The 70,721-nt window shown below is 43.0% G+C and overlaps 3 protein-coding genes across 8 annotated transcripts; 2 read left to right on the top strand and 1 right to left on the bottom strand.

Moving 5' to 3' along the window:
- Positions 1-14,422: 14,422 nt before the first annotated feature.
- Positions 14,423-26,055, top strand: NFE2 (nuclear factor, erythroid 2). Of its 2 annotated transcripts, none has more exons than XM_027858090.1 (3): positions 14,423-14,667; positions 19,098-19,266; positions 24,685-26,055. In XM_027858090.1, the coding sequence occupies exons 2-3, from the start codon at positions 19,153-19,155 to the stop codon at positions 25,696-25,698; spliced, it is 1,128 nt and encodes a 375-aa protein (XP_027713891.1). In that variant the 5' UTR covers positions 14,423-14,667; positions 19,098-19,152; the 3' UTR covers positions 25,699-26,055. The 2 variants fall into 2 exon arrangements, with proteins under 2 accessions (XP_027713891.1, XP_027713892.1); XM_027858091.1 differs by lacking the exon at positions 14,423-14,667 and adding an exon at positions 17,562-17,598.
- Positions 26,056-32,361: 6,306 nt separating this feature from the next.
- HNRNPA1 (heterogeneous nuclear ribonucleoprotein A1) lies at positions 32,362-37,088 on the bottom strand. 2 transcript variants are annotated; one of them, XM_027858059.1, is made up of 11 exons: positions 36,989-37,088; positions 36,225-36,341; positions 35,877-36,023; positions 35,537-35,747; positions 35,346-35,438; positions 35,160-35,252; positions 34,711-34,785; positions 34,290-34,448; positions 33,567-33,719; positions 33,062-33,127; positions 32,362-32,830 (listed from the first exon to the last, which is right to left on the bottom strand). In XM_027858059.1, exons 1-10 carry the CDS (start codon positions 37,001-37,003, stop codon positions 33,072-33,074), a joined length of 1,119 nt encoding a protein of 372 aa, XP_027713860.1. In that variant the 5' UTR covers positions 37,004-37,088; the 3' UTR covers positions 32,362-32,830; positions 33,062-33,071. The 2 variants fall into 2 exon arrangements, with proteins under 2 accessions (XP_027713860.1, XP_027713861.1); XM_027858060.1 differs by lacking the exon at positions 34,290-34,448.
- A 575-nt stretch (positions 37,089-37,663) lies between these two features.
- On the top strand, positions 37,664-69,690 carry CBX5 (chromobox 5). 4 transcript variants are annotated; one of them, XM_027858064.1, is made up of 5 exons: positions 37,664-37,798; positions 57,101-57,279; positions 62,799-62,985; positions 67,186-67,283; positions 69,211-69,690. In XM_027858064.1, exons 2-5 carry the CDS (start codon positions 57,143-57,145, stop codon positions 69,359-69,361), a joined length of 573 nt encoding a protein of 190 aa, XP_027713865.1. In that variant the 5' UTR covers positions 37,664-37,798; positions 57,101-57,142; the 3' UTR covers positions 69,362-69,690. The 4 variants fall into 4 exon arrangements, with proteins under 4 accessions (XP_027713865.1, XP_027713862.1, XP_027713863.1 ...); XM_027858061.1 differs by having other exon boundaries at positions 37,665-37,798; positions 67,183-67,283; XM_027858062.1 differs by lacking the exon at positions 37,664-37,798 and adding an exon at positions 55,106-55,186 and having other exon boundaries at positions 67,183-67,283.
- The last annotated feature ends 1,031 nt before the right edge of the window (positions 69,691-70,721 follow it).

The following is a 70,721-nucleotide window of genomic DNA, read 5'->3' as shown; positions in this document are numbered from 1 at the left end:
AGTTCAGTAGCATGAGGAGCCTTGGAAGCTCTCGGTCTACAGACAGTAAGGGGGTTGGACAACTTATCAGAAGGAGATTACAAGGAACCCTTTGTTGGCACTGGGTGCAGAACAGTTCCATTGCCCAACACAGTTCCAGGTCATAGTCCCAGGGCAAAGAGGAACACTAGTTCACTAGTGCTTGGGAATACAGGGGCACAGGGGCCCTGGTCCCAACTCCAAGGCAGAGAAAAGTGCTTGTGGTCACTCACAGACCAAATGGAAAAAGAGATACAAAAATTCACTGAAGAAAATAATTCCTTAAAAATTAGGATTGGGCAATTGGAAGCTAATGACTCCATGAGACATCAAAAAACAATAAAACAAAATCAAAAGAATGAAAAAATAGAACAAAATGTGAAACATATCGTTGGAAAAACAACTAACCTAGAAAATACATCATGGAGAAATAGTTGCTGACCCCCTAAATAAAATAGAAATTGAAAGAATCCACTGATCATCTCCTGAAAGAGACCCCAAAATGAAAACTCCCAAGAACATTATGGCCAAATTTCAGAGCTCCCTGGTCAAGGAAAAGATATTGCAAGCAGCCAGAAAGAAACAATTCAAGTATTGTGGAGCCAGTCAGGATAAAATAAGATTTAGCAGCTTCTCCATTAAAGGATCAGAGGGCTTGGAATATGATATTCCAGAGGATAAAGGAGCTAGGATTACAACCAAGAATCACCTACCCAGCAAAACTGAGTATAATCCTTCAGGGAGAATAATGGATATTGAATGAAATAGAGGCATTTCAAGCATTCCTGATGAAAACATCAGAGCTGAATAGAAAATCTGACTTTCAAATACAAGACTCAAGGGAAGCAAAAAAAGGTAAACAGGAAAGAGAAGCCATAAGTGATTCAATAAGGTTAAACTTTTTACATTCCTACATGGGAAGACGATACTTGTAACTCCTAAGAACTTTGTCATTATTAGGGCAGTTAGAAGCACTACATATAGAGGGCACAAGTATGAATTGACTATGATGGGATGATTTTTTAAAAAATTAAAATTAAAGGATTAGAAAGAGGGATGCACTGGGAGAAGGGGGAAGGGAATGGTAGAACGGGGTAAATTATCTCTCATGAAAGAGGCTTGAAAGGAACAGCTTTTACAGTAGAAGAGAAGACGGTGATGGTAGGTAACATTTGAACCTTACTTTCATCGGAATTGGCTCAAAAAGGGAATGACGTACACACTCAGTTGGGTATAGAAATCTATCTTGCTCTACATGCCTTGAAGTAGGATGGGAGGAGGATGACAGAAGGAGGGGGTGATAGAAGAGAAGGCAGATTGGCAGAGATAGTGGTTAGAAAATGCCAGAAACAGATTTCAGGAAAATCTGGAAAGACTTACATGAACTGATTCTGAGTAAAGTGAGCTGAGTGAAAGAGTGAAGCGAGTACAGGAGAACACTGTATACGGTAACAGCAACATTGTGCGATGATCGACTTTGATAGACTTAGCTCTTCACAGCAATACAACGATCTAAGACAATTCCAAACGACTCATGATGGAAAGTGGCATCCACATCTGGAGAAAGAACAACAGAGTCTGAATACAGATTGAAGCATACTATTTCCACCCTTTTTGTTGTTGTTGTTTGTTCACTTTTGTTCTGATTCTTCTTTCACAACATGTCTAATGTGGAAATACGTTTAACATGAATGTACATGTATAACCTATATCAGACTGCTTGCCATCTTGGGAAGAGGGGAGGGGAGGGAGGGAGGGAAAAAAAATTTGGAACTCAAAATCTTATAAAAGTGAATGTTGAAAGCTTTCTTTATGTGTAATTGGAAAAAATAAAATGCTATTTTTTAAACCCTCCCCCCAAAAAAGGCCAGAAAACACACTGCCCACCTCTAGAGGTAGTGGATATGGAGTACAAATTGAGATATCTTTTTTGGACATGATCAATGCAGGAATTTGTTTTGCTTGAATACACGTTTCTAACAAGTTTTGTTTTTTATCCTTTCTCAATGGGGATGGGGATGAGAGGGAGAAAATTTAAAAAAAAAGAGAGAAAGAGAAGAAAAGAAAGAGAAAAAAAAGAAAGAGGAAAAAAAAGAAAGAAAATGCCAGAAAATACATAGGAGTGAATATGCTCTGTGGCTGGGAGTGATATAATACCAGAGCTCAAACTAAGCAAGAGGGACCAATCTTACCCAGGGAGATCCATTCTAGCAGTCTCTAGGGAGATATATTGAGAAACCAGCTTCCCCTATACATCCCCTACTTCTCTCTTTGTGTGATTCTCCCAAAGAATTTCTAAAACCACATGTCTCCAAAAATCTCCGGAACCTGCTTGATTCATTCCTTATGCTGGGATGCACCATCACATTGCACTCAGTATTCTCTCTGCCAATCTGGAGTCTCAATTTTCTCCATAAGAAGCAAAATGCCCCAGGCTTGTCTGGAAGCCCAGTGATAAAATATTTCTCCCAAAGGCCTGGGACACAGTATCACAAATGCACACACCATCCAAAAGAAGAATACGCACATCTGGGGAGAACCTGCCAAGAGCAATTTGTTCTGGGGACACGCCCATAGAGGATATTTTGAGACATGCCTATGCAGGGGCGTATGTGAGAGGATATTCCAGGTAGGGGGACCAACGAGCCAAGGTGGGAAGTCAGAACAAATAGAGCATGTGCGGCATATATTTGGGACAAAGAAGGCTAGGGCTTGACTGCACCTAGGTGTCCCACCTCCCAACCTCAGAGAAGGATGATCTTTTCCAGGCAGCTCCATTTCTCACCGCCCCCCCCCTTGTGGGAGATTGCAACAGGGTAAGAGATGCTAGGGTTCCTGGAAGGTGCCTGAAACCTGAGGCCTGGCACTATGCCTGTGGTTATGACTGGCCCTGCCCCAATTGTGGCTGGGTGTGGAGAAAGTCACTGGGTGGAGACTGGTTCCTGGAAGGTTGGGCCCCTAGGTTCCTACTGACTACTGGCCAAGCTCTCTTCTCATTCCTCGGAAAGTCATCACTCCCACTCTCTTTTGTCCTATCTTTTATATCGCAGTTATTCTGAACACATAGGCTGGGTTCAACTCATTGGTCCCCTGGGGATTTCTGGCTTCAGGGTTTCTGCCTACCTCCCAGACCTGGAGTTCAGGCTTGTAGGTTTCTCCTCTTGGGATGTTCTAGACTTCTATAGAGCCTTTCTAAAATCAGTAGACATTTCTGGGATTAGAAGTGGAAATCTTAGATATCATAAGCTGAGGACCTCAACATGGAAGTCTTCTAGCTGGGGACCAGTTGCCTCCTCCAAGCCCTGAGATCCTAAAAGTTCCTGAATGGATGACCTTTGACCTCAGGCTCAAAGTTAAGGAAGGTGTTTCTAATCATCCCTCCTCTCTTCATCTAACCAACTAACCCTTGAATCATCATCCATAGACTTGGAAACGTCCTGGACCCTAGATCCCAGCCCTCTCTTTGTTACACAAGCTGGGATTTAAACCACAGTGTTAGAGCCTGGGCCTCCTGTCTTCTGGGTCTCCATTTTCCTCCTTTCTCAGAGCCCTAGCTTCTCTTTCCACCACCTCCCTCTGCCCCTGGGTAACCGCCCTGGCTCTGTGCACTCAGGATAAAGCCCCAGCCCTCCCCTTGTCCCTTGTGGCTGCCTCCCTTTTCCGTCTGTTGAGAAAGGAAGCCAGGGGGGAGTCAGGGCTTGCCCTGCAAGGGCACTGATAAAAGAAACAGCCCATGCTCCTACCTCCTGGGGCCACTGTGGTCAGGAAGGCAGGCTGACTCCCTACAGGGACACCCTCCTCCTCCCCCACTCTACCCCACACTCTCCACCCTTCTCGGGAAGCTGGTTGCATAACCAAGGGGGGTATTTGGCAACATTTCTTGTGGTTGATGGCAGGGCGTGTGTGATGGGGGGAGAGTGACAGAAGTCATCTTCTCTAAGGGAAGGGACAAAACAGGCTGAGAATAGCCGATTCAAGTACAGAGGGACAGACCCTTGGGGCCTAGCGTCTAGTTCTCTTTCTGCCACCAATTCACTGGGTGGCCACGGCCAAGTCCTTTCTGGTCCAAGTGTCCTCACCTAGAAAATAGGGGCAGGCACTGGCCCTGGACTCAGGGCCTGAGTTCAAATCTGGCCTCAGACACATAACACTCACTAGCTGTGTGACTCTGGGCAAGTCATTTAACCCCATTGTCTAGCAAAAAAAAAAAGAAAAGAAAAGAAAAGAGAGGCAGGGCTAGAAGGCCTCTTGTAGAATTTTAGAGTACTTCTGTTGTCCTTCGCTCATTTTTTTCTCTTTCTCAGTCTATATCTCTGTTCATCTTTGTTTCATTGGTCTCCTTTGGCCTCTGTGATCCTCTGTCACCATGCATGTCTCTGTTTCTTCAAATATTTATTAAGCATGTGCAAGATGCTCAGAGTGAGCATGCAGAATCTTTCATTCAAAGATAAAAAAAATCCCTGCTCTCAAGGAGTTTACAATCTGGTAGGGGTATAAGACATTTACTCAGTCTTCTTAAATTCTGTGACCTACTGCTTCACACCATCTCAGGGACAGCCATAGGGTCCTATCCCTGTCTGCAGATAGAGACGGTCAAACCTGGATCTCACTATAACCCACAAGTGTTCCACATCCCTCATTAAAAACCGACATCCACTGAGTTAAGTGAGCAGAACCAGGAGAACATTGTACACAGTAACAGCCACATTGTTCGATGACTAACTTTGATAGACTTATCCCTTCTCAGCAATGCAAGGATCTAAGACATCTCCAAAGGTCTCCTTTGTTATCCACAGAAAATGTTATCCACATTCAAAGAAATAACTATGGAGTTTGAATGCAGATTGAAGCATACTATTTGCTATTTTTTTTCTTCTGTTTTGTTTTGTTTTCTTTTTCTTGTGGTTCCTCCTATTGGTTCTAATTTCTACTTACAACATCACTAATGTGAAAATGTTTAATAGGAATGTATATGTATAGCCTATATCAGATTGTGCGTCATATTGGGGAGGGAGGCAGGGAGGGATGGGGAGAAAAATTAAAACTCAAAAGCTTATGGAAATGATTGTTGATAAATCAAAATAAATTAATTAAAAAAACTGACATCCATCTACATGATCCTAACCTCTTATCATTCCATCTCTGCCTATTCCTCACTCCTCCTTGACCTCCAAACCCTCCAACCCTCTGCCACTCAGAATTTTCTCAAGCCCTTGCTCTGACTTCACTTCTCTTCCTTTCCAATCCTGACCCCATAGCTAGCCAAGGAACCCAATCAAATCCCTCGTCCCCTTTTCCTATCACTGCCCATCGTTTGCCAAACCTTGGCCCTACGTCCCTCCCTCCACTTGCCCTCTCCACTCCTATTTACATGCTATTGAATGGACCTGGAAGAAGTCATAACCACGGAGATTGGGTACATACTCAATTCATGTCATCTAGCTCCGACTGGGCCCTCATTTCGGCAAGGCAGGCTTTTGATTCTTCCCTTTGATGCTTCCCTGTCTCACTTTAGACAAAAATTTTTAAAGCTTCTCCTCCTTCCTTTCCCAACCCTCCTTTCTTCCTTTCTCTCAGCTGAAGACCTGGCTTCTTACTGTACTGAGAAAAGAGAGGCTGTCAAACATACTCTCCCTCTTCTCTCTTTCTCTTAATACTGAAACTCCTTAATATTAAACCCCCACCCCACAATTCTCTCTTCCTTTCCCTTAGTCTGACAATGCATTGGCCTAGACAAGGCCACCCACTCTACATCTAGGTTTGCTCCCATCCTCTCTCCTCTTCTCCAGCACACTGCAGTCTCACTCATGCCCCCTTTCTCTTTACTCTTTGACCTCTGGCTATCTACTGGTTCCTTCTCTACTGCCTTCAAACATGCCATCCCCTCAAGCTATTGTCCCATATTGTCATTGTTGTTGTTCAGTCTTATCTGACTCTTCATGACTCAAATGTCCATGGGGTTTTCTAGGCAAAGATACTAGAGTGGTTTTCCATTTAAATCCTTCTCCAGGGGATCACCTTTTTGTCAGTGATCCGTGAGGCAAATAGAGGTTAAGTGAATTGCCCTGGGTCACAAGGTAGGAAGTATCTGAGGCTAGATTTGAAGTTGGGTCCTCCAGTGCTCTATCCACTTCGCTGCCCCATTGTCCTATCTATTTCAAAGTCCAAGAAAAAGCTAACTATGCTCAGTGTCTCCATTTCCCCTCTTCAGTCTTGTGATCTGGCTTCTGATCTTATCATTCAACTGAAACTGTTCTCTCCAAAGTTACCGATGATTTCTTAGTTGCCAAATCTAATGGCCTTTTACTCAATTATCCTCCTTTTTGACTTATCTATAGCATTTTACCTTGTTGACCATTGTCTCCTCCTGAATACATTCTTCTTTCTGGGCTTTAGTGATAATGCTCTCTCCTGGTTCTTCTCCTACCTGTCTTACTTCTCCTTTGAAGTCTCCTTTTATGATTCACCACACAGATCATGCCTCTTAACCATGAGTGTTCCTCAACACTCTGTCCTAGGCTCCCTGCGTTTCTGTCTTGACGTTCTTTCTTGATGACCTCATCAGCTCCTATGGAGTCAATCATTCTTTTTATGCTCTTTATTTCCAGATCTGTATATCTAGCCCCAGTCTCTCCCTTGAGCTTCAATCCAGCATCACTAATTGCCTATTGGATATTTCAGATTTGACATCCTAGAAACATCTCAAATTCAACATGTCTAAAACAGAACTCATCTTTCACTCAAAACCCTCTCTTCTCCAACACTTCCCTATTTCTGTCAAAAATGCACTACCATTCTTCCAGCCTCCCAGATTTATAAGCTTATATTTATCTTGACTCTTCCTTGACTTCTCCCTCACCCCATAGATCCAATCAATTGTCACATTTTGCCATTCTACCTCAATGATATCTCTCAATCTGAACCCTGTTCTAAACTGACACAGCTACCACCTTGGTTCAGACCCTTATGACCTCTCACCTAGATTATTGCAAAGGCTTCCTAATTGTCCTCCCTTCCTCAAGGCTCTCCCCACTCCAGTCCATCCCCTACACAACTACTAATGCCATTTTCTTTAAGTGTAGATCTGGCCATATGCCTCTCCTATTCAATCAACTCTAGTGCCCTCCCCTCACCAATGACTCTAAAATCATTCTTCTGGCACTGGAATACAATCTGTGTAGATGGTGCAGTGGACAGAACACTGGGTCTGGAGAACTATTCCAGGAAGGAGAAGACCTGAGTTCTATTCTGGTCTCAGACACTTGCTAGTTGTGTCATGTTGGGCAAGTCATTTAACCTCTATTTGCCTCGGTTTCTTGTAAAATGGGCATAATAACAGCACCTACTTCTCAGGGTTGTTGTGAAGATCAAAATGACAAATCAAATATTTGTAAAGTGCTTGTTATAGCACCTGGTACACAGTAGGCACTATGTAAATGCTTATTTCCTCCCTCCTTTGGGCAAGATCTTCTGCATGAAACCTTTCCTGGTCCCCCTGGTCAACTATTAGTGTCTTTCCTCCCCAACTACCTTTAACTACTTTGTGTATATTTGCACTTATTCATTTTATATTCATTCTGTATATACTTACATATGTGTTTGTCATATCCCCCCATTAGATTGCAAGCTCTTTACAAGTAGGCATTATTTCATTCATTGTATTTGTATCTCTAGTGCCTAGCACAGACTGGGGCCCAAAAGATCTGTGATTTTTTTTTCTGCATAGATTCTCCCAACATCAACAAGGACTGCAATTCCTCTGTAATTTAGAAGATGGACTTAGAGGGTTGCTATAACTGAAAATTCCATCACCCTGGGGCCAATCTAGTGATGGGCTTCTCTGATATAGTACGGGAAAAGCACCAGACAAACAGACTGGAAGCTGGAGATACAAATAGAAGCAAAAAGAAAGGTAGTGCTTGCCCTCAAGAAGCTTACATTCTAATTAGGGAAGACAACTCATAAAAGGGAGTTGAAAAGCAAGGTGGGGCAGGAAGAGTACCTGCTCAAGGACATGATGGCAAAGTTGGGCATGGCTAAGAGGGTGACAAAACATGGATGGCTTGAGCCCATCCCCAAAATGGAAGCCATCTGGAAATTCACCAATGGGTGGAGAAGTCAGCATGAAGGAAGGATGTTCTAAGGTAAGAGGCAGCTGAGTTATGGTGGGGAATGAGTAAATATGAGTTCAAATCCACCTCCCTTGGCCCTTTTTTCTTCATTTCTTCTAAAAAGAGGGCATCAGACTAGAAGGCCTCTAAGGTTGGTTTCAACTCTAGATCTATGAGACCAGGAGGCTGGGGCACATTCTCCCACAACTAGATGTAGCATCCAAGGGAAAAGGGCTATAAATTAGATCAAAATGTGGTGAGACAAATGCGGCCAAGAAAACCCCATTCCCATTCCTACGGCTCCTTCCTCCTCATGGTGAGCCCCTTCCTGCTGAAAAAGGGCCCAAGTTAGCCACGCTCATTCCTTCACCCCTCTCCTGGCTTCTTCTTCAACTCCTTGGACTCCCCCACTATTCACCCAAAGGGCACTCTCCATAACTGGAGCCAAAGGACCTGGGTTCAAATCCCATATCTGCTACTTACCACCTGTGTGACTTTGGGCAAATCACTTAACCTCTCTGGGCCTCAGTTTCCTCCTCTATAAAATGAAAGAATTGGCAAAGTGGGTACAACCAGAACAAAATAATTTTTTTTAAAATTTATTTTGCAAGCACTTATTATCTTTCCCTTCTATTGCTCCCCCAATTAAACAATTTTAAAATGCAAAAGAAAACCCTCATAACAAATATTATTTTGTAATAACAAATATTACATTGGCCATGTCTCAAAATTCATGTCTCATCTGGCATTTTAAGTCCATGACCTCCCTGGGAGGAGGTAGGTGGCATGTTCATCTTCAGTCTTCTAGACTTGTGGTTTATCAAACAATAATACTGTATAGAAAGACACCTTGGAAAGACTTAATAACGCTCATCAATGACCAATCATAACTCCAGAGGAGCTATGGGGAAGCATGCTACTCATCTCCTGACATAGGGGTGAAGAACCCAAAGTAAAGGATGAAGCATTCATTTTGGGACATGGTAAGTGTGTGGATTTGTTTTGCTTGACTATACTTCTTATCAAAATAATTAATTAGATAGATAAATGGATAAATAAATAGATGGATAAATGAATAGTGGAAAGAGGTAGGTAGGTAGGTAGATGGATGGATGGATGGATACATGAAATTGGTTGGGGATGTCCTCCAAGACCTTCTAACTTCAGATATATGGAGTTAGCCTGATCTTGAGATGACATACAAACCACTGCTGGACCTTTATTGAAAGCTTTTTCAGGCTGATAGAATGTGCCAAAGCTTAAACCAGCATTCCAGGACCTAGAATCATCTCCACGCCATAGTAAGACATCAGAGTAGCACTTTAGCAAAGCATAAAACATTACAGAAACATACTGCTATCCTGGCACCATTCCTTTACTACACTCCAAAGCCCAAATTATTCAGAAATCCATGAGGTGAGGGGGGAGAATAAACATGTATTTAGTGTCTACTATGTGTCAAACACTGTGCTAAGCACGTTTTTTTTTTTTACAAAAATTATTTCATTTTATGCTCACTACAGCCTTGTGAAGTAAGGGCTGTTAGTATCCCCATTTTATAGTTAAGGAAACTGAGGCAAGCAGAGGCTAAATGATTTGCCCAGCATCACACAGCTAGTAAGCACTGGAGTCTGGATTTGAACTTAGGTCTTCTTGACTCCAAGTCCAGAGCTCTATCTACAGAGCGGCTTAGCTCCCTTTGGGGGCGACTTGAACTAAGACAGACCTGGGGGCAGCTAGGTGGCACAGTGGTTATAGCAAGGGCCCTGGAGTCAGGAGGATCTGAGTTCAAATCTGACCTCAGACACATAACACTCACTAAGCTGTGTGACTCTGGGCAAGTCACTTAACCCCAATTGCCACACTCAGACACACACACACACACACACACGCACACACACACACACACACACACACACACAAGACAGAGCTGGCCCAAGACAAATGAAGCCTACAGATCACAGAATTCCATGACCAGAGGCTTAAAGAATCATTCTCAGCACTATCCTCAGGAGATTGCAAATCTAATTCTGGTAACAAGACCAAGCCTTGAAAAGGAAAAAAATAGCATGGCCTTTACTTACTAGAAGGGACTTGGTCTGACTGAGGGATGTCCCTGCCCTACTCTATCATCTCTGTATAGGTGATGGATGGACAAAGACCACTCAACATCCATCAGAGGGCCACCACCGCCTCCTGGCTCAGAACCCACTTACTCCTTTATGTAAGCACTTATAAGTAATGTGCTGGAACGTTTTACAAAACAGTCTCGTATCTCCAATTAGACTGGAACTCCCTGGGTAGCAAGGATTCCTGTTCTTTTGTTTGTTTAATTTTTATTGATCTCTTTTGTGTTTATGTCATTCAGTTCCCCACTATAACTCTCCCCTCTTCCCCATGCAGAAAACCATCCCTTATAACAAAAAAATTAAAAAGAAAGAGAACACTCACAAGAAGGCAGTTGAACACAGTTAACCAATGCACCAATTAGGTCCCACCCTACATTTAGCGAGAGTCCCCATCTTTGGCACAGAAGGGTTATCTGTCGCTCCTGTCTCTTCCTCCGGCTAACTTGCTCATTGCAATTACACAGTGCTGTTCTTTCCACTTACCTTGTTGTACTCTTGGGTACATTTTCTTCCTGGTTTACTTGGCATCAATTCATAGCAGCTTTGCCATGACTCCCTGTATTCTTCATAGTCATTATTTCTTCTGGCAAGATAATATGCTAATCACCTTTGTGCTCCTCACTTGGGTTAGTTATTCTCCAACCAACGGCATCTACTTTGTTACTATGAAAAGTGCTACTATAAATATTTTGGTTTATATTGGACCTTTCTGTTTTTGACTTACATATGCCTAGGAGTGGGATCTCAAAGTCAAACGGCATGGATATTTTTGTCACCTCGTTAGGATCATTCCAAATTTGCTTTCTAAAATGGCTGAACCAATTCCCAGCTCCACCAACAGGATGCTAATGGACTTATCTTTCCACAGTCCCTCCAGCATTGACTCTTCCCATCTTCTGTCATCTTTGCCATTTTCCTGGGTGGAACCTCAGATTGATTTTGACTTGCATCTCTCTTACTATTGGTGGGGATTCCTGTCTTATACGTCATTCCTTCTCACTACCTGTGATCCAACCTGGACTACTTCTCTTTCCTCATATACTACATACTATCTCCCAATGCCATGCCTTAGCCCAGGTTACCCCATGGGATATCCTAGGACATGGCTGGAATGTTCTCACTCCTAATCTTGGCTTTGCAGTACCCCAGCCTTTATTCAAATGAATAGGACTCAAATGAGTCCTTGCCTGATCACCTAATTGTTAGTGCTTCCTTCCTTCCCCCATGTCAACAAAAAATTCTTTATGTTGACTCTGTATACATTTTGAATATACTTATTTGTAAAAGATATATATATATATACTTATTTGTGCACACATTCTGACCTTCTCCCCCAGTGGGATGTAAGTTCATTTTTGTATCCCTATCATCTAGTAGCTTTGTATTCCCATCACCTGGAATATGGTCAATTAACTGTTACTGAATTCTCAAACTGAATTACATGCTACTGTGTCCCCAGCACTCCTACTTAATCAATCAATAGGCAGAGGCAGCTGGTGGCACAACAGATTGACCTGAAGTCAGGAAGACCTGAGTTCAAATCCAGCCTTAGAAACTTACTGGCTGTGTGACCCTAGATAAGTCACTTAGCCTCTGTCTGCCTCAGTTTCCTCAACTGTAAAATGGGAGATAATAATAGTACCTACCTCCCAGGGTTGTTTGAGAAGATCAAATGGGACAATATTGTAAAACAGCTTAGTACTATATAAATGCCTATTTCCTTCCTTCCTTCAATAATCACTCATATTTTATATAGCAGTATCTTATGATGACAAAGCCTCGTATCTGACCGTATCTCATTTGATTATTTACTTGTGAGGATGGTAGTGCAAATATTATGCCCATTTTATAAGGAAAGGGAAGGGAAAGAAATAAGCAGTTATATAGCACCTACTATGTGCCAGGCAATATGCTAAGCACTTCTACAAATATTATCTCATTTGATCCTCTCTGAACAACCCTGGGACATAGGTGTTATTATTAGTGCCATGAGCACTTGAGGAAACTGAGGCAAACAGAGATTACATGATTTGCCCAGGATCACATAACCAATAAGTGTCTAAGGCTGGATTTGAACTCAGGTTGGACATCCTGACTCCAGAACCAGTGCTCTACAGATGAGACAACTGAGACTTGCATTATTAGTGTGGGTTCCTTGAGAGGAGCGATTATGCCATTTTTATTGTTTTTTATGTACTTCAGGCCTGCCCAGGACCTTGCACAGAGTAGGCATTTAATATTTGCTAAACTGAATGAACTGCCACAGACACGAAACTGAAAAGCATCAGATACAGCTCTCCAGTTTAGATGTTTGACCTCCCACCATCAACCCATGCCTGCTGATTGATTGTAACACATGATACAATCAGTCTGCCACAAGCCATGAGTGTTATATTTCCCACCATTCACATCATCTGCATAGAGTTCTAACAGGAGGCCTTAGAGGTATCCACACGTGACCAGCTCATGGAACGTCAGGGCAAACCAGAATGTACATAAGGCACCTCAGCCTGGTACCAGCCGGTGGAGCATAACAGGTATATCTGTGTGACCTAGACCAGTACCAATCTAGGGCGCAAAGAGGTTTTACGATGCCCTGAGCAGAAAAGCATTTGGTGTCTTTGCCCCCTGTTTGACACAGGCTGTGCATACAAAGTCCTACTCTACTCTCCCACCCCCTACCAAGACATTCACAGACGAAAGAAGCTGCTGGGGAAGACTCTGGATAGCAAAGTGGAAAGAGTATTGGATTGAAGTCAGAGGACCTAGGTTCAAATCTCAGCTCTAATACCTACTACCTGTGTGACGTTAGGCAGGGTCACTTAATCTCCTAAACCACACTCCTCCTAAAATGAGATGGCCTCAGCGGTCCTTTCTTTTCCAGCTCCAGAGCTAAGATCATGTGATCCCATAACCAGCTGGCCTCTGAGTTCCATTTGGGCTCTAAATCTATGATCCTAATAAGAATTAAGGAAAATGGGTTTAAGGTACAGCTTGAAGGACTGTAACTTAGCTATCAGGAAGGATTAATAGAGTTCCTAGGATCTGAAGCTGGGCAGTGATCTTAGAGACAATTTAACCCAAAGTCCCTCATTTTATAAAGAACTTTATTTAGCCCAGAAAGGTTTACTTAAGTGACTTGTTCAAGATCACTCAGAGAGCACATAGGGAAGCCAGGAGTCAAATTCATGTCTCCAAAATCCAAATCCAGTATTCTTTCCACTAAAACAATTACAGAACACCAGAAAACAGGAGGAGGGGGTGGAAAGGGTAGGGGGACATCAAGAAAGTCCAGAGAATCTCCTTCCCACCTGAACTCTGCCTCTTCGGGGTGGAACAAGAGTTGTCTACATCTGAGTAAGGCAATGGAAGCAGTGTTTATTCTAGGGCCCTAATTGCCAAACACATAGAAGAGGTTGAAATTTTTCAGGAATGGGATGCAATGCCCTCCACACTTGTGTTGGCCTATTTAGGGTGTTCAGATGGCAGGCTGTAGGGTCACCCTGCCTGGGACAACAGAGCTGAGCAGGAGGAAGCCAAAGGCATCCCTTTAAGGCAGGTGAGTCATCCTGCTCTGTCCCCCTCCGCCCCCACCCCAAACACACACACACCTTGGCCAAGAAAGAGGCCTTTGTCCCAGGCCATATGAGGCAGAGGGGGAGGGGAGAAGGTTACAGGTAGAGAAACATCAAAGCATCCGATTCCCTCTTTCCCTCCTCCACATCAGTCTCCCCTTTCCCCATGGTCCAGTCCATGCTATAATGAGGCATCCTGAAATGAGAATCCGAGGTGTTCTAACCCCACACACCTCCACCTACCCAGTAGAATGGGAAGCTAGACAGGTGGGTCATTGCCATCTTTTTGAGGCCTCCTCCATTCCTCCTCTCAGTCACCCAGTACTACCAGAGGTCTGAACCAGTGTAAGGGCTTGTAGGTTGTTTTCAGATGGGGCTGCCACAGTTAGGATCTAGCTTATATATAGAATGGAAGAAACTGAGGCCCAAGGGGCAGGGAGCGTGTATGCCTGGCCCTCAGCACCCCTGTCTGCCCAGTAAGTAGGGGGGGGGGAGTAGGAGGTGTGGGCAGAAACCACACAGGGCTCAAGTTTCCTCTGTCAGCCAGAAGGGGCAGGAGGAGAGGAGGGCCCAGGGAGAAAGGGGAGCTTGGGAGGAGGGACAGATAACCCACAGCCTGGGGGTTTGGAGAGGAGGTTTCAGCTGCCTCAGGATCCTCTGGCTTACCGCCTGAGCCCTTGAACTCAGCCCTTGGATATGCTGCAAGGAACAGATCTCCACCTCTCCTCCCAGTGACATCAGTGGGGTCTACCCCATCTCTCTGCCTTCTCAGAGACAGAAATACCAAGAGAGACATCCCTCCTCCTTCTCTCCGCTGCCTGGACACTGCCACAGGTAAGAGACTGAAAGGAGAATTCTGATGCAGAAATTAGGGCAAGAAGAATTCTTAACTTTCCAGGAGAACCTCTGATTATCCCAAGTCCTGGCATTGAATCTCTGGGTCAGGAAATGTCTTTGGAAAGGCAAATAGATGTAGGTTACATACTTTGAGATCCTCAGGTGACAAAGTATACAAAGACAGAAGTCTCAAGAAATTGAAGTTGGGATGGATTATTTGAAGGATTGGTCAAAAAGGTTTGGAGAGACCTGAGGAGGAAGGGAGGAAGAAATGGGGATAACTGGACAAAACCAGGAATAATGGTGTCCTCACTACATAACTAGGTACATTTGAAGAAATGAGACACCTCAGGATGTGCCAACCTTCTTCTCCCACTCATCCATCCATATCTATCTATATCTATATCTATATATATACATATATATATTTATACACACACATACATACATAGTCACATCACTACCCTGTCTCAACCCAAGGTTCCTAATAGGTTAAATTTGGGTGTTGTATGTGTGGCAGAGGGAGGTAAATGGAAGAAGTGTAAAGGCAGAGGATGGGTCCACTCATGATGCCTGGTTCTATGCCTCAGTTTATTTTTTTTGTTCCTCTGGAAAGATGGAGAAAAGTAGATTCAGAATTAGAAACGAAGAGAGAGAGGAGAAAGAGGAAAGCCCTTTCTTTCAGAGAGGAGACCGGCTTGGGGTCAGAGAGACTAGACTGGGGAAAGTGAGCATTATGGAGAGCAAGAGGCTTCCTTCCTTACCCTCTCTTCTCACTGCTTCCCCAAGAAATAAGCAGACGGACTAGACAGCATTCTCTGTCCACCCACCCCCCCACCTTCCCCAGCTCTACTTATATTCCACACACATACACACATACACACTCTGAGTTACTGAAGCCCCCAAGGCACAGAGTCTTGTACTGATCAACACACTCTTCCTTTCTAACCCTTTCTCTCTGAGTTGATTCTGTTTTCTCTCCTTCCTTTCTTCTGTCTCTCTTTCTCGAGTTTTAGCCAACTTTTCTTGACCACCACCACCACCACCACCAGAGGTAAGGTCACCTCCTGATTGGAAGCCCGGTATGGAAACAAAAAGAGGGTCAAAAATAGAGACCTTGAAACCAGGACACACATATCAGGAAGCTCAGAACTCGGGGATACTTGGGTTCTAGGACAGAGTGGAAACCCTGGGAAGCAGGATTTGGGGGTTTCTCCCTCCTTTCCTCATCACCTCAAGTTCTCAGGTCCTGGTGCTCCCTCCATAGATGATCCTAATTCTCTATTCCTCATCTCCTCATAGGGCTCCAAAATCTTTCTGTAAGTGCTTAGAGATTCCATCAAGAATGTTCAGAGCAGAAGACCTCAGAAGAGGGCAGGGGTAGTGTGAGAGGAAAGATGTTTCCATCCTTAGAAATCTCTGTATTGTGCTGGGTATTTTAAACTTCTATTTGTGTGGACTAAGAAAGAGACCATTCAACATAGAGATAGGAGGATGGGAAAAAAATGGCCCTAGACAGAAGCTGTCTATTGAATGACCACCTAGAAAATGATAAAGAGACAGGAAGAAGTCCTCACTCAGTTGAAAACCCCTAAGAAATCAACTTTAATGCATTTGTATGGAATTAATTTTATGTCATAGTCACAGATAGCCCCAGTGTCTCCCCACTAATCCTTGGCTCTCTCTCCCAGAGTACCCCACACCCTTTCTCCTGAGAGTAATCTTTTTCACCATCTATCCACTCCTTTTTTCTCCCCACTCCACTGGGTCTCAACCAGCTGTTTCCTGTAATAGGGATCCCTAAGGGCCAATGAGAATAAAGACATTTTTGAGGGGACTCTTGACCATCACCAGGTTAGGGTGGAGAGAACATTACCCCTTCCCTATCCCAAGCCACAAATACCTTAATTTCCCCTTACAGAGATGGGGTAGAACCAACCCAAAGATACATCCCTACTTTCCTGAGGATTGGAGGAGACAGAACCTCAGGAAAAGGGGCAAAAGGGAAAGGATTCTAAGGCTAAGGGAGAGAGAAAAACCATAAAATTATAGATCTTGGGTCTCTAAAGGACCTCAAGACATCATGCTTTTTTACACATAGGGCACTATCTGCATTTAAAGATGAGGCAACAGAGAGTCATCGGGTTTCAGTGACGTGCCCAAACTCATATGGGTAGTTACTGGTAGATAGGAAAGCAGATCCTAGGTCTTCTGCCTGATGCCAGCCTGAAGGGGGCAAGAGCAGAAGCCCCTTTCAAAAGAAGTGGAGAAAGGGAAAGCAAGAAGTAGTCAGAGTCAGCTTGGGGGTAGGTTAAGGGAAAGAGGGGGCAAATCTATGAAGTAAGAGCCATTCCCCCCACCCCTCCCTTAAAGGGACTCAGGAGTGACTGTTCTTCATTCACTTTGCTTTTACACAATTTCCGGCCAGAACCCAAAGGAGGGGGCCAGAGGTTGGGTGTTCCGGTGTCGAAATGGCATCAAGAAGAGAACACAAACACCCCACCCACTTGGCCCCAGGACACATGGGGATTTATCCTATGACTATAGCCAGCCTGAACCCAAGTAGACATTTCTCCAGGGCTATGCACACTGTGGCCTAGCTGGGGAGAGGTTGGGAGGGAAGCAATGACATTGGAAAGAGTACTTGGAGGAGAGCAGTGAGGGTAGGGAATCAGGGAGGGAAAGAGGATGCTAGATGGGGAGCCACAGGGTCAGTTTTCAAATCCCAGATCTGTCCATTGCTAACTGTGTGAGCTTGGGCAAGTCTAAGCTCTCCAGTCATTAGCTTCCTCCACTACAAAAGGAGAGGGTTGGACCAGATGACTAGTCTAAGGTCCCTTCAGATCTAAATTTACGATTCCATGATGCAGGGAACGGGCGACACTAGAAGAGAGGAACATGAGTAGAGAAGGTCAGTAGGGGAAGAAGGTAAGGGCCATTGGAATGATCCTCATGTTTGTGGGCATTACTGTTAATAATATTACAAATCATTCTCCTACTTTTATCGATATCACTAATAAACCTTAACAAGACCTCATGCATACATAAGATCCTTTTCTGGTTCTCACTAAATTGGGCTATTGAATACTACTCTTTGAGTTTATGTGCCTAATTAAAGGGTAGAGTCTATGTTAATTAACCATGGTTGATTAGGAATGTCAACTTCTAAGGCCATACATACTGCTGAGATCATTAGAGCATTTCTGTCTTCAGGACCTATTATTGAGGGTTTCTCCTATGCTAAAGGATTGCTAAGAAAAGTGAGTTCCCTCTCCATTCTCTAAACTAGAGAAGGTCTCTGACTAAACTATAAAGAGCTCCCTCTCGATGTCTCCCTCAAACCCCCTCTGCTCAAGTTTCTTCTTGTTTCTTATTGCTTGAGTCTAGGGAGAACCCAATGAGGGTGATAGGGGGCTGTCTTGACAGCTTTTAGAGTTTAGGCCAGCTTTCCTCCTCCCACCCACTCCCAACTACCTCTCCTCAAATCCCCTCCTCACCTTGCCCTATTTCTCCCACCAGAGAAAGGATGAGTTGAAAAGGGATGTGGACTGCAGAGCTGAGTTTGCTCTGGGCTGAGTTGGCTAGAGAAAAGCAGATTGGGAATGGTGATAAGGGTAAGGATTCCCATGTCTCCAAAAAGGATTCCTCAATGGATGGAACAAGTGGAAATATCATAGGGAAGAATGTATTGAGGGTAGATAGCAAAAAGAACTTCTGCATAAACTTTGCTTTGAAGAGATCCTGGTTTAAAAAGAAACCTGTTTTTGTGGGTTGGTGAATGGATAAAATGACCTCTTTGGGGCCAGAGGCACAGAGGTTATGCCTAGAAACCCTATCTTCCTTTCCTACTCTGCTCTTTGCCCTAGGGCTGATAACCTCTTATCTCCCCCAGCCAGGAAGAGCCTAGGGTGGGGAAATAGGAGAGGATAAAGCTATTATCAAGGACCAGGCCTGGGGTTGATGAGGTAGTTGACTCTTTCCATGGCATTGCCCCTTAAGGATCTCAAGGTTCTTAAACGTCTTAGGAAGAAAAAAAGGTTAAGATCCAGGAAATGAGAGGCAAAATGAGGGAGAGAAATAAATTTCTGATGTTATCCCAGAGAAAAAAACCCTGAAGTCCTGGCTCCCTTCCCTGATTGTGGGTGTGGTTTTGGGGTATGAGGAGGAATGGAAAAGGTCTTTAATCTAGGGGAGGTCAAGGATCTGCTACTACCTCTCCAAAGACAAAGAATTTGTTTTTACGAGAAGAAGGTGGATTCTGTGATACTAAGGACTTCTCAGCTCATGGAACTAGGTGGTCAAATGAGGGAAACAGGAATCAAAGACAATTGGTATGGGGTGAGATGCCCCTTCCTACCCAAGCTGGAGGAGGGACAGGATGCACTCTGGTAGGTGATATCCTCATCCTTCTCACTTCATCATTTCAGGTTGCTTGGGTGACCTGGGCCTGGGGGAGCCTTCCCTGGCTCCTGGCCTGGTAGGATGCCCCCGTGTCCTCCACAGCAGAGCAGGAACCGGGCTACACTGCTCACTGCCCCAGAGCTGGGAGAGATGGAGCTGACCTGGCAGGAAATTATGTCTATCACAGAGCTGCAGGTGAGAAAGGGAAGGACAGCCTGGGCAGCAGGGGTGGCCAGGGGTCTGGGGAGAAGGACCAGAAAATGTAGGCCCTTAGAAGGGCGTAGTTGCAGGAGTAGGCCTGAATGGAAGATCAGGTAAAAATCCGACATACCCAGGTCAGGAAGTGGGGATGGGGGAGGGCTTTGGGCTGGGTAAACAAGGGAGGAGGTACTAAATGGGGGTGGGGACAGAAAGGAGTAGCTGTTGGTGGTGAAGGAAACACTGCTTTCTCCCATCTTCCTTTTCTAGCTTGCTCACCTCCTTTCCCCTTCTTCTTTCTCCTCCCCATCACCCTACCCCCTCCTTTTCTGCTCCCCTGCTTAATCCCCCCCATACCTTCTTATTCTTGCTTCCTCTCACCTCCTTAACCTCCCCCTCTTTAGTCTCCCCTTACTCCTCTTCTCACCAGTGCCCCTCCCCCCCAGGTATAGAATCTGGGGCCTTTAAGGGAGGAAGATGCAGGGGTCCCCTCCTCCTGCTGGTCAGACAAAGGGGTATCTGTTGAACAGAACAATGACTTCTTTGTCCCTAGTTGGGTAGGGATCTGGGGTGGCCGCTGGCCATGGGCTGGGGGCAGTACTCATAGCAGGCTCACTGCATCCCTGCTTGGACTGGCTGGCAGATGGAAGAAAGATTCTCCAGAGTACTGCATTGCCCCAGGGCCCTCCACCTCCAGTTCTTCCCCCCTTTCTGACTTTCCTCATCTCCCACCCCCCAGTATTATCCTTTTCCAGACCTATCTCTCTTTTCCCCAGTTCTGGCCTCCTCCTCCCCTCTCCCCCAATACATCCCACTCTTCTATATGCCCCATTCTTCTATCCCTTCCCCTTCTAGGTCACCAATGCCTCTCCCCCCCACCCCCAGCTCCCTAAATTCTAGGATTCTAAACCCAGATGATAATCCAATTCTAAAATGTCCTGCCTCACTCGCTGCTCTCATATCTTACAAAAATAACTGCATTATAAGATCCAGGGGTCCCTCATGGGATCACAAGACCTTCCTTTGTTGTTGTCCTCCATCTCAAACCACCTCTACCAAGCTGCCTTCCACTCAGCAATTGTCCTAGCCAGTTGGCAGAATTGTCCCAAAAAGAATTTGACCATAGAAGGTTGGACTTGACATCCATCCCCCTGTCTCCACACAGAAAGATTCATAGGATTATAGGATCACAGATCTAGACTTGGAAAAGACCTCTGGTCCAATCTACTCATTTCACAGATGAGGAAACTGAAACCCAGGCAGGTTGACTTGACCAAGGTCACACAAGTAGGCATGCTATGAACCTAGGTCTTCTGATTCTTCGTACCGCAATGTACCACTCTACTTTCATCTTAGAACAATGAGGATCTCTTTTAAATTTTGAAACTTTCCCCCCAAAGATACCACAAACTGAATGTTTTGGGTAGTCCTTTGATGCTAAACTCAGTATCTCCTGTAATTAATAATAATAATAATGTAGCTAGCATTAAATAGTGCATTTAGGTTTGCAAAGTTCTTTACAAACATTATCTCAGTTCATTCTCACAATAACCCTGGAAGACAGGTGCTAATATTATTCCATTTTATAGATGAGAAAACAGGCAAACAGAGGCTAAGTGACTTGCCCAGGGTCACACAGCAAGTGTCTAGGGTCAGATATGAACTCAGGTCTTCATGACCCAGTGCTCAATCCACTGCGCCACCTAGCTGCCTCTTTATTTGCATTTTTGTTTAATGGTCCAGGGATTCTTACTCCTTATTTGTGTTAAGGACCCTTTTGGCAGTGTGGTGAAGCCTGTGAAACCCTCCTCAGAATCATGTTTTTAAATACAGAAAATAAAATATCTACAGCATTGCAAAGGAAATCAATTATAATGAAATAAATTTATCTAAATTTTTATTAAAAAAATAAGTTCCTGGACCCCAGGTTAAGAGCCCTTGCTTTTGTCAGAACTCAGTGAATAGACTATATTTTCTGTCCCATCCTATCTGTGTGTCATCTGTTCCCCCAAACTTCTATCCTTTAGACTTTATCATTTCAGATACTTCAATCAGTCATTCAATCAACAAACATTTGTTAAGCATTTACTAAGTGCCAGGCACTGTGTTAAATGCTGGAGATACAAAGAAAGGCAAAAAATTCTAAAAAAATCAGTCCCTGCCCTCAAGGAGCTCACAGTCTAATGGAAGAGACAACATGCAAATAACTATGCAGAGACAAGATATATACAAGACAAATTGGAGATAATCACAGAGGAAAGGCACTAACGCTTAGCGGGGTTGGGAAAGGTTTTTCGATGGTGGGATTTTGACTGGGACTCGAAGGAGGTAGAAGATGGAGATGAGGAAGGAAAGAATTCCATGGGTGGGGGGTTGGGGTGGAGGGGGAGGGACAACAACGGAAACAGAATGTTTTGTTGGAGAAATAACAAAAAGGACAGTGTCACTGAATAATAGAGTACATGAAAGGGAGTAAGATGTAAGAAGAATGGAACAGTAGGAAGGGTCAGGTTATGAAGGGCTTTAAAAGCCATGGGATTTTATATTTAATCCTGGGGGTAAAAGGGAGTCACTACAGTTGACTGAATGGGGCAGGAGAAGGAGGGCCAGTGTTGAGACCTGGTCAGACTTGTGCTTAAGGAAGATCAATTTAACACGTAAATAGAAGATGGACTGGAGTGGGGACAAACTTGAGGCAGAGAGACCAACCAGCAGGCAGTTGCAACAGTCCGGGTACGAGGTAATGAGAGCCTACATGAGCTCGGTGAGAGAAGGAGGCATATGGGGGAGATGTTACAAAAGTAAAACCAATAGGACAGATTGGATTGGGAGTATGTGTGGGGGGATGGGAATTGAGGAAGGATGATACCTAAGTTGCAAGTCTTGGTGACTTAGTGGTGCCTTTGACAATAACAGGAAAGTTAAGGAGAAGGCCTGGGGGTAAAGACAAGGAATTCAGTTTTAGACATGTTTGGTATAAGACATCCAGTCCCACCCATAGAGATGTCCAATAGGTAGTTGGAGATGCCAGACTGGAAGTCAGCAAAGACGTTAGGGATAGATAAAAAGATTTGAAGAACAGAGATGATAATTGCATCAGAGCTAATGAGATCACCAAGCAAAACAGTACAGAGGAGAGGCGCTAAGTGGCGCAGGGCATAGAGCTCCAACTTTGAAGTCAGGAGTACCTGAGTTCAAATCTGACCTCAAACACTTGACACTTAACTAGCTGTGTGACCCTGGGCAAGTCACTTAACCCTGATTGCCTCAGCAAAGAACAAAAAGAAAAACAAAAACATACAGGGGGAGAAGAGAAGAGGGCCCAGGTCAAAGCCTGGTCAACACCCATAGTTAGAGGGTGTGATCTGGAAGAGGATCCAGCAAAAGGGACTCAGAAGGAGCAGTCAGATAGGTAGGAAGAGAACCAGGAGAAAGCAATGTCATGAAAACTGGGAGAGAAGAGAAATACCCAGGAGAAGAAGGTGATAGATGACTTTAAAGGTTAAAGGGAGGTCAAGAAGGATGAGAAGAGAGAAAACACTATTAGATTTGACCACTAAGAGATCACTGGTAACTTTGGATAGAGCAATTTCAGTTGAATGATGAGGTCACAGCCAGACTTCAGAGCTTTAAGTGAGGGAGAGGAAAGGTGTAGATAGTCTTCTCAAGGAGTTTAGCCACAAAAGGGAAGTCAAAGATATGGCGGGGATAGACAGATCAAGTGAGGATTTTTTTGAGGATGGCAGAGACATGAGCATGTTTGTAGGCAGTAGGGAAGGAGCCAGTAGATAAGAAGAGGTGAAAGATAAGTGAAACAGTAAGGATGATAGAGGGGGCAGTCTGCTGGAGAAGACAGGATGGAATAGGATCACTTGTGCACGTAGAATGGTTTGCCTTGGCAAGGAGAAGGGCCACCTCTTCATGTGAGACAGAAGTGGAGATGAGGAGGACAGAAGAGGGAGCTCTTCATGAATAGCCTCGATTTTTTCAAAGAAATACAAGGCAAAGGTTCTCTGATGACAGAGCCACAAGAGGTTTAAGGGGGATTGAAAGGATTTAGAAAAATCACTGTGATGACTGGGATAGGGAATCAGTTTAAGGAAGTGCAATAAGATTGCCTTGCCACAGTGAGAGCCCAGTTATGATTATATAACATAAATTTGTAGTAGTGGACCCAGTCAGCACAGTTTCATGATTTTCTCCAGCTTTCTTCAGTAGCATGAGTAGGAGTGAAGGTGTTAGAAGGTGAGAGTGATCCATGGCGGAGGCTTGGCAGGGTAAGACAGAGTAAGATAAAGGAGCAGGCGGTCTCTAGAGAAGAGGACAGTCTAGGGCTGAAATGATTCACCAAAGGGTCAAGATGAGGAAGGGAGGAGAGAAAGGTCAGTGCAAGGGTGATAGTCTGGGAAAGAGTGGAGGGGTGGAGAGTTTGGAAATTTTGATGAGCACAATGAACAGTATTAGGGGTGGTGAGGCAGAGGTAGGAGGGGAATGACAACAGGTTTAGAAAAGATGAGAGAATTTCAGAGTTTCCTCTTATTCCCTGGTTCTCATCTTCCATCTCTTCCTCACCTACCCCCAAGTGTTCCCTGATGTTCTTATGTGCTGGAGGAAGTGTGTGTGTTGGGGGTAGGGGTGGGGGTGGGGGTATAGATATCTATGGAGAGCTTAACCTGTGGTGCTGGACTCCAGCTTTGAGGAAGAAAATATGGAGATCATCTCTATCCCATCCTGCCCTACTCCCTAGACTCCATATTTCCTCCCAGAAACAAACCAATTAGTAGTGGGTAAAATATCCCACAAGGCTGCTACTTCCTTTCTGTGGATTGCCAGGGCTTACAGGAGTGTGGCTTGGGAGAGAGGTCACCTCATAGAAGCCTTTCCTGCCCAACTCCCTGGTGGAAATGCCTGGATGTGTGTTCTAGGAAGCTTGTCTGTTATGTACCAGGGGATGAGGTTAGGTGTAAGGCTTGGGAAGCCTAAGTGTGGAGACTCCAGAGCTAAGCCCAGAGAGAAGGAAATGGCGACTGATTATAAGTGACATCAGCTGAAGGCTGAGCATAGGAATAGGAGGGCTAAGAAAAGGAATAGGGGCTGAATGTGGGCAAAAGGGCACCGGGGGACTGGGGACAAGCATAGGGAAGGGACGTTACATGTAAGAGATGGGGGCAGAATATAGGTGATAAAGGGCTGAGTGTAGCAGAATAGAGGTTGAGTGTAGGGGATGGGGGATGCTGAATGGAAAGGGAAACAGTGTAATAAATGGGGGAATGAGTGTGGGAAATATGAAGATGACTAGAATGGGGGCGGATGAGGAATGGTAAGGGGTGCTGGAAATGAGCATTCTTGGGAAAACTCATGCCTAAATAGCCAAGGCTTCTTTCACAGGGAACTGACATGTCTTTTTTTCCACAGGGCCTTGATATCCAAAATGAGCCAACTTTTGAGTCCCCAGTGCCATATTCTGGGCCTGCACCTCCTCCTGCTTATGGACCTTGCCCAATTCTACCTGACACTGGCAACCACCTCACCTCGCCCTATGAGGGTCTCTACCAGGACTTCCCTCCACCCTCCGCCCTGGTTCCGGACTCTCCCTATGCATATGGCAGCCTGGCCCTTCCTGTTTCTAAGCCCATGACCCTCTCAGGACTCCTCAGCGAACCTCTCCCCAAGTCCCTGTCCCTGCTGGACATGGGGCTGCCTGTGGGACCCACCAAACCTCAAGAAGACCCTGAATCTGACTCTGGTTTATCCCTCAACTACAGCGATGCAGAATCCCTAGAGATGGAGGGAATAGAGGCTGGGAGACAGAGAGGAGAATATGTGGAGATGTTCCCCGTGGAGCACCCCTATCCACTCATGCCTACCTCTCTAGTCCATTCCAACTATGTTCTGCCACCTCCTGAGACTCACTTGACTTTTGAACCCATGATGTGCCCCGGAAGGGCCAAACCCTCAGGACGAGGGGAGTCAGGAAGCAGGGATGAGCGCAGGGCTCTGGCCATGAAGATCCCCTTCCCCACTGAGAAAATTGTCAACTTACCTGTGGATGACTTTAATGAGTTAGTGGCTAGGTATCCACTTAGTGAGAGCCAGCTGGCCTTGGTCCGGGACATCAGGCGGCGGGGCAAGAACAAGGTGGCTGCCCAGAACTGTCGAAAAAGGAAGCTGGAGACCATTGTGCAGTTAGAGCGGGAATTGGAGAGGTTGGGCAATGAGCGGGAACGGCTACTAAGGGCCCGAGGGGAGGCCAACCGGACCCTGGGGGCCATGCGCCAGCAGCTGGCAGAGCTGTACCGAGATGTCTTCCGGAGGCTGCGTGACGAAGCTGGCAATGGCTACTCTCCAGAAGAGTATGCTTTGCAACAGGCAGGTGATGGCGCCATCTTCTTGGTGCCCAGGGCTGTCAAGATGGAGACATCAGACTGAATAGGGGAAGAGAAATTGGGAGGGAAAAGAAATTGGAGGTAGTAAAGTGTGCATTTCCTTCTTCCCCTTGCCTCGCCCTTCTCAGAAAGGTGCTCCTCAAACTTGGCCTGTCAGGGCAGAGGTTGGAGAATTGAATTGATTTGGAGGGCTCAGGAAGACAGGCATCTCTCAGGGAGTGAAGGGTAGGAATGGCACTGTGCTAACTTCAGGGAGACTGGTTTGGGGGATGTAGGAGGCCTGGAAGCTGTCTGCTCTATTCCTGGTTGCCCCCCTCCCTTCAGTTCTCCAGACAGGCCCCTCTACCTCCAAGGACTCAAATTAAGCTTTGAAAGATAAAGCATGATACAGAAAACTTTATTTGGTCTTCTTTCACTTGTATAATTTGGGTAGTGCTGGGCATCAACACAGAGCCTGCTCACAGTCCAGAGCTGGTGAGGGTAAAGGAAGGATGGGGGTGTGGGGAAGTGGTTAAATGAATGGAGAAGATGCTGGTTGGATCCTGAAGAACAGGTCTTGTCCCCAATATTCCCCAATAACAGAAGGAAGAAAATAGTAGGTTCTAGGTTTGATGAACAGCCGTTATCATCTCTGCCCCTTCCAGACCAGGTGACCCTGTTGATACAGGGGATTGCAGTTGGTACAATACTTCTGCCATCTCCCCGCTTTCCAGAGACATTTACCCCTAGAGGACAGATGATTTCTCCAAAGCTTGGGGTTGAGGAGTGGGTCAGGAAGTAGAAAAGAAAAAGGCACAAATATATCCTATCCTTCCCTATCTATCTATTCTAATGATATCAGCCCAGGTCCTAGCTGATCCAAGTATCCTAGCTGAGCCCAAACAGATCTAATAGGCAAGTTTTAGGGGGACCCCACCACTATCACTGATCCTTACTGAAAAAGGTGTGATAAAATTCTCATCGCTTTATGATGAACTTGCTAAATCTGTTTGGCCTAAATCAAACGACTGTGTTCCCTGAATTCACATACTACTTAACTCTCTCGTACAAATTAACTCAGAATTTCAGGAGAGGAAGCTAGCCTAGGAGTATGCTTTGGTTTCAAAGATAGGGGTCATCCCACTGCACTGTTCAGAAAGACTTGGTGCCCCCAAGAGGATCCCAAACTGTCCGAATGGAAACTACCAAAAAAGAAAAGAAAGCTGATGGGTGTTGGGGGTAGAGTACCAGATACTAGCAATGTCAGTAAGCAGAATGGAGAATCTGTTAGATGAGGTGGAGGTGTTGAGCTTGAAGGGAGTGTAGAAGGTGGAATAGTTTATTCAAAGTAATTCAAGTGTGCACTTCCATTTCCAAAGGGAGGTCTTGGATTGGAGCAAGAAAAGTGCAATTAGACAAAAGGATCCAAACCCTGAACAGGATAGGAGATGAGGATCAAGTTGGTTAAAAAAAAAAAAATAGATTGACAACCAGGTGTGGAAAGCAGGGGATGAAGCTAGACCATTTATAATACTGAAATCTCACCTTCCCTCTCCTCCATCCTAAAAAAAAAAAGCCACCATCTCTAACCAACCTGTTCCAGGGTTTGTCATTCCATTCCAGAAATTCTGGGTGTCCCCTAAACCCACCATGCTGCAACCCTACCCTATTGTTTTTAAAGCACTGGTTCAGACAGCTGGATAACCTTAAGTACTCCATTCCATTGAATGGTGATTTAGAAACTATGTGGGTAGTCTCCACTCCACTGGTGGCTTCAGACCTGAGATTTATGGAGCTGCTGCACCATATGGTAGGGAACTGGAGGGAGACAGGTCTTTATGGTCTAGAACCAGACCTTCAGCTTTCTGAAATCTGATTTCATCGATTTAAAAGGCTAGTTACCCTTTACCAAAGTAGGAACTGGACCAGTGATCTCAGTATAGGGAACTCCCAGATAAGGAAATTATTTACCTGGCTTCAAGACCAGTTCTCTGTCCTACTGATTTCGAAAAGCAAAATGCCAATTTATTCATGTACAACAAGATTTCATAATGGTTAACATTTAAATAGCACTACTTGCCATATGCTTTATAATTCGTAATAGTTCATATCTGTATATTGCAATATGCCAGACACTGTGCTAAGTGCTTTACATTTTATCTTTTGTGGTCCTCACAACCCTAGGCGGCAGCTGCCATTAACCCCGTTTTACACATGGGGAAGCCAAGGCAAAGGTTGTGACTTGCCTAGGGTCACGAAATGTCTGAGGAGACTTGAACACAAGGCTTCCAGCGTCCAGGCCCAGAGCTCTATCCCCTGTGCCACCTAGCTGCCCCGAGTTAGCATAGGTAGGACCTGGGTTCAGACTGGTGCCATAGATGGAAAAAAAATTCCATCTTTAACTCAACATAATTGCTCCATTGTAATCCCACTGAGATGATGTCCAGTTTGAAGAAAAAACAAAACCATGAACTAGATAAATAATCTAAGGACTTCTCTGAACCTGTCTATGCAAGTGACCTTTCTTGTCATGGAGACTAAACAGAGAATTCACTCCTCACAGGGTTTATGGTCTAGTGGAGAGACAGATGCATTAACTATATGGCTCTACATGTAAATGAAGGGGGTGGACATGAGGAGGGCTGTTATGTTAATATACAAAAACTGTATTAACTTAATAGTACTTATGTATAAGTACTACTCTGAGGCGTGGGTTGGGGAAAACCTATTCAAAGCCATAGGAAACAGTGAGCAAAGGCAAGTATTTTGAAGATGGAAGAGCTGGACAAATAATGGCTGGTGAAAGGCGTTTGAAAGCGAAAAAGCCTAGTGAAAAACATGGCTGGACCCATGAGAAAGTAGGAGACTTGGCTCCAGCACCACCTTGGGACACTTTGCTAGGTGGTTATGGTTACTGTACAATGGAGACCAATACTTGCATCATCTAGCTCTGGGTTGATTCTTAAGAAATGGATTTACAAATTCATAGTAACACGATTCTATCCTTTTGTCTAGTTGGCAAGCCCAGAATCAGTTTTTTTACAGGCTATGTAATTTATTATCATCTACTATTAGTGGAGAAGTTTAATGAACCTAAAACATTACTTCTAATCTCTGGGCTCCAATTACCTTATTAAAAGAGACTAGGAAAAAAAAAAAGTAAAAAAGACTAGGATTAATTTCCTTGGGCTCTTGTGCTCTAGGACAGTGCTCTTCTATCCTTACTATGACCTATCTGAAGACCTACCAGGGAATGGCAGCTACTTCACAACCTGGACAGACTCAATTGTTACTTGGTTTCACTGGGTTTATCTACTGTATTATCAGGAAGCATATATTTAATAATCATGTCATCGCTCACCTTACATCAGTAACCTAAGAGCCAGTGGGAGCTGAAAGTCACAACCCCAAATACAGTTGTACACTTCAACAGGAGAGCAAGGGAAGGAGGTAAGAAAAGACCAATTTCAAAACTACGCCAACATATTCAGGTTTGGGATTTGTTCTCAGGTTGTTAGCTCATCTAACTTAGCCTTGTCTTTCTGCTTATGGAGCCAGGGAACTGCAGCTCAATACACTCAAATGGAAAAAGACTGTCAAATGGGTGGCAGGTCTCCATGCAGCCAGCTTAGCTGACTCTTCCGAGTAACAAAGTATGTAGCAAGCAAGCTAACCTGTAATTATGCACATTACCCACGTGACCAGATTGGATGCACTTTCAAACCTACGGGTCCCCAGCCAATATAATGCTGAGCTTCATTACAACTTTTTTTTCTTTTGGGGGGAGGGAGGTGTTAGACAATGGAGTTAAGTTACTTGCCCAGGGTCACACAGCTACTAAGTGTTGTGTGTCTGAGAGCGGATTTGAACTCAAGTCCTGAATCCAGGGCTAGTGCTCTATCTACTGAGGCACCTAGCTGCCCCAAACCTTCCAAGGCAGTTTCTTTCTACACAAAGGCAAGTCTGGCCTTTTCTTTCCTACCTTTATGTGGTTCTCTGCTGGTTTTTCAAAGCCATTCTATTATTCAAAGGCAGCTAATGACACAGTGGATAAGAATTCAGCCATTTACTAGCTTTGACCTAGGCTAGTCACCACCTCAGTTTTTCCCATGTACAAAAGAGATAATAGCACCTACTACCTCCTGGGATTGTTTTGAGTATCAATGGAGATAATTGTAAAGAGCTTACAGGTGCCTGGCACATAGTTAAGGGCTATCTAAATGTTAGCTGTTACTATCCACTGTTCAAAAGAGTTGTAAACTGGCCTAGGGGTTCAGGTGTGGGTCCTAGTCTTAGTCCTTCCCCAAACAAGCATTATGTTAAAGTCAACTTCCAAGTTAGTTTCAGAAGGTGCTGTAGAGGCTGAGACATTATGACAAGAGGCAGATAATTCATTTTAAAAACATTTTACTGAAACATATCCATTCTTTACAAATTTGTGAGCTGCACAGCAGGCAAGAATCAAGTCAGCTGCACAGCAGCTCAATTTATAAGTGGCTTCAATTCTGGACCTTAAATGATGTTCCTGCAAAAAGGAAAAAGAAATTTCATTCAAAAAGCATGAGAACCTACCTACTTGTGCTGTGTGCAATTGCTTTGTTTTGGCTTTCTCACGGAGAGAAAGATGGCACTGAAACACCTGAATCCTAACCTCAGGACCGCCCCCCCCCCCCAATTCTATCCTTAAACACCATTACTATTCACCTTGGTTTCCCCAGCCTTAAAAATACTCACCACATGTTAGCTAACTTACATTTTAAGCAGCCACTTGAATATGCCAAAGGCCTCTAGTTTCTAGAGGGCTGACCAGGTAGGGACAGCAACTTCCTTCCTGGAAAAGTAAGAAACTCTCAGTATTATCTCCTCCCTAGGCTAAAGCCAATTTCAAAATACCCCCCCCCCCCCCCCCCTTTAAGGAGTTCACACCCCCAAGCTAGCCCTTTGCAAAAAATTAAAATTTAAAATAAAAATGCTTAAAGGGTGTTCTCCTAAGGCATTACTGTGAGCCACTGTGAAGGGGAAATGGGAAAGAGGGCAACAGAGGCCAATGCTTTCAAGCATGATTATCAACCATTATAATTATGTTAAGATTTAAAGTGCCTACTGGCTCTCATGGGTATTAATTACATTAGATTTCATCATCAAGTGAAGACACTGGAAAAGGGATTTTAAGACTCTAGATGAGCACAACTAGACTGGACTATTTTATTTGCTGGGCTCAACATGTTATTTTAGCAAAAAGAAACAAAAACAAAAACAAAACAAAAACACAGAAAACAACTATAATTTCAGACAAACTATATGGACATAAGTAAAATCTGTTCTTACCTACCAGTATAGCAATAAAACCTTTCCTTCTGGCTCTGACTGCTAGTCCTAAGAGTCAGATGTGCCTTACTCTTGTCTGCCTCCTTCCTTCCGATGGGCACTGAAACTTCTCTCCCTCCTAGCTTTCATGGATCGTGCCGAGGCCTGCCCCTGGCTTATCTCTGTACACTTGACTCCATACCACAAGTGTCTAAGCGCGGAGCCATTCGCGCTATGCTTGCTAGCAGTTCCTAGTAGCTGAACATCTCCTGGATCTTTAAAGCCATTGATTGTCACGATTCCTGAGGTATCTGCAAACTCCCTGAGCAGTTAAGGTTCCACCTGCCATTGCAAACTCAGCCAATATCAAACCCAAGGGACTAAAAAACTTTTAACAGCATGACCATGCTTCTTCCCACCCCCTCCCCCACTCCCCTCCCCTCCCGACTCATCCCATCCACCCACCCTTCCTCCCCCCATCTTTTCAAAGATTAGTTAAGGGATAGGGTAACAAACCAATGGAATGGAATACACAGACCTATTAAATAAAAGCTTTTTCTATTCTACAGGATACAAAGTCACTGGGATAAACAGAACATAAATTGACTAAATGAGGGAACCAAAAGGCTTTAAGAAATGACCTTAACAGCATGTCTCTTCTAGGAAATGGGATTGAAACTGGCCCAAACTCAAGAATACTACACTGTAGGCAGCCACCTGAGTTGGATGAGTGCCGAGGTGACATGTTACACTTAAAAAAGGAAAACTGCAGTTAAGACAGCCTCAACATGGCCAGTGAGCTGCTTTCAAACCACCCTCCCCCACCCCACTTAACTCAAAGTAATTTGAGACCCCCAGATACTGAGGATGTACCCTATAAGCCCAATCACCCTAATGCTAGGTCCATCCAGCTTTATAAATACAAATCAAGTAGAAAGACCTTTACCACTGCAGTTTTCCTTTAATGATCCTTAAGCCTCAAGCCAGTACATGCCACTCTTAAAATCATAATCATGGTCTTGAGAAATGTTAGATTTACCCCCAACCTCCCCCTCCACCCCCCCATCAGGGCCTTTTCTTCACTGGGGTATGGCATAAGCCAGCTAACGTAAGCTAGGTGGGGAAGGGAGAATTCAGATTCAACTTTGCGAGTCCATAACTCAAAGGGGCCTTGGTAGTTTACCTTGAACAAAAATGTTTTCAAATCATTGCCAATGATCAGGCATATTGGAGGACATGAAGGTTTTTTTTTTTTTCAACTCTTAAAAGAAGCCTTGTGGGCGAGGTGATAAGTTTGAGGAATCAGTAATGGCCAAATTTGCGTGAACAGAAATTTCTTGAGGTTAAGTATGGGGTCAAAGGCTATGGCACTGTAAAACTGCCAGTCTCACCATGGCAAGACAAAAAGGCACTCAGTGACTCTACAGGAATACTCACAATGAGTTTTATTTTAGAATAGAAGGGACCTGCCATCACCTTGGGTCTAACTTGATACTGCATGCTTGTTGGGGCAGTTTATGGGGGGCTTCGAGTAGACTAACTTAACACAGCACATTTAAAAAAGACACATTTATTCAGCGTCATGATCAGACTATTACATTTAGCAATCAACAGCATGGGTGCAAAAAAAAAATCTACATTAAAACCCTTTGTTGGAATGCTTTACACTTTCCACAGAACAGAAACTAAAATAACCTGTTATACAATTAGTCACAAATACAGTCCTGGTGTTTTTTTTTTGCCCATACACAAAAAGTATTGTCTAAAACATGTCTTCTTGTAGCAGCTAGGCCCTGCCACCACTGTGCTTGGCTGAGTTCACAAATCTGTTGTAACCTGTAGCTTCCCTGTCACTTCTCTGGCTCTCCTCTCCTGCTAAGCTTTGTTTCCTGTTGAACAATACGAATAAAGTTGTTAATCTAAACACATATTAAGACTCAAAGCTATAATCCAATAGCAAGTTTTGTTCCCCATAGATTTTGCTGATCTGAATTATTAACATCCACAAATTTACTGCAATTAAAAATGTTAACTATGTTGCACTGCTAGCTACATTAGTATTACTGGGTTTATTAATAACTGTAAAATTCAAGTGTTAAGTGAGAAGGCTTAATACTTACCTAACAGTAATTAAAATCTTCTGCCACTGCCGTAACTACTGCTACTACTGGAACCACCATAGCCACCTAGGAACACAAGTCTTTCCCATTAGTTCCTTAAATTCCCACTATTTTTTTCTCCCAGGTAAGATTTACTTATACCAATACTTATTGGATAAGGAGCTGGCTCTGGAGTTATGCCTTGGACAGTTAACAGTCACTTTACCGAATGCCTTGGGCTACTCAAAGGTACTTTTTGGTAGTGGGAGTTTCTCAATCAGGAATCAATTAGAAATCATAAGTACAGTTCCTAATTCCAGGGATTACATATCCCTCTCAGGATAACAGTGCTCAGCGCTTTTTATTAACCTCCCCATGTGAACCAAACTATGGACCCTTAAATATGATCCCTGAACCATAACTATTTGCCTGTGCACAAGCAGCTGGGGAGTCTTCTACCATGCTACTTCAATTCAACTTTCATTTGAGGGTGACATAATTCAAAGTTACAAAACAAACATTCTACCTTGGTTACGTGGTTTGGCAAAATATTGGCCTCCACCATAAGGGCCTGAGCTCCTGCCTCCAAAATTTCCCCCCTTCATGGGACCAAAGTTTGAAGACTGATTGTTGTAGTTGCCAAAATCATTGTAGCTTCCACCACCTCCAAAGTTGCTTCCTAGAATAAAAAGAGGTACCCTACTAGTTACTAGAAGGCAACCAGAAGTTAATAAATCATTGCCATCCTCCCACAGTTCTGAGTCACTGACAGCGAACATGCCCTTTGTGCAATCACTTTCCATATGGAATGAGACAGCCCGTTGGGTAATCCATTCAGTCACAATGCCACTGGGTACATAAAATATAGCTATTTCTCCAGGGCTTTTGGGGGGAAAAATGGTCTGGTATAATCTGATCAGACTACTATTGTCTAACACTTGGAAAATGTAATGTCAAAGGACTCAAAATATAGTCAAACACTAAATCCTGCTATGGAAGTGACTCATTAACCTAAGACACCATCCTGCTTTATCTAAAAAACTTTAAAAGGCAGGGAGTGAGGCGGCCCAGCTTAAAGCTGGGAAGAGGTAGCTTTTTGAAAACCAGGTTTCATGCAGTGCAACTTGTTCAATGCTGTTAAGAGCATCAAACCCCAAAACAAGATTGAGCATGTTTTTTTTTTTTTTTACTACAATACTAATCTAGACTACTATACCATAGTACTTGTTTCAGTTCACTTGATACCTACCACTACCACCGCCAAAGCCGCCTCCGCCTCCTCCGTTGTTATAGCTGTCATAGCTGCCACTCCCGCCATAGCCACTGCCCTGGTTTCCATAACCCTGTCCACCACTTCCATAGCCTCTGTTTCCTCCAGAGTAACCAGGGCCGCCTCCTCCATAACCACCTACAGAAGAATACAATTCTTCTCAGTAAGACAAATTTGACAGTCAAAAATCCATGCAAGCTTAAAGGCTCAAGGCCAATACACAGCATGCATGTTATGTTGGGACAATCAGGTCAAGCTCAACACATGCAGCATTTAAAAAAAAAAAAGGCAAAAGAAAATTAAAAAAAAAAAAAAGCAAAACTAGGCCTGTTCTAATGGGGGAGAAGAAGGGCCAAGAATCCTCTATTTACCCAACTTTCACCTAAGTAAAAGTACATACCATCATTTCCAAATCCATTGTAGCCATCTCCACTTCCACCATATCCTCCACCACCACGACTGCCGCCAAAACCACCTGGAAGAGAAAAGGCAATCAGTTGGGCATCAACTGTAAAATCTAATTTTTGAAAAATCTAGCCACCTTACAATTACCAAGTTAGGTACCAAATCAAGAGTAGTATTATATCCAAAGCACAGGTGACCACAAACTATCTGGCCAAAGTCACAGTCCAAAATGTGAACAAATCATACTAATGCTACCTAACAGGCAGCAAAGACCAGACAAAAAGTCCAGAAACAAATAATAAAGACGGTCACTAGGCTAGAGAGGAAGCATCAAAATTCTCTTTTCTATATGAGATAACACCTAAGTTTTAACAGAAGGCCCTAACAAATTAAAAAGTTGGCTTAATATATCAAATACCGCATGCTTATTGTGAAAACACATACCACGACCACTGAAGTTCCCACCACGGCCAAAATTATCATTTCCACCAAAGCCACCTCCACGACCACCACCAAAGTTTCCAGAACCACTTCTACCTACATTAAAAGGGGGAAAAAAAAGACCACCATTTAAAAACTGGAGACAATAGGCACAAGACGACCACCAATTTAGTGGTTTGGAAAACTTACCTCTTTGACTGGATGAAGCACTGGCCATTTCTTGCTTAGACAAAGCTTTCCTTACTTCACAGTTGTGGCCATTCACAGTATGGTATTTTTGAACTAGGAAAAAAGCTCAATTAGAAACATCTAATAGCTGGAAATACCAACAAAGTAAATTTACAAAGCTTGGCTACTTTCAATGTCATTTTGATACTCACTGACAATCTTATCCACAGAATCATGGTCATCGAAAGTAACAAAAGCAAAGCCCCTCTTTTTGCCACTGCCTCGGTCAGTCATAATTTCAATCACTTCAATTTTTCCATATTGTTCAAAATAGTCTCTTAAGTGATGCTCCTCAGTGTCTTCCTTAATGCCACCCACAAAGATCTTTTTCACAGTTAAGTGGGCGCCTGGCCTTTGAGAGTCCTGGATAACACCAAAAAAAAAAAAAAAATGGTAGAAATGACTAGGAAACTGACAATGTTGAGATTAGCCTTAAAGGACTAATTTCACCTGCATTATTAATCAAGACTTCCAAAAGATGAGGAAACATACCTCTCTGGAAACAGCTCTCTTTGGTTCAACAACTCTGCCATCAACTTTGTGAGGTCTTGCATTCATGGCTGCATCTACCTCTTCCACTGTGGCATAGGTAACAAAACCAAAGCCTCTGGAACGTTTGGTATTTGGATCCCTCATCACCTGAGACATTAAGAGAGCAAAAGCAGATTACTAAGTACTAAGTTAAAGTATAAAAGCACATAAAGGAACCTTGAATTGATTACATTAACAAATTTAAAAAGAAGTTACTTCCAAGAAGAGCCTCTGTTAAAGATCCACCCACCCTAATGTGAATTTTTTTCTCGAGATTTGCTCCCATGCAGCCACCTTCCCGGCACTCACCACGCAGTCTGTAAGCGTGCCCCATTGCTCAAAATGGCTCCTTAGGCTCTCGTCCGTCGTCTCGAAGCTCAGGCCTCCGATAAAGAGCTTCCGAAGCTGCTCCGGCTCCTTGGGTGACTGAAAGACACAATACAAAGAATTGGGAAAGGAAGGGTCGTTAAGTCGCTGCCGGTGGGAGGGGGAGGGGGGGCCGGAGATCCGCGCGGCAGCCTCGGTAAAATGGTCGCTTCGCTTTAAAGGACATGTGCCCCTCCCCCCCGCAGCCCCACTTCTCCAAGCAGGAGACAAAGAGTGGGCCTCCAGCGTTACACTACAGCCCAGGCCCGCCTGTCAGTCGGGCGGCTACGGGTAGGGAAAGGAGACGGGGAAGAAAGAAATGCAACGCATGCGCAACAAAGACAGGGACAAGGACGACCGAGAATACCCAACGGGGAAAAAAAAAAATCGTCGCCAAGCAATCGAAGCCGGCCACAAACCAAGAGGAAGTGAAGCAAAATGAGACAAAGGATCTGGACCCGTGCGACTCAAAGGACATGAAAGCCGTGGAAGACCGCGAGGGCTGGAGGCTCATGGCGGCCGGGCCTACAAAATGGCGACCCCGAAGGAGAGGGGTGTGGGAAGGAGCAGGCCAGAGCGAGAGCGGGCTACAGAACTCCCGGATAAGGGTCGTATTAGAGGCGTATCGAGCTAAGCTCTGGCAGAGGGTACAGGAGAGGGAACAGGGAAGAACTAGAAAGCAGAATTTGGGGCTGCGACTCCCTTACCTCTGACTTCGACATGGCGAGAGCGGTAGCAGAGGCTTCTGCGATCCTTCTCCAACGGCGTCGAGGACAGAAAGGAGCTGGCTCAGTAGCGTATCTGCCTCCCCACCTCCGGCCCCGCTTTTTAATCCCGCCTCCTCGCGTTCTCATTGGTAGACTCCGCCCCTACTTAGCAACCATTGGATAGCTCCAATCATTCTACCTACCAATTGGTCTATGGTAGCGTATCTTTGCGTGACGTAATGCGTTACGTAAATTCCGCCCCGAAGAGGCTGCTGATTGGCTTCCGAGAAGTTCTTTTTTTTTAAAGCGCCTGATTGGCTCTCCTGACAGTCACTCTTGTTTGAATGTAACCAGTTTTTTTTAGGTAACTTTAATTTTCAATTCCGTAAAATATTACGTAATATTTATAGAGGAAAACCCAATTAAACATGAAAAATTAGAAAAATAATGAATGACTAACAATTACTTTTTGGACTTCTATTGCTTTTAAAGCGCATGCGTAATGCCACAGCCAATTAACGCAAGCGCAGTAGAAAGACCTGAGGGCTGGCTCTATGTAACACGTGTAATGGCGGGGAAGAAGGGACCTATGTAATACACCTGCGCAGTGGCGGGAGTCGTGCCCCTTTCTGCGCAGGCGCAGTGGGCGGAGGAAGGGTCCTTCCTAGGATCGCGTGCGCAAGCGCAGCGGCGGATCCGTTTTGGCGGGCGGTTGGCGTTGCGCAGAAGGCGGCGGTGGTTTCTTGTGGTCCGGCCTCTTCGCAGAGGAACGGGGACAAGGTTAGGGTGAGAGAACGCTCTCTGTCCCGGGTAAGTGGAAAACAACCACGTCTACACTTCTAGGTCCTTGGAGCAATTCCAATCGGGCCCGTTATTGTGTGAAATGAATGGACCGCTGGGGTGGGGGGGGGCGGAGGAAGAGCGACAGGGTTGGTCAACCAATAGGAGAACAGGGGGCGGGTGTAGTTGTCCTGATGGCCTGTCCTCTTCTCCAATGGCTGTATAGGAGGGAACCCAATGGATGAATAAGATTGACAAGACCGTAGACCAATTGAGCCTCCATTAGGTGGTTCCGAGTAATTGACATCGGCCCTTGGGCCACAGGAAGGCGGGAGGCGGGTTCTTCTTTCCTGAGCTGGGACGCTCTAAGCAAATTGGAGAGAAGTGCGCGGGGAGGTTGGGCTCGCTAGAGAGACAAGGGTCTGAGCCCAATATGAGAGATGAGGGTCGGGCCTTTCAGATAGATGGACGAGGCGAGTAGCCAATAGGAGGTTAAACCTAGGAAAGCGCGCGGGGAGACGGCCCAATCAACGCTCCAGCGAGGGGGGAGGGTTTGGATTTGGGGTTCCAAGGAAGGAGGATTGCCTTTTGGGGATGGGGATCCCCAGGGGATGACTTGTTTTTCACCAGGACCTAGGGGCTTGCCCCATCCTATCTATATACCCGACCTGGTGCTCCTAAGCCTGATTGATCATCAGTTCCTTCCTGAGTTTGGCTTTTTTTTTTTCTGGCCCTTTTTCCCTCTTGGGGTTCAGTGCAGGCCAGGGAAAGACCAAGGCCACATGTTTATCTGGAACCTTTCTTTGTATCCCATACACACTCACCCCAAGATTACATATTTGTCTGGAATCTTTCTTTGTAAAACATACACACAGTCCAAGATTACTTGCTTTTTAGCACACACACACCACATGTTTATCTGGAACCTTTCTTTGTAACCCATACACATACACCCCAAGACCACATATTTTTCTGGAACCTTGCTTTTTAACGCACACAGATACACCAAGACCACATGTTTGTTTGGAACCTACTTTTTAACACAACATACATAGTTGTCTGGAACTTGCTTTTTAAGGCACGAGTGAACACACACACCCACACCACTTTTCGTTCTGTGCTGAAAGGAATTTCAGACCTTTCTCTGAGACCTAGTCATTTGATCATCTGAAAGTGCCTCACTTGGAAAATGAGGAAACTGCCCAAGTAGCCGTGCCTTGGGGATTCCAGAAGCCTTTTGATAACCAGGATGAATCCTTAAGGAATTAAAGTGTTGCCTGGCCCACACCTTCCTATTCACGTGTATTGTGAGCAAAGGATTCTCAAAAAATATCTGTTGAGTTGAATGAAAGAAATGTCATCAAACGCTTTGTTCCCAACAGGTTAAGTAAAGGTTAAGCAATTCAGGAAGGGTTAATAATTGTGCTTTTTTGGAAGTAGCATAATTAAGGAAATTTTATTATATACTCCCCTCTGATTTTGTACAAAAGAAATGAAATTTTAAAAAAATATTTGGTAAATAAAAACTCATAATTTGCTTCCCTGTTAATTTCCGTTTTCTCTGGCTTATGCAAAGGATGAAGTGTTCTGAGGAGGCCCTGTAATTTCATCGGTTTAGGGAAGTGCAAAGAGTAAGGAAATCAAGAAACTCCTTAAAGTGTCAGAGTTGCTGGAACACAGATTAAGTGACTTGCAAGGGATCACTCAACCAGGATACGTGTACCAGAAACTAGACTTGAACCCATGTCTTCCTAAATCCAAGGCCAGCTTTCTATCCACAATAACAGAATGCATCTGAAGTGATCTAACCAACCACAATCTCAGTATTTGACCACAGGGTGTGATGTGAGATGAGTTAAGACTAATCTCTCCATCATTTGTTTTAAAGTTAGGGGGCAAATGAATAATTTGACTTAATACCATATTTGATGAGAATCTCATCTGAACCTTTATCTTCCTCTCATATAAACTGGAGATTAAACATAGGGAGAAAGAGATACGCTATATTTTGATAGTAGTATATGAAAATCAGATTGTCAAGTGTGTGAGCTCTATTTAAAGATCTGATAAATCAGATCCATAGGCCTCACATTATCTAAGAAGAATATATTATAATATACTTTGTGTTTTCCATACCTGGCCGAATAAAAACAAAGATTCATTAAAATTTTTATTACTGTTACCAACCTGTGACCTGTTAATTGCTATACATTTTGAATTCACAGATGTTTGAATGCTTAAAATGAGTGTGAATGTGCTTTTGTTCAAAGTGGGCTTTATTTCATTATTTCTTGTGTTTTCAGCTAGGTTGGACCTCTTACAAGCCATTTTAATTAAGTAGTTTGTTCACACTTTTTGCTTTGGAAACTAGGTCCCCAAATCACTCCCTCCTTCAGTCAAGATTGGACAGCTGATTTACCATCTTTGGGAAAAGGTGTCTACCTTGTCTGTAGGGATTCATTTTTTCAGCCTGTTAAATATGAAAGGGGTGAACACGGCAGTTAGAATGACAAATTAAGTGAATAAGGAGGACTGGGAGATTGGAACAGCTTCAGGTTCAAGCCCCAGAAGTTCTTGGTTATACAACTAAAGTAAGCAATAGTACTTGATTTAGTATGTTTTATTGAGTTTTTCACTTTAAAAAAAAATTTTTTTTTGTTACATTTTAAGTTCCAAACTGTCTCCCTCCTTCCATCTTCTCTCCTCACCCCATACTGGAGAAGGCTACCATTTGACACATATATATGTGTGTGTGTATACACACATGTTTGTGTATATGTATGTAAAATCATACTATACATACTACTATTTATCAGTTCTTTCTCTAGAGGTGGATAGCATCTTCCTTCTAGGTCCTTTGTAGTTGATTTGAGTACTTATAATACTCAGAATAACTTAGTTGTTCAGTTATTCTTCAAACAACATTGCTGTTACTGTACACAACATTTTCATGATTCTGCTCATTTCACTCTTTATTTCATGCAAATCTTTCAATTTTTTTTTTTAAATCAACCTACCCATCATTTGTTATGGCACAGTAATATTCCATCACAATCATATATCACAACTTGGTTAGCTATTCCCCAATTGATGGGCATCCCCTCAATTTTTCAGTTCTTTGCCACCACAAAGAGAGCTGCTTTAAATGTTTCAGAGCATGTAGTTTCTTTTCCTTTTACCCTGATCACCTTGGGAAACAGACCTAATAGTAGTATTGCTAGGTCAAAGGGTATATGCAGTTTTATAACTCTTTGGGCATAATCCCAGATTGCTTTCCAAAATGGTTGGATTAGTTCACAGTTCCACCAATAGTGTATTAAGTTCCCAGTTTTCCCACATCCCCTTCAACATTTGTCATTTTCCCCTTCTGTCATTTTAGCTACTCTGATAGGTGTGAGATGATATCTCAAAGTTGTTTTAATTTGTATTTCTCTGAACAATAATGATTTAGAGCATTTTTTAACATGACTATGTATTGCTTTGATTTCTTCCTTGAAAAACTGCCTGTTCGTGTCCTTGGACCATTTATCAACTGGGGAATGACTCACTTGTATTTTTTAGGAAATTCTTTTAACTTGTATCCAACCTTCTCCCCTACCACACAGTTTATTCCTCATGGGTTATTTTAGTGTGTTTTACAGATGTAATTTGTAAATTTAATATGAATTGACTTCTAGTCCAAGGTGCTAAGTAAATGTTCTACTATTATACAAATGGGGACTTTTTATTTTCCCTCTATTATTGATAACCTAGTCAATCTTGAATTGAAGCAGTGGAGGTGCTCTTTGTGCCAAGGAAATCCTCATTTGATTTAGTTTTCTGCTTCTGCCATTGAAAAATCCAGTTTCGAGGAACGAGCTGGTAAAGATTCTATTAACTATATTGAGCATTGAACCCACCTTAAAAAAAAAAAAAAAACAAATGAAAGGCCATTTATCTTGAAGACTTTTAAGGGCCAAGGAAGACCTCTGTATTAGGGAAACTAGAGAGCAGGATAATGGTTAAAACTTAAAGCTTATCTCAGGATATAAGGAAAATGAATGAATGATGGCCTGGTTTGCCACCCCTGTAAAAAGCTATAGACACTCAGATACTTTGTCAGTAGGAGCCCTAGAAAGGGAGATGAAAGGAAGTAATAAGCATTTATTAAGCATCTAATCTGTGCCAGGTAATGTGCTAAGTGCTTTACAGTATTTCATTTGATCCTCACAACAACCCTGCGAGGTAGGTAGGTGCTGTTTATTATCCCCATTTTCTAGTTGAGGAAACAGGTTGAATGACTTGCCCAAGGTCACACAGCTAGTATTCAGGCACAGTGTTCCACATATATCCCTAGTACCACCTAGCTGCCTAAAGGTTCCTGGATTATATTGAGGCAGCTGAGGCTTATCGATCACTGCATTTCAAACATTAAAGTAGTTTATAAGTTATATTTTAGTTGGCTAATAACACCTCATCCCTTTCCCCACCTCCCGCAGATGTCTCCCCACTGCCTGTCCTTTTTAAGGACTACTTTTCTTACCAACTAGCTTATCAATAGTTGAAGCCGTGTTCTAACTCTCTTTAGGGAGAGTAGTAGGGAGTAGTCTGATTAAAGAAGCAACAAAGGAGAGTTAAGAAGTAACAAGGAGAATTGAGTAAGGTTTTCTTGTAGCCACTACTTTACACATTGTTATTGATGAACTTGGACTCTGGGCAAGCATCTCTTCTCCTAAACATAAACTTTGATTTCCCCTGTCTGCTTGTAAAAGATGAATCTTCCTTGTAATTGCACTAATGGGAAGGAATCCAGGTCGTCCAGAGAAGAGTTGGCATGTGAGGAGTCCACGACGCAGATTGGTTGGGGTTTCTGTAAGCCACTATGAGGCACATACTCATTTCTGATGACAACTTTACACTTGTGTTGGCAGAACACCCACAGTGACAACTGCCTATGTTTAGTCTGTCCAGGAGCTCTGCCCGCCAGCATGTTTGGGGAAAAACCTACACTGTTCCTCTCAGCAGCTATGTCAATAGCAGACCATTCTGGATTTGTTTTGTTGAGACTGCCAAGCATTTCTTTGGAAAGTTGCATCAGTTTACCTCTGAGTAAGCAGGGGTGATGGGTGTTGCCTCCTTAGAAATCTATACAGGATGCTCCAAAATATGTTAGGGCAATTTTTAATTTTAATAGCTTTAGACTACACTAAGACTTTTGGGATACTCAGTATTTGGCTTATCCTGGTGCACAGGATAAGATTAAAAGGGGGTTGTTTCATGAGTGAAATTCTGCATCTAACTTAAGAATGTGCTTTTTGCCTTTTTATTTTTTTTCACTTATTCTCACATCTCCCCCTTTCTAGAAGAATTTGTTTTAAAATAAAAATTAAAATCCTTATTTGAATAATTTCTTGAGAACCTTTGTTCAGTCAAGCTGAAGGTGGGTCTGTACTGCTTGGTGAAGTAAAGAATTGGCTTGAGCCTGCTCAACCCTGCTAACTCTAGCTGAGCTCTCTGTACAAGTTACTTCCTAAGCTCTCACAGTTACCTTATCTGTACCATGACAGCTTGATGGTAAGCTTAATAGCTCATATCTGTATGCTTAGAGTTTGCAAAAGGCTCTCTTCATCTATTGTGAGGTAAGTAGTATCCATTTTACAGATTTCATGGGTGTGTCAGGTAACAGGTAGTCAGTTGCTCTGCTCTTAAGTTTAGTGACTCCCAATCTATTGTGCTCTGTTCACTACACCCCACCCTAAGGGCCCATTCCTCCTGCTTTAATATCTTGTGATTCTGTTAATCACAGTCTTTGGGGAAGTTTAAAAGACAATAGCTTTGAGTAGTTTTAAGAAGCTGTGTTTCCGACCAAAGCTCCTGGCGGTCCCCTTGCTAATGGATAACTAACTCACTGGTTGACCTGTTCAAGGCAGTGCTTAATAACTTGGTGTTTTAACCTCTTTAAAGTAAGGGCTTTCTAAATAGGACTTAATGGCTTGCTGGGCCTTTTCACTTTCATCCTAAGAGATTGTTTATTGTATTTTCTACCTCTTAACTTCCCAAAGGCCATAAGTCCTCCAAATCTGAAATCATGCCTTAAACTAATGAGGCAATGGTCACAGTTAGGATTGGCTTTCATGGCTTTTATTTACTTTTAAAAGAGAGGAATGCACTTAGACTAGGGAGTCTGCTCTTGCACCCTAGCAGAAGAGCTGCAGTAGATGTGAGGTATGGAAGAGGATGTGTATTTTGTGGCCCCTCTGGCAGTTTCCTGACCACAGGGAAATTTTCAGTAGTTTTTCAGCTCTAGTGTCTTCGAATTTCCCAGAGATCGTCAGCAGTTTGGGGCCAGAAAAAAAAATAGTCCAAAGTACAGCTAGCACATGAAATTAAATTCAGGAAATTGAAACCCTGCCTTCTAAGGGGTCAACCCAGGCTCTGCTGAGAAGTCTTTGGATTTCACTCCTTAGGCCAGCCGCTTGACCTCTGAGAATCAGAGAGCTGTATAGGATAAGTAGATAGCTAATTTGTGTGGTCTTTCACAATAGATTACGTTTAAGAATCTGATAAAAATGAAAGAATGGGAGGAAAGGCATAGATAAAGGAAACCCAAGAGATAATCCAGAAACCTCATTTTATTCTTAGTTATGATTTCTTAAACTATCACATCTATTTTTCTAGGGCAGGGCTTTTTAAACTTTTTCCACTCAAAGTTCTGGCCTTGTTGGTTGGCATTGCATGGCTTGCAGGCATGAGCTGTGCAAAGTGAGGGTGCTTTGTGTCCAGAACCTAGACTGAAATGAAGTTGCACAATGCAAGTGCTGCTAGAAACACCTTGGATTCATTATGTGTTTAATTTTTAATTCATTTTTGACCATTGCTCGTTCAGAAACCATTTGGATTTTTGGGTCATCACTGTTTAAGAAGCGCTGTTCTAGGCCACAGAACCTTAACCTTTTTGTATGTCAGACACCTGTGGCAGTCTGGTGAAGCCTACTGAGACCCCTTCTCAGAATTGTGTTTTGTTGCCAAAATTAATAAATGGAAGGAAATGCATGTTTTCATTTAGAGGTTAGTAAGAATAAAGATGCATTTGTTCTTCTTTTCCAAGTTCATAGACTCCCCCTCAGTCTTTATGGTCCCAGGGCTCTGCTCTAGAGTCATCCAGTTTCTTCCTTCACTCTCAGGGAGAGTGAGGAGTCAAGTCAGCAATGCCCACATTGCCAACCTGGGTGACTGGAAGGACGGTGGTACCCTCAACGAAAATAGGGAAACCTGGCAACTAAGATAATTAAGTTTGATTTTGGACGTGTTCAATTTGAGATGTCTATAGGATATTTAGTTTGACATACCCCATAGGCAGACAGTTGGATCGTTACAAAAAACCTAGGCTATGGTGGGTCTAGAACTAGATTTAGAGGCAGCAAAACCTGAATTCCAGTCTGGCCTCCAGTCTCTGGCATTGATCACTGGTAAGTCATTTCACTTCTCAGCCAGTTTCCTCATCTATAAAATGGGGATTAGAAGTATCCTCCCCCCAACCCTTCCAGGTTCCTATGACCTTGAGAGTTGGAGAGAACAGATATTATAAGCAGTAACCCAGGTGAATAAAAATCTCATTTTCTGGATTCCTAGCCTAGTAAACACTCTTTTACTTGTGCACAATTGACTGGTTGTGTTTTTATTTACCCTTAATGTCAGCTGGTGGAGGTGCTAAAATATGGCAACTTGGCCAAAAGGACTAAATCTGTCAGCAAGCATTCATTAATCAGCCTACTGTGTTCCAGTCTCCTGGGGATATACAAAGACAAAAATGAACTTGTTCCCTGCCGTGCAGTGAGCCCACTTGACAGTTTACCCAGGGAGACAAGTACTCAAGTATGTCCATACAAATGAAATATGTGTCCTCGGGGGTGGCAGGTGGGGAGGACTTCTTGAAGAAGGTGGTGCTTGAGCCAGGTATTCTAAGAGGCAAAGGATTGGGGGGAGCACATTGCAAATATGGCAGTTAGCCAGTAGAAAAGCATAGACATAGGAAATCCAGTGTCCTGTGTAAAGAATCCCTACAAGGCCAGTTTGACCGGACTGGGGAATACAGGAAGGAAGGGGAATAATGTATATAAGATTGGGGGGGCAGATAGAGACGAGGTTACGAACAGCTTTAAAACTCAAAAAAGAGAAGCTTCTATTTGATCCAATTGATTTAGCAAAGTAGTGATATTGTCGGTCCTATGTACTTCAGGAAAATCATTTTGGCAGGTCTATAAAGAATGGATGGAAGGGACTTGAGGTACGGTGACCAATTAGGAGGCAATTGAAATAATAGTCCAGGCCAGAGGTGCTGAGGGCCCAATGACTAGAGAGAAGGTAAAGGATGCAAAGGATGTGGTGGTGGTAGAAATGACGAGAAGCAATTGATTAGATATGAGGGGTGAAGGAGCAGGCGTCAGCAATGCCCACAGTGCCAGCCTGGGGGACTGGAAGGGTGGAGATGCCCTCAACAAAAATAGAGGAATTCAGGGATTAAGATAATAAGTTTAAATTTGGACACGGTGAATTTGAGATGTCTATAGAATATTCATTTTGAAATACCCAATAGGCAGGCAGTTGAACTGGAGCTCTGAAGATCCTGGATATACAGATTTGGGAGTCATCTGCATAGAGATAATTAATCCCTCGAAGACTGATGAGGTCACTCTCAGAAAGAAAGTAAAGAGAATTAGAGAAGGCCCAGGACTGAGCCTTGGGGAGCACGTACTGTAAAGGGGTGTGGTATGGACAACGAACCTGCAAAGGGGCCTGAAAAATGATCAGACAGGTAGGAAGAAAACCCAGAAAGAGCAATGTCTCAAAAACCCCAGAGAAGGGAGTATCCAGGAGGAAAAAGCAGTCTGCAGTGTTATGCTTCAAAGAAGTTGAGATGAGACCTTGGAGGAGTGGGGAGGGAACTTAAATATATTAAGTGCTTACCCTTTACCAACCACTCTACTAAACTGTTTACAAAAAAATTACCTCATCTAAACTTGACAAAATCCCCATTTTACAATTGAAAAAACTGAGGCTAACAGAGGTTGTGACTTGCCCAGTATCACAGCTAGTAAGTGTATTTACACTAAGATTTTCCTAATACCAGGCCTAGTGTTTAATTAATTGCCATTAGGTTTGGCAACTAAATCAATAAACATTAAGTGCCTACTATGTGCCAGACACTATACTGGAGATACGAATTCAGGGGCAGGGGTAGGGGAGAGTTCCTGGCCTCAAGTAAGAGGAAGAAGGAGGAGAAGGTAACCAACATGGAGAAGTCAGAGAGAAGTCCCAAACTAGTGCATCCTGGTGAGAAATGAGGAGTTGTCAGAGCTGAGCTCTTTCCTTAAATAGAGGTTTTAAGTTTGTGGCCCCACTCACCAATCTGAGAAGGTAGAGTATTTAGTAATTACAAGATCCATTGGTAACTTTGGAGAGTTTTTGAGTTAGTGAGAGAAAATGTAGAAACACTGAGTTTCAGGAATTTAACTGATAAAAGGAGGAGGGTGTGTGTGTGTGTTTGTGTGGCTGGTGGGGGTAGGGTCTAGTGAAGGGTTGTCTCAGCATGGAATAGGTAAATATGTTTATATGCATCCGGGAAAGAATGAGAACATAATTGGGATAATCTGCTACTGGAGAGGATGGGGATTGAATCAGGATTGGATCAAGGATACAATTAGAGGGACTGGCCTTGATGAGGGCAAAGAAGATGAGTAGGAACAGAGGATGAAGATGGTGGGAGTAATCCAGAGCTGAGATTTGTCAAGGTATGAACTTGAAAAAAGCAGGGGCCCAAGAGATTAAAGGTTAGTGTAGACTTGAACTGATTTGTAGAATCAAGTTTGGGAAGAAAGGGAAAGAGTGATTAAATCAGAATTGGTAGCCTGGGAGAGGAGTGGGTAGATTGAAGATCTGGGTGGGGACTAAATAGATTTAGGGAGGGAGATTGTGATGTGATTTCAAAGTTTTCAATCTAAAAAGTACAATACTTTTGGATGATAGTGAGGTCAAGTATATGGCCATCCTTGTGTGTGGCTGAGGTAAAATGGAAGAGTAAATCTTGGGAAGGGCAGATAGAGCTGGGCCTGGAGTTAGGAAGACCTCAAATGGGGTCACAAAGAGTCAGACATCTCAAGAGCAAAGAAAATTGAGTCATTGGGAGCTATTTGAAGGAACATCTCATATGGTGGGTTGGAAGTCCAATATAAAGAAAGAATTGGGGGGGGGGTGTCAAAAGGAAGCCTTCAGCCTTTGAATATTAAAGACTTGACTGCTTAACTAGACCCCACCCCAATAGGGGGTGGGGGTGGCAGAAGGAACAAGTTACGATTCAGAATAAAAATGAATTTCTGCAAGTAAAATTCATTGGAATACCCACTGGTGGAGCCCAATAGCTGGAGATTAGCCATCCCTTCAACCTGCTTGTCTAGTAGTGGCCTTTGTGTGCTATTTTAAATATCAATATATCTGGAGCATTGAGCATACTTTTATGAGACTGTGGCACAGTAACTCACACTTAAATGTCAATAGAGACACTTGCAAAGACCTGCAAGGTTCAATAAGTTCTGGTGTGGGTTTGTTTCTCCTGTCATCACCCATTATATATTTTTTACAGCTTTTAAATTGCAACAGAGAGAAACTGGTCTGGATTGTAATGGATGGTTAAGGAGCTGCCAAGGATACCCTTGTATGGGGTAGGAAAAAGTTCAATACTGTTTTGATTCTATTTATCTAGATTGTAGGCTATGGCTTGAATATAATTCATGTTGCAGACCCACCAAAGTGATGGCAAAGCACAAAATTATGCTGTACGTTGAAGGAATGTTGGCCATTTTTCTAGTCCCTGAAGTTTTAGTTGGGTTATATCAAATTCCTTTCACCTCACAAACATTTGCAAATCAGAGTTTAATTATTTTTGAAACTCCAGGTTGTGGTAAATACAAATCCAATTTCATATTTTTGGCATTTCTGTCATTGGTTAATAAAATGAAAAATCCCAAATTGTGTGCAGTGGCTTAAGCATACCTCTTTTTATGAGTGGAGTGATGAGTGTAATGACCCTGCTGATCTTCATCCCCAAAGCTGCTGATTTCCAGAACTCCTGCTTGTAATGTGATGTGAGAGTAGATACTAAGTCATGTTATTTATTATATAGTGACTGGTGCTTGAAAAATAGTTGTAATGACAATAATATCAGTGGATTGTTGACTTCTGTTTAACACATTGGCTATGTGGAAATGTAATTTATCAAAGTGGTCTTTCCTCCTAAATTTCATAATAAGCCAAACAAAAGTGTCACATAACAAATTCCTAATAATCACTAATATTTTCTATAGGGCTTCACAATGAGCAGAGTATATTTGATGCTCACAAGGGTTAAAAAGGTAGTGGCAGCTATTCTTTATTATCCATAGATATGGAAACTGAGGTACAAAATAAAGACAGAAAGATCACTGCCCTCAAAAAGATTACTACATTCTGTTAAAAAAAAAAAAGTAACTTTTTTTTCTGTGTTCAGTAATTTTTCAGATGTGTCCGACTCTTTATGGGTTTTCTTTGCAAAGATACTGGAGTAGATTGTCATTTCCTTCTACAGCTCATTTTACAGATGAGGAAACTGAGGCAAACTGGATTAAGTGATTTGCTCAGAATCACCCAGCTAGTACAGTCTGTTGGATTTTAACTCAGAAAAGATGAGTCTCTCCCGACCCCAGGCCACTGCTCCTAGCTGCCACGGAAAAGTTAAGGGATCTGTCTAAGGTCACACAGCTCATTTCCTAGTTTAACCTAGTGTGGTGAAATATAACACCAAAAGGAATTGATCTGTTATTGGGAAATGGCAGGTTCAGTACTTGACTCGTCTTGGCCTTAAGATTGTGAAGGAAAATAAATTTTTTCGTTTAAATGAGTCTAACTGGTCCAAAATCTGGCATTACTGGAAGGCAGCAGCTGGAAATCATTCTTCTGCTAGATATGTGCCTGTTTTCATAGTCCCACAAGTCTCTGCCACTTGGATGGTGAAGTTCTTACTCTTAGATCTGCCCAACCTGGGGTCATGTTCCAGCACTACTTCAAATTTTAGTCAAATATGATGGACTCGTGAGGCACAAGATCCAGAACAATTGTTGATTTTAAAAAATATATCCAGAGAATTGTTTAATTTCTAGAATTATGATCTAGTATCAGTAATTTGGTTATTAAATATTTCATTACATCAAACAAGATGGAGACTTTGGTTCTACAAACTCAACTAGTTTTTGTGGTAGTTTAGGAGGAGAGAAATGAAATCTTCAAAGTAGTCTCCTCTTTCAGCTAATTAAAAAAATAAGCAAAGTAAACTAAACTATTCCTGGTAGTTCTGTCCACCCTTTAGTGGAGGTGTAAATATATCAGGAGGTGGCCTAAGAAAGAAGGCCTAGATAAACTTAAGAAAAAGATAATTAGTCCCTGGGTAATTGAATTTCAACTGTAGCTGCAACTGTGTTTTAGGATGACTTTTAGATCATCTGGAGTGATGTTAGCCAGAGTTTTTCCTTTCCTGTCACTCCTCTCTGTTAATAAAGTTTGTGTAGTCTATATGTGGCTTGTTAATGATAGGCCTGTTAATGACCACAGTTAATCTTCCTCCCCAACTCTTTCCTAAACCAGTCTTTTAAACAGCCGTTTAAACAGCTTTTAACTCCTTGAATTGGGTGCGCTTGGGCTTTTTGGTGGAGGTAGAGTGATAGTTATCAGCCCATTTAACAAAACCTGAGACAACCAGGACAGCTGTAGTGTGCATCTCTATGGTATGTTTTTGTTAAAATGCCACACGGCTACTACTTTGGAAATCATCAATCCAGTGAAAGAAAACATCTTTATAGATGGTGTTTTACTTTTATGCCATTCGTGTAACATACCCAAGACCATCAGCACTCAATTCCATAAAGAACAAAGAATAGATATAGAGCAGATTAAAGCACTTTTTAAATTTGGGTTCTTTTCATGAGCTCATTTCCCTGTCATAAGGCTGGATGGGACAGAGTGAAGAACTGGTTATATATTATTAGTGTTGTAGATAATATTTAATCTTCACCTAAATCATTTGCTAGTTCTTGTCCAGGTAGGCTCTCTATCCCATGGAGTGGGAGAATAGACCGAGGCCTCAGTCTAACTTAATCACCCAAGATTTTTTGTTGTTGTTTCATTTCTCCCATGTGGTAAAGAGATTTTATTTATAACATTTTCCTTTCCTGACATTTAACTTTGGGCTTTTTTCACTAATGATGATGTAGAAAAGATAGCATATTCTTAGTGGGCTAGGAAGATTTTATTGAAACCTTTTAAAAAACTATCAAGGCATCATTGTAGTCCATCTTTTATAGTAGTTAGTCTGTGTCCTTCCTCAAAAGAGCTGTCTTTGGCTTGCCTGGTGGTACAAAGCCTGCCAACAGATGCCTTATTTTAAACACTACCAAGCTTCCCTAAAGGCAAGCTTAAGGACATACACTGCCTGCCATCAGTCATGGAGAGGTAATGAAAATGTGTTCCACATGTGGCCCAAGACAAGCCACAAAAGGATCTGGCATTGAAAGCAGTGACCAAGAAGCAAAAGTATGGGAGCAGCTAGGTGATGCAGTGGATAGAGCACTGGCTCTGGAGTCAGGAGGTCCTGAGTTCAAATCTGGCCTCAGACACATAACACTTACTGGCGGTGTGACCATGGGCAAGTCACTTAAACCCATTGCCTAGCCAAAAAAAAAAAAAAGAAGCAAAAGTATAAAGCAAAATTAGTATAAATACTGGATAGAGGTCCAGTGTGGGTAGTTCTGTGGCTCAAGAATTGGTTTGTTCTTCTGTTGAAAGAACCAACCGTGAAATTCATCGTTAACTTCCTCCAGCATTCTCTGCAATCTCCTCTATGTCTGATTGATGAGGATTAACTGATATTTTAAAAATTCTTTACCTTTTTGTCTTATAGGTTCTCTTCCCTTCCCCACCTCTCCAGCTACCCCCTTCTCCTTTTCGGAGAATTCATCTGTTGAATGATCTGGCTTGTCAGCAGCTTGGAATGTGAATTCTGACTGTGCCTGACTATAAAAGCCCTTTGATATCTTTCTGGTGGTTAGCTCACCAGCAGTCTGGCTCAAGCACTTTCTCCCAGCAGACTCCTGGAAGGAACAACCCTACTGTTCAGAGGTCTGTGTGGCAAATGTGCCTCATTGCTGAACCAAAGCCTTGATAAAACCTGACAGTACCCCTAGCCTCTCTTGTCCCCTGGGGTCCTAGTTGCCGGAATTGATCTATGGATGATGCCTTTAGCAGCAAACTCTCCACCAGTGCTCAGGGGAGAGAGGGTCAAGAGCAGTTTTGCTTGAAAGACTTTCTCTAGAAACATGAGAAGCATCAGTCCCATCCCATGGCAATTTCCACAAGGATAAGGTTGCACTTGGACGCTTGTCCTCAATTTCTTCCTGCATGGTATCTAGATTCCACCTTAATCACTCCATCATCCTGCCAGCAACTGTCTCATTTCTCATGCTGGTAAGTCGCCTCCTCCCATGCTCAATGTGAACCACCAGTCTTGCTGCTTTATCTGGTGCAGGCCACGGCCCTTAAATTGTCTGTCCAGCTTTGTGTTTCATTTGACCCTAATACACTGGGTCGAGCTGTCTAGGAGAGAATTATGTCCCCTCGGCTGTCTGAGTGCATTTCTCATTTCTCAGTGCTGCTCCTGAGCAGATCTGTAACTTCAAGGTTAAGATAAGACACATTCCATCAGAACCATGTCGTCATCCTTGCCAGCTTCTGATCTGTGACTGTCCGGGAGATTTACCGGACAACTGCATGCCATTCTTTACGGCATATTAGGGTTGGACTCTGACTCTTGGCAAAAACTCAAGAGTTGATCTGTCCTCAGCTGTTGCTGAACCTGTTTCCCAAAAGGAAAGGGCCACTGCCCCAGTGGCCCTTAGGCATTTCTTAAAGGTGCCCCTGGAGGAAGGAAATGGCTGAAGCTGCTTCTTCCTCCCAGTTTAGTGGGGAGAGGGAAAGGGGAGCAGAGAAGAGGTTCAAAGCTTTTTGTGTTTCTCCCTTTGCAATTTTTTTTTCCTTTCTTGAATGATCCCACAGAAATTCATTGCTGCTGACATTTTCCTCCACCCTCTTACTCTCTTATACTACTAGTTGCTATTAGTTACTTTTTTCAGCCTGTAGTCCCCAGAGAAGTTCTGATTCTCCAGTAGTGATGATGAGTATTTTTGCCTTTGAGAACTGAACATACATGGGCTTGTTCTCTGAAGGCTTGTTAGTTCCTGCTGCTTCAAAGAGCGGTGCTTCCCAAATCTACTGTTGTTCCTCTTTTGTTGCTGCCTTTACTTGTTTAGCTGTAAGGGTTACTTTACCCCTCAGCATGTGATATAGTTTAGCAGTTCTGGAATTTAGAAGGTCAGAGATTTCCTGCTGTTGTTCCAACAGGATCCTAGCATACCCTTACCCTACTCTTGTCTTTCAGCCTTTTGGTTTTCATTTAAACTCACTGCCATGTTGGGAAGGAAGGAATGGGAAAGAGGTGGTTCATTTTATAGATAGGGAAACTGAGGCTCACTGTACCCACATAGCAAGTTAATAATTCTTATTTCTAAAGCAGTGCTTTGCCCACATTCCCCAGATCAAAGGTATAGAAGAATTAGTAAGAAAAGGCAAGATTGGTACAATCATTTGATGTCTGCTAAGTGGAAACCTTTGCAATTTTTATTCCATGGCTTTCCTTTTGATACCAACCTAATTTGAGGAAATATTGTAATTTTTATATCTTGTCATTTCTACAATGCCCAAGAGTCATTTTCTTTTTCTTAACAATCCCAAATAACCACTAGCCCCTGAATTCTCACATTTGAGTATTTCTGTTGTCCATATACCTTTACTAATACTGGGCCTGTGAGCTAGAAGAGAATCTCGGGTCCACAGGATGGATTCTTTAGAGCTAGGAAAAATGATTTGTGGAATTCTAAATTTGCTAATGTTTTTCTCTTTCCTCTTTGTCTACATCAGTCTTCCTTTTCTCACGTATTTGTCCACTCTTTTAATTACTTTATTAAGATTTCAAAAGCATAACTTTGAGCCAAAACAAAACACCAGAGATTGTACATGAAAGGTTTACTTAACCCTTTCTCAATTGTAAAATGAAGATAACAACAGCACCTACCTCCCAAGGTTGTTTTAAGCATCAAATGAGATAACATTTGTAGAGTTTTTAGCAAAATGTTTGACATATAGTGGGTGCTTTAATAAATGCTTCTTTTTTTTTCTTATTTCTTTCCTTCTTTATTTGTTAACATAACCAGTATCTTTTAACCAAACAAAAAGTTGTAAATCCAAGTTTTTTTAGTATTAGAGCCTTAAAATTTTGCTTTTCTTTCTTCACAGTGAATTTAGTGTCATGGGACCTGTGTTCAAATTATAGCTATGCCTTTTGTGACCTCAGGCAAGTCAGTTAACTTTTGTGGGCCTGAGTTTCCTCACCTCTAAATTATAGGTGTTGACCTCCTAAGTCTTACCCTGTGATTGAGCTGACAATAGAGCCTCTTGGAAAGTCTCCAGTGGGGTCAGATTAGGAGGAGAGGGTGATAGATTCTTTCTCCCCCTATCTGCAGTCTCACCCCTTCGGACTGGATTCCTTCCCTCCAGCAGTTTTAATTCCCTGGTTTGTGTCTATGAGGTGGGAGAAGACAGGCGGAGAGGGCCCCCGAGGGCAGGTAGGAAGAGCTCCTCGGTGCTCACCCTCCCACTCCCCTGTGGAGCCGGCCCCCCCCCCCCCATTTTCTTCTTTCTTGTTCCTTCCTCCCACCCCTCCATAGGCCAGGCTTTGAAAATCCTTCTTGGAGCACTTTTCCCTGGGAAGTCACCTGCCTAGTTTGAGCCTTGGGGATGCGACCTACTACCTTCCTCCTTCCAGGGTTATTGTGAGGCCTAAGTGAGAGTGTCTTGCAAGGCTTTGCAAACCTTCCAGGCCCTTGTTATGCCAACTGTTATCTATTTAAATTTGCTTCATTGTTCCCCCAAAGTCTAGATGAAAAAGTTTGTGGAAAAAGTTTGTGTTTATGTTTTCTGAACAGTTTGGCTTGGTGACTGCTTTCTTAAGTGAGTTTAGGTGTAGACCTGAAGCAGTCCTGCCGCCTGGGGCCCAGGGAGGCGCCAGCCAACCTCTCCTCCCAGTTTTTACTGAAAAGGAAAGTTCAGCCTTTTAACTTTTCCGATCGCCTCTCCCCCTTGAGTGCTGCTGCCAGTTGCCTTGGCAACGCACCGTGGCAGCTGCGCAGTGGCGCCTAGACAGCTGGGTGGGGGCGGGGGAGCTGCCACCCCGCCAGGCCCCAGACCTGGGAGGGGAGGCCCCTCCTGTTAGCCCAGAGGGAAAGAAAGAGCTGGGGAGATCCGGTAGGTAAAAGAGGGGGCCATCATTCTTCTTGCCCCGTTTGGGCCTCTTTACTGCCTGAATGTGCAAGGGGAGATTTTTCTCAATGCTCCCTCTTCAAACTGAACTGAAACAAATATAAATCCCTCTTTTCCCTGGTGAGGCAAAAAGAGGCCGTGGCCACAATGCAGTTAAACACAGAGCTGGTTATCACCCCAGCGCTCTGACCCAAACTGCCATGCTCCCGGAAATTCCAAGGTGAGTGGGGGGAGCAGGGGGGTGCTCTGCTGGAATATGACATTTCCTGTCTCTGCTGAGGTCGGTGTCTGCTTTTATTGGTCATTTTTTATTTCAAATAAACCACATTTCCCTCTAGAGAAGCTTAAAGAGCTTTTCCAAACTGATGGAGAATGAATTTTTAACTGCCCCTGCCTCCTATTCCTTCTTTTCTCTTCCTTCCCTTACCCCCCATATGCAAAAAACTCTTTAGTTTCACTCCAGGAACAATGCTGGGTGGGGAGTATTTGTGGGTAAACCAGGTCTACTTGCTGGCTGGATTTTTATATCCTAGGAGTTGTAATTTCTAACTATATCCGTAGATTACTTCTTCCTCAAACTTGTTTATTTGAAGTTAATTCATAAAAGCAGTTTCCACAGCTACCTGCTTTTTTTCCCCTCATCAACTCAAGTCACAGTGATTATTCTGTCTTAAAGCATAATCCTTAAAGAGTTCTCTCCACTTTTCTGGAATGATCTTCTGTCCAGAAAGAAAATTTTACTTTTCTCAAGGCACACAGAAGCACCTCTAACGATGACAGCAAAGCCAAAGTGGAGTTTTGCCAAGGTTTCTTACTCCCTTACCCCAGACAGTAGGGACCATTTAAAACAAATAGAAACTCCAAAATGTTGATAGTGATGATGATGGTGATGGTGGTGGTGGTAATGATGATGACCTGGCCGTTTAAAAACTTGATTGTCTGTTGAACACCCCCTAGAGTACATATTTCTCAGCATAGCTCAATTTCTATTTGTGTTCTTTTGCTTTGCCTTTACTCTAGAGTCTAGCTGATGAATAGCCTCTCTGTATTTCTAGTTCCCATGTTGAAGCTTCAGACTAGGGGTCTTCTCTTCTTCCTCCTTGGCTCGAGTCAACTTCATTTGAGGAGAGGAGAGTTGCCTCCCTACCTGTTTGTACTGGTTTAGCCTTGGGAATTATTAATAAATCATCTTCTACTTTTAATTTCCTGTGTTTAATATCCAAGCATTTCCCCTGTACCCACTCTCCCCATCCTTAGCAGAGGTAGGCTTGCCACAAGCAGAGTTTTAAAGGTGAAGGTAGAGAGAAGTGTTGAGATATCAACTTCATTAATATCCCCAGGGAAACAAACTTAGGTTGCTTAAGGGAGTCCCTAAATTGTATTGCTGAAGAGCCATTGTTCTACAATTAAGGGCCTGGTCAAAATTATCAGAGGAGGAAAAAATGGTATTTAAGTGGCATAATTTTTTTTTTTTAAAGAATTGCATTCTTTAAATGCAGTATGGCTTAAGTTGCCCCTGGGCAGGTTTTGAGGTGACCTGATCTGTAGGCCATAATTCTTTCAGAATGGAGGTTTTTCATGTACTTTTTTTAGTTTCTTGGCCTGGATTTGGGCACCAAAATAGGCAAGAGTGTTCACTTCCTGAATATAAGCCACTGAGAACTGACTAGGCTGGCCTTCAGGGTCCTTTGTAACTTCTAATTACAATTTTGGAGAAAAGGGTTTGAGGGTAGAGTTGTTTGCAGTTGACCCATTTATCGATGGACTTCTGAGAGCTGGTCTCTGACACTATTCCTTTAGAGACACAAGACTCAATTGCTCAGTTTCCCTGGTGGCAGAGATTGAAAAAGCTTAAGCCCTTACCATGGCTCCTAACTGCCTTGCCCTTCCCATTTGCAGGAACCGGGTGGCCTTAGTCCTTCAGGTGAAACATCGTGCGCTATGGGAAAGAAAACCAAGCGAACAGCCGATAGTTCATCTTCAGAGGATGAGGAGGAGTACGTCGTGGAGAAGGTGTTAGACAGACGCGTGGTTAAGGGGCAAGTGGAATACCTACTCAAGTGGAAAGGCTTCTCTGAGTAAGTCCCTTCTTTTCTCTCTGTTTCTCTCTGACATTAGTGCCTTAGGAATCTATATAAAGTTTTCTGTTGGTCCTCTTCTCACCCTCAGATTGCTGGGAGTCAGGGAGTGTAGTGAATGGAATGTCAGATGAGGAACCAGAAGAGTCTGCTTTACTTTTTTCAGCTCACTTAAGCCATCAGCCTTGGTGCGATTGCCACAGTTTCCTCTGAAATGATAACTGGTGTTAAGTACTATGAACTTTTGGGAAGAAAGATAACAGTAAGAGGAATTTTTCTTTGCTGGGAATGGGGAGGCAGTTCAAGTAGGGAGGTCTCTATTTAATCAACACTAGGAGAAATATTTGATATCCAAGTGATTTAAAAATTAATTTGAACTCACTCTAGAGAGCTCTTTGTAGACAAAATGGTTCTAGACCTGTTATTTACACCATCGGGCAAGTTGCAGAGGTTTTCATCTAGACATCCCATAGGTGTCTCAAATTCAACATGTCTAAAACAAAGCTGATTATCTTTCCATAAAACCCTTTCCTACTTTTAACTCCTTTTTCTTTTGAAAGCATACCATTGTTCCAGTCACCTAGGTTCCTAACCTCACAACCATGTTCTAAACTTCCCTGTCCTTAGGCCTCATAGGCAATCAGTTACCCAACTTTGTCTGTTCTGACAGATCAAGCAACTGTCACATCTCACACCCTAGTTCAGCTTCTCAGACATCTCATCTATACTTTTCCAATAGTCCCCTAATTGGTCTCTCTGCCTCCAGTATCCTCTCTCTCCAGTACATCCTCCTCCCTGCTGCCAACTTGATATTCCTAAAATGTAGGTCTGATGTAGGTCTGACTGTGCTCAAGAAATTCCAGTGGCTCCCTCTTGCCTTTAATCAGATACCAACTCCTCTTCTGTTTGTCTTTTAAAACTCTTCACAATCTAGCTCCAGTCTACATTTCCAGGCTTATTTTATATTCATCTCATTCACATATTCCAATGTTCAAGCTAAATGGGCCACCTTGCTGTACCATCCCTATGCCCTAACTTGTCTCCCATGCCTAGAATGCGTTCCTAGGATTGTGCAATTAAAGCTGGAGAGGATCTCAAGGCCCATCTCTTCCTGTCTCCTCATTTTACAGAGGAGAAAATGGAAGCTCAGAAACATTAAGTGATTTACCCAAGGTGGCCCAAGCAGGATTTGAACCCATATCCCCTAATGCCACCCGTCCCACTCTACTATGCTATTCCCTCTTCACCTCTGTCTCTTAGACTCCTTAGAGTCCTTCATACTTCTGTTCCTTTGCTCTCTCCTGCAGAAAGCCTGGCCCCAACACCCCAGTTGCTTGTGCCCTGGAAATTGTTTTGTATTTTATTGTACATGTTCTGTGTTTCTGACCCTCCCTCTCCCTTTTTCCCATTTATCTTTTAATATCCCCAGCACCTACATGGTGCCTATCTATCAATCTGTTAAATTGAACTGATTGCTATTCTCTTTTCTTTAAAGGCACTCTCATTATAAGAGCTCGGAGGATGTTTTTACACTTCACTTATTCACTTAAAATGCTCTCTTTATGCCTTTCCACCAACCCCCCTGCCCCCCAATAACTATAACCTCCATTGAGGGCAAGGGTCCTTGATCTCCAAATTTTTATATATTCCCTAGCCTTAGCACACTCTTAGGTGATCAATAAATGTTTGAATCAATACCTGTCCTTACCCTATATTAAAACTACTCTTCTTCCAGGAAGGGGGGGCACCACTCGGAAGAGAACTAAGAACTTATGGTAGCTATAGCCACCTTTCTTGATTGGATGTGACCAGGAACCATGGGGTCTTATGAAGAGTCTTTGGAGACCATCCAAAGCAATCAGCTACAACCTTTGGGTAGAATCAGAAGAGAGAGGGGAACATGAGGGCCCATTGGCGAAACCTTTGGTTCTGGAATCAGAGGAGCCCATATCTGATGCTTAACTTTGTGTGACCTTAGACAGGACACTCACCCTCCTTGGATCTCAGTTTCCTCATCTGTAAAATGGGGGGATGGAGTTAGGATGGTCTTTGAAATCCCTTTGAACTTCAGATATCTGATCCCCTGACCTGAATTATTGAGAAGAAGGAAAGGAGGGAGGGAGGATGGAGAGGCAATGGAGTCGTTCCTCTGACTGGAAAAGGTGGACATCCGGGCCTAGGATGCAGATGTCCTCCCTGTTCTGATTCTTTATGCTTGACAGCAGCTTTCAGATATGTAGTTGGAGAAAGGTAACAGCAACCTTGAGGCATTTTCTGACCATTACCTTTTCCCTGAGCCCTGCCTGGTGACCTGGAGTTCATGGGTGAATGCATTGCTATAATGATTAAGAGCTCTAGAGAGTGAAACTCCTAACATTTCTCTCCTTAACTTGATTAAGTGGGAACTGATTCAGTGAAGCAAATAAAAAACCTGTTCATATTTGGAGAAAGCTGTGATAGTTCCCTGAATTTGACCTATACTATTCAGTTTGGCAACTACAGAGATAAGATGCTCATTTTAACTTAATAAAGTAGAATTGCCATTGCCTTGATTTTACAGATGTTGGAAAATTCCTGAATTAGATGGTCATTGTTTTAAAAATATTTTTAAACTTCTAGACAACATTTTAGTTTACAGATTCAAGCTCTCTTTATAGCCATCACTGGGTGAATGTTAAAAGCCAAAGGGTTTCTACCTCAGGAAAGACTTGAGCCATTGCCAGTTGTGAAAATTCACTTCAGCAAATATTTATTAAGAATCTGCTTGTGTGAGGTTTTGTGCTAGGTGCTGGGGACACAAACACGAGAAGCAATCCTGGTCTGCCCTCCAGGGGTTTGTGTTCAGTTAGGTGACTCTAACCTGTATCCAAGTAAGTATATACAGAGTAATTCAAAGGGGGAGAGAGTGAGTATAACTGGAGCATCCAGAAAGGGCTCGCTTCCCTTGGGGGTGGCTCACAAACTGGAAGCTGGGGGTTGACTTAAGCAGCAGAGGTGGAGCAAAAAACCCAAGGTGGGAAGAGGCTTAAAGCCCTAAAGACTGAGGACTGTGTGCTTCATTATAGAGGCAATAGGGAGCAACTGAAGGTTTTGTAGCAGTGGCTGTGACAATGAGTCCGTATGTTTTAAGGATAAGGACTGGAGCGTTGATTTTATTGGTATAGGAAACTCCATTCAGGTTAGCGCCTGCTTTGCAATTGAAGAGTCTTAGGGATGCCCAGACTTGCCCAGGGTCACACCACTAGGATATGTCAGAGGCAGAACTAGAATCCAGGGCTTCCTGACTTCTTGGCTGACTTTCTCTCCACTCTGCCAGAGATGTCAACTCAAAGAGAAACAGATCAGTTCTTTCGTTAAACGTTTCTCATACGCATTTTCATCTAGTTCCACTTGTACTTGGGAGTTTTGCCACTATACCATGCTCCTTCAGATATGTTTTACGAGTGACAAATTTGGTAGCTGTGACGTCCCTTTTGAGTCTACTAGATTCAAGCACGCATCTCAACCCATAATATTGGGGGCACATGAGAAAAAGGGTGGCAATGTACAGAGATATTCCTGTTCCCACCAGGCAGTACCTACGTGGTCCTGGCTTTCCACTGATGCCATCTTCACTGTAGGCATACTTCCTCAACTCCCCTGGTTTGAGAATGATAAATGGGCTATCTTTACAGGGACTCTGTGGAATGGGTTTTGTCGATTTTATAAAGGGAGAGGGCAACTGAGCTTTAGAGGGGGTTTAGAGACTAGTCTCTGGTCACATAACTTTTTGAGTCAAATCTAGGACTCAAACCCAAGTCTGTCTTAATGCCAAGTCAAAGGTTTTTTCCATTGCTACATTTCTAGTTACTCATTAACTTTGGGCCCTGGGGGAACAAAGAGTGGTAAGATGCTGTCCTTGCTATGATGATGTGGGTGACTTTTTAGTTCTTACTGTTGATTCCTTCAAATAAAGGGCTTGAGTGAATGTGTAACTTGGTTGCTTGAGTTGTCTGACATTTAATACTATGGGATATGAGTTAATATATGAACTAGGTATTTTTAGGATGATTATGAATCCAATGGAACACTGATAGAAATGCATTTGAAGTCATTGATAGATGATCTGAAACCTCCAGACATGAATCTTCCAGCCCATGTTTCAGGCTAGATAAAGAGAGAGGAGATAGGCAATTTTTTTTTCTTAGTTTCCTCACCCTGACTGGAAATTATACTTAAGGTTTTCTAAAGGTTACAAAATGCAGAGATTGTACAAAGTCTAGGATGTATAAATAAGGTCTTTGGTGAGCTCTGCCATCAGCTCTGTTAGGAGACTGGTTAGATATGGTAGTCTTCCAAAAACAGAAATTTGGGCCCATACAGAGAAGTATCTTTTCTTACCCCAATGGTTTGTGTAATACTTGGTAAGTCCCTTACAGATGCATCATTTCCTCTGGGAATGATCAACCTCTTTTAAGGTCTTTGAATTTGGGGGGAAATTATGATGTGAGAAACTTCACAACTGAGGAGGAGAGATTCAGTGTACATTTCATCCACACCAGGAGAATGAGCCCAAGTGATTCTGAAATGGGTTTGAACTCAGTGAACTGTTTGTTGTTCTTAGGCTGTTATCTGTTCCATAGGACAAAGCTAGGGAGGGGTTCTTAGGTGGTATCACTGCATTGCTTCCTTCAAGAGCCTGGTTACTGGAGCCCACAGGGTACGTTCAACACTTCCCTGCCTAGAGGATGAGACTGTTAAACCTGTGCTAGTTGGAGTCATTCTTTCTTTAATTGGGAATAGAGGCTTTCTTCAAAGAAGCACCCAAGGGCAACCTTTTAATGGAAACTAGGTGTGGGTGTTAGAGTTTGATACAGGAAAATGATGGTAGTTTATTATGCTAGCTTTGGTTAGAGGAAATGGAAAATGACTAGTTTGACTTCCCTTGCTGATTCTTTATACTTCTCAAACACTAGTTATATGTGTGATTTTTGTTTCTTTGAGACAGAACCGTGGATTTTATCAAGTAAATGAAAGCTGGAGACTGTTTCTCAGTTCTACATTCAATTCAACACATATTTCAAAGCCCCTGTGACCAAAGTTCTTTGCCAGGCCAATGGGCAAAAAATTCATTATATAGAATACCCCCCAGTCCCAGTTGACAGAACTTATTTATTATGTTGATTTTCCTAGTGTAAACACTTACTCAGGCTCCCTCAGCGGGCACAGAAGTTTTCAGAAACTTACTGGAGGCAAAGTCCTCTGTGATGGAGATTGTGAATTTCATCTCCTTTAAATCACACTCTTGTGAGGTTGACGTGTATGTGGCTGATCACCATTCCCATTAACAGTCCTTTGTTGATTTAATTATTATTGGTGTTTCTTGATGAACATAGAGAAAATGGTGTGATCTCAGACACAATTTGCCACTGATACGTGGCCATCATTTTACAATCAGATCCTTTCCCTGCAGCAGCTCTTCTCCAGCCATGGTGCAGTTTTCTCACTCTTGCTTTCTTTCTCCTTCCCTTTTGTCCCAGGGAACATAATACCTGGGAGCCTGAGAAAAACCTGGATTGCCCTGAATTGATCTCAGAGTTTATGAAAAAGTACAAAAAGATGAAGGAAGGTGAAAACAACAAGCCCCGGGAGAAGTCAGAAAGCACCAAGAGAAAATCCAGCTTTGCCAACAGTGCTGAAGAGATCAAGTCAAAAAAAAAGAGAGAGGTGAGCTGGCATCTCATCTTTTTTTTTCTTCCTCTTTCCTCTTCGGAACTTGTTTAGCAAGATCTGATTTTGGTCCTGTTAGCTCTCTTCCCAGAATCCCTGGCCAAGGGTGAAACACAGGCAGGAACAAAGAGCTTTCAGGGAGGAATCTTGTCTCCTGCTGGTGCCCCCTTCTGGCTGAGAGAGGGAGGTGCTGTGGTCCGTTTGGCCACAGCTGGCTGTTAAAACGGCTCTTTGTAGTGGCTCTTCTATAGAAGGCAGAATAGGGTTGGTGAGATTTTGATGATGGGAAAAGGCTTTGAAAATGTCCGAAATTTTACTCTGCTCGCCTTCCTGCTTTGTTGCAAAGGTCATTATTATGCTTTGCCCTTTTGGAGTGTTTTTACTTCTTTGATACTGTTTAACTATTAGGCCACGGTTTATATTGTATTGTTTCATCTTGGCTCAGTTCAGTCATTTTGTATTTCATCTAGTTAGCCTTTCAGTTACCCTGGTAGGTAACACAAGCTGGGTTTTGACCTCATACTATATACACCTTAGAATCTTAAAATCTCCAAGCTCAGAGGGAACTAAAAAGCTATCCTATCAAATATTCCACTCTTTGCACTCTTCACTGCCCTGCTCCCTCACTTCCCACTCTCAACCCCTTCCCCCACCACCACCAAAACAAAGGACAGACATCAGGTCCTCCTCCTGGTTAAAAAAAATACATTATTTGTTTATTTCCCCTAAATCTTTTGATATTACCTCCACTAATAGCTACATGGATCTCCACTCTGTTTGGTTAACAATCTTTGAGGGAAGTAAAGTATAGTGAAAGAAGCTTCCTAATTTGGGAATTCTATAGAAGAAAGCAATTGCTTGAAGTCTTTTTGTCCTCTTCTCCATTACTCTGAGTATGTAGTTTTTAATCACACCACGACTCATCCCTTCACACACACACACACACACACATCCTCCCCAAATGCTGCTTAGATAAGAGCAATGCAGGTATCTTTTACAGAGCCACCAATTCTTATTCCAAGAAAGTGGTAAAGGTCATTTCTTAGGCATTTGTAGCCCTCAGCATTTTTAGGTGATCTGGTAGAAATTTACCTTATTGAATGCCCTTTTTAAGGGCCAAAGTAATTCTTCCCTCTTGGTAAGACAGAAAAAGAGATCACCTTTACCCAGAATTGAAATGAATTTGAAAGTTAAGGCTCTGCAAGTAGGGATGGGCCATAGGTTAAGTGTCCCTCTTTATATTTCCCCCTTCTGACTGCCTTATTTGAAGAGCCATACTTGTCCTATTCTAAAAAGTTGGAACATCATAGTGACATGGTACTAGGGATTTCAGTGTGTCTTCCTTCTCTTTTTAGAAGGGGAAGTCTTGTGCCTTTTTTCCCCACATTTTTCAGACCTCATGGCAGGCAACAGTTAGCAGAGGGGGGATTCTCCTATAACTCGTCTTAGGTGGGGATAAAGTTAGGGAGCAAAAAGTGCCTGGCACTGAGCTTTAACAGTTGACAGCTGCTTTCTCAGCCCAGTGTGCTGTACTAAAAGGAATGGCTTGGCCTCAAGCCACTGGCCAGAGCACCAGGTATTAGCTGGGCCAGATTCAGAATGGAGCCGACCTTGAAAACAACCCTCAGCCATCCTCTGCCTCTCACCTCTCATCTGGGGGCCCCTGGTGGCATTCTCAGTAGTGCTAGCACATGGCAGGCAGCTGGAATGATCGTTGAGTGTATGCTTTAAAGGTACGGGAGGGGATTGCATTTCTTTCCTTAAACCACCACAGAAGAAATTTGTTAGTCGGCATTATGCCTGATTTAAGATTACTGCCTGTGTGATGATTTTAGCATTTTCCTCGCCTCAACTCCTTTTTAGCAGCTTGAACATTTTTCTTCCGTTTTTTTCTCCTTCCCTCCCTATGTGGCAAACTGTTTTCAGCCGCCTGCTATGATTTACAGCTCAGTCCCTGTGCCAGCATTCCAGCTGTGAGCAGCTGTGTGCACATCTGGGAACCTTCTCTTCATCCCCCCCCAAAAAAAGAGAGAGCTATGTTCTAAGAGCCAACATCTCCCTTGATCCATGGAGTTTCCTTCTCAAATGAGGGTTCTGTTGGGACCTTCTGAATCCTTTATGCTTTATTTCTCCCAGAAGAGAGAGAAATGAGTATCAAATTAAAGATTTTATTATGAAAATGAAGCTCTGGAGATTTCTTTTATTCAGGTAGACTCTTCAAATCTGGTTACATGTTGCTACTCAATAGGTTAACAATTATAATCCTGTAACAGACTTGAAAATGAGCTTTTAAAAAATTCATGGTCTGTGAATTTCAACCATCAACTTACTAACAGCCAAGTTTGCAACTAGGGCTGAGAATTGAGGTTGGACAGGAGAGAACATTGTATTTCAGTCAACTCTGGATAATCCCCTAGTGAATTAATAGTGACCTCATCCCTCCTCCTCTACATCCATCTCCACCCTGGAATGTAGACTATAAGATCTGAAGCAGGAGGGGGCCGGGGCCAGTTAGACACAGAGAGGATGGAGTGTAATAAGATATAGGTGTGGAGGGTGAGTTCCTCTGCATTTCAGTGCCATAAATCCTGTGGCCATTCTTATATTAGCATAGCTAATTGTTAGGCGACTGTTGGAGAAGTAATATTGCAAATGGCAGATAGTATATGTAAGTGGCTGACAGTAGATTCCACACCAGCAGTCCACCACTTCTGTTGAGAAATGAATTTTCTCATTGGTCTCCTGAAACTAAGATGAGTCATTGCATTTAATCTGATTTTTATGTTTTCTAGTTGTTTTTTTTAATAGCATACATTATTGTAGTCATTGTGTATATTGTTCATCTGATTCTGCTTTTTATTTATCAGTTCAAACAAATTTTTGAATTCCTCATTTTCTTAACATTCTGTTACATTACCTTCATGTATCACAACTTGTTTAGCCATTCCTCAATAGTGGGTGTCTCTAGTGTTTTTTGTTACTACAAAAAGCCCTACTCTGAATGTTTTGGGGTATGTGGAACCTTTCTTGTCATTGACTTCCTTTGGGGGGAATGGTGTCTTTTCCTAGTAAATAAGATCTGTGGATATGAATAGTGTGGTGACTTTTCTCAGGTAATTCTAAGTTGTTTCCCAGAATGGTTGGACTACTTCACAGTTCTGCCAGTATTGTATTAGGAGGACTGACTTTTCCACAGCTTCTCCAACACTGACTATTTTTTATCATTCTTGTCAGTTTGATGGATGTTAAGGTGAAATCTCAGGGGTGTTTAATTTCTTTATTATTGATTTGGAGCATTTTTTAATGTGGTTGTTGACATTTTGCATTTTTTTTTCTTCTGAAAACCGTTTATATCCTTTGACCACTTCTCTGTTGGGGAATGGCTTTTAGTCAAGAACTTTCATTCTGGAAAGATGAAAGTTCAGAATGAGGTGTTGGAATATGCTGTGACCACAAGGAGATCCTTGTTTCACATTCACACCCTCAAACTAAGGGTCTTGAAGTTTAAAAGAAATAGTTGTAGAACAAATAAAAGGTACTCATTGTGTAGCAGATAGTAAACTTAGGGAGCATACATTTTTTAATTTATTTTTAGAGGAATTGAAGGCTATTTGGCACCTGTCTCTAACCTTTTGAAGGCAACCTTGCCTTCTTATAAAATGGCTTCATGCCCTAGTACCACCCATGGTACATCTAGAAGGACCATTGATCCAAAGCACAGCCCCATAGAGATAGTAAATGCTCAATAGAGATCTACTGAATGGAAGCTGACGGGAGCTGGGTGGCACAGTAGATAGAGCGCCAGGCCTCGAGTCAGGAAGACCTGGGTTCAAATCTGGCCTCAGACACTTAGTAACTCTGTCACCCTAGACAAGTCACTTACTGCTGTTTACCTCAGTTTCTTCATATGTAAAATAAGCTGAAGAGAAGGAAATGGCAAACCACTCCAGTATCTTTGCCAAGAGAACCCCAGATGGGGTCACAGAGTTGAACGTGACTGAGAACAACTGAACACCAACCATAACTGAATGGAATCAAGCCTCTCCCCAGAATTATAGGAATAAATAGAAGTTTAAGTAATTTGAGTTGGTGAAAATGTTTTCAGCTTAATTTAGGTTGCTCCCAGTAGATCAAAGAAATTGTCAGTAGTATTCTTTCTCCCAAATTGTAATGCCTTCATTTTTGTGTTTGTAGCAGAGCAATGATATTGCCCGGGGCTTTGAGAGAGGACTGGAGCCAGAAAAAATCATCGGGGCAACAGATTCCTGTGGAGACTTAATGTTCCTAATGAAATGGTGAGAGTTTGGGTCTCTTTAGTTCAGGCAAGCATTTACTGAGTCTCTGCTGTCACTGGACCCACAGGCATGGTCCTGTGTTTTAGGGATACAGAGACAAAAGAAAACAGTTTTGTCACTGGCTTAAATTTATAAGTAAAATAGAGCAACATTCCGTATTTCTGAGCTCAGGAGTATTGATCATCTTCGGGATCCTTAACCCTTTAAATGTTCTTAAGAAAGTTCCCCAAATTAAATTGATTTCTTTTTTTCTGACAGTGCAGTTCTGATCTAGCATTGTTAAAAAAGGAAATCCTCCAGCTTCACTATTAGAATAAACTCTTCCAATAGAGCACATGCTGTTTACCAGGGGAACTGTTGTTATTTGTGTAGTATTATGTAACTAGTCTTTTTTTGTGATCAGAATAAGTCATACTTTATCATGAGACCTGGTGTGGCTTGGAGAAGCAAAGGCTGACTGAGACCTCTAGCCATTATTGAGGAAGAGATTTTCAAATTATGAGATAGAAAACAACTGTTTTCGAAATCAGCATTATTAAGGCTAGTACTATCCAAAGTTATCTCATCCAGAAGAGGGAATGGCTCTTAGCAGAGAGTAGAGTACTTCCCCTCACCTCTGTTCCAGCTTTGCTTTAAAGATACAAGGTGAGTTATGATACACCTCTTACGGAATGCCTCCTTCTTTCAGATTCCAAGTGCTCTGAGCTCATGATGAAGTCTGGTCTCTAAACATTGGAGGACTCCAGCTTGAGTACCACAAAGGAGGCTAATTACCTTCAAAGTGGTTTAATCAGTAGGCTTAATATTTTATCCGATGGAAGAGCTGGTAGTAAATTACTCAGAGGCCTGTGTTTGAAGAGCCACTGCAGTCTATGGAGACGAACTGGTAGAGACTGTCCCTTCTTGTTCAACCACATCTACTCCCTGTGGTTTTTAAGTCAGATTAACTAGTTTTTCTACTCAAAGTCCAGACTTAAAATCCATACCCTAAGTAGATTTTCTTTCTGCACAAATGTCTACATTCTCCCTAACCTCTTGTTCACCCAGTTTAATAGCTGACTCTCCTATAAAACTGGAAGGTATAGCATTTGCTGGCCTTTCAACTGAACCTCGTGATTACAGTGCAAAGCAAACATTAAGACGCTGCAGCTAGCTCTTGGTTATCCATGGCAGTGGGAGAAGGCTCATCCAGGATGTAGGGTAACTGAAATTCACATTTAACCCAAATCTCATTTTAGCCAATTCCAAGTGAGATACTTCCAGCACAGCAATTTATAAGAATTGCTGAAAAATTGTAATTATTGACCAAATTGTGTTTCCATTTCCTTTTGTTTTCCTGGCAATGGTAATAGTTTTAATATGACCATAAGGAGGGTGTGATCCACAATAAGTCAATCAACCTTTTAATAATTAGAAATTGGCCTTCTGTTTAAAAGATCACAACCTATGTGATAGAAGATGATGAATGTTCAACGATACAATTTGGGGTTCAAGCCTAATTCTTTGTTTCTAGTTATTGGAGCAAGTCCGTTGTGATGGAGTTGTTAAGTGCAGTGAGCTTGAATTTTCAGTTCTCTCATTTGAACAGCCATGAATTTCACTTGCTAACAGCTCTGGGTTTCTTTCCCTCTCCCCTGAGACTAGGTACAATGCAAGACTCATGAAATGTTTGGAGTGTGTTTTCTTAAATTTCCCCCCTTTAAATTTGCCTTTCACTGTATAAAAGCCTCTACCTTCCCTTCTGCCTTGAAATAGTATTTCAAGTTAATAGGACAAAGGGGTCATATTTTCCTTGCTGAACCACATTTTCCCTATTCACAAAATGGGTATTGTCACATCTCATTCCGTGAAGTTGCTTGCCATTGGCACAGACCTTGTTGGGATGCTTTTTCTGTCTGTATCCTCAAGGCTCGTTTTCTCTCTCTAGGAAAGACACAGATGAAGCTGACCTGGTCCTTGCAAAGGAAGCCAATGTAAAATGCCCACAGATTGTGATAGCATTTTATGAAGAGAGACTGACGTGGCATGCATATCCTGAGGACGCGGAAAACAAAGAGAAAGAAACAGCCAAGAGCTAAAGCAAGGGTGGCCTCTGTCATTTCTCTTTGTATATATAACACATTCACTTCCCCACTGTCTTCCCTTCCCCTTCCAGCCCCACTACCCTTTCTGTCCTAAACACATCCATAAAAAATGTGCTTATTACTGTGCTCCACAGAAGAAATGTTGGTATTGGTTCTCATAACATAACTGATGGTCTGATTCATGACGTGTCTTTAGTGAAGACCAGCCATTCACATACTGTGTGTAATCCACCCCATTCTCCCTTTGCCCTGACTCCTCCCTTCTCTTCTCACCCCTATCCCCACCCCCACCTTTGCCCTGAAGATGATGTTTAACTTTTTAATCATCTTAGAGTCTTGATCTTTTTCAGGATTGGATTTGAGGGTTTTGTTACAATGATGATCATTTTAGTTATTTGCTTTGGTTTCATTCAGTGTGTTGATGACCAACAGGCCTCAGAACTGAGGTGTTGGGATAGGATGGGGAATTTGGGAGATTTTGCAGGCTATACTTTGCCTTGTTTTTATAAAGCCACTAGCACCTACCTACCTGCTAGGCTTTCCCCAAACCCCAAGAATACAGTGTGCCCAGTGAGGTCGTGTGAGCCCTGCTCCCTAACCTCCCAATAGAAATACTTAGGGCCCTGGAAACATTACAGAAATATTTCTCGAAGTACCTCGGACCCCTATGCTCATGTCTTTTAGCAGGCTTTCTTTGTTTCTGCAAAAGAGTCCAAAGTGACAGGATTGTTAACAGTTTGAATTGTTAGCTGTAGTGCATGTGGATGAGGAGGAAACCTAATTCATTTTTTTTTTATTAACATGGGGTATATATATTACTCCCTTCCCTTCCTCTTATCTGGACTGTGTATTTATGTAGGTGTGAGTGACTACCTGGTGCTTGTGCCAAGATCCTGGGTGTTCTCATTTTCTTTCTTTCTCTCTCTCTCTCTGTCTCTGTCTCTGTCTGTCTCTGTCTCTCTCTGTCTCTCTCTCTCTCTCTCTCCCTCTCCCTCTCTCCCTCTCCCTCTCCCCCTCTCCCTCTCTCTCTGTCTCTCTCTCTCTCTCTCTCTCTCCCTCTCTCCCTCCCTCCCTTCCTCTCTCCCTCTCCGTCATTGCCAGTTCTTTCTTGTAGCCTCCCAAAGCATTCTTAACTACCAAAGAGGCTTCAAACCATTCCCTCAGTACTCTTTGTTCTCCTTACCCGCTCCTACAGAAGCTAGGTCTCTTACATTCCCCATTCTTTCCATACACCATCATTGTAGTAGATGAAGGGGAAGCTGTCAGAGAAGAGCCATTGGCTACAGCACCAGTATGAAGATGCATCATATTTAAGGTTCCAGATATCCTGACTTACTGATTTTGGCCTCCATTC

Source organism: Vombatus ursinus, unplaced genomic scaffold (assembly GCF_900497805.2).
Source record: "Vombatus ursinus unplaced genomic scaffold, bare-nosed wombat genome assembly UNPS02012709.1, whole genome shotgun sequence".
Classification (NCBI taxonomy): Eukaryota; Metazoa; Chordata; class Mammalia; order Diprotodontia; family Vombatidae; genus Vombatus; species Vombatus ursinus.
Note: the sequence above shows the minus strand (reverse complement) of the source record. Positions and strands in the feature narration are given on the sequence as shown.

Bases quoted from the DNA above. Each gene is read 5' to 3' on its own strand.
- NFE2 (XM_027858090.1), top strand. From the start codon at position 19,153: ATGCCCCCGTGTCCTCCACAGCAGAGCAGGAACCGGGCTACACTGCTC. The intron at 19,267-24,684 runs GTGAGAAAGGGA...TTTTTTCCACAG, and splicing joins TGTCTATCACAGAGCTGCAG to GGCCTTGATATCCAAAATGA.
- HNRNPA1 (XM_027858059.1), bottom strand. The intron at 34,786-35,159 runs GTATGTGTTTTC...TTTCTCTTCCAG, and splicing joins TGGGAACTTCAGTGGTCGTG to GTGGTTTTGGCGGCAGTCGT. The intron at 33,128-33,566 runs GTAGAATGTTTG...TTGTGTTCCTAG, and splicing joins TGCCAAACCACGTAACCAAG to GTGGCTATGGTGGTTCCAGT.
- CBX5 (XM_027858061.1), top strand. From the start codon at position 57,143: ATGGGAAAGAAAACCAAGCGAACAGCCGATAGTTCATCTTCAGAGGAT. The intron at 62,986-67,182 runs GTGAGCTGGCAT...TTGTGTTTGTAG, and splicing joins AGTCAAAAAAAAAGAGAGAG to CAGAGCAATGATATTGCCCG. The intron at 67,284-69,210 runs GTGAGAGTTTGG...TTCTCTCTCTAG, and splicing joins TTAATGTTCCTAATGAAATG to GAAAGACACAGATGAAGCTG.